Raw genomic sequence first — 60,174 nt, 5'->3', positions numbered from 1 at the left:
TCTGTATGGGCTCTAGATCCTCCTGCCCCAGTCTGGTGCTCTACTCTTGCTCACAGTGCTGCTGCTCAAAGGGAACATCCTCTTCAGAGACAGCGAGTTGCAGGGAGTCTGAAGGGAAGAATGGAGCAGATATTATCTATTCAGCCTATAGACATCAGGGTTGGGGTCAATTCAGGAAGTAAACAGAAATTCAATTTTCAATTACTTCTCAAACTTGAGAAAAAAGCTGAATTCTTTGTCACTTCTTAGTCATACACATACCCACAAATCTCCGCTCAACTCAACTTCAAAGTCCACTATCACAAGATTCGGAAACTTCAGGACCCTTCACTTGAACCAATTTACTTCTTACCTGGGAATATTGAAGACTCATGTTAAAAGGAACCACCAGCTTTCATATGTTCTAAGCAAGGAATGTAAATGTTAGCTTTCTTACATGACACATATTGCACTTTTACTTTCTTCTCCAACACTTTGTTTTTGCATTATTTAAACCAAATTGAACATGTTTCATTATTTATTTGAGGCTAAATTGATTTTATTGATGTATTATATTAAGTTAAAAGAAGTGTTCATTCAGTATTGTTGTAATTGTCAATATTACAAATCAATTTTTAAAAATCGTCCGATTAATCGTATCGGCTTTTTTTGGTCCTCCAATAATCGGTCGCCCTCTACTACTGTTAGACCCATCATTGAATATTGACGGATCATCTATCTGCTAGTCAGATTAGTATGGCCCATGTTCTTTCTATCTGCTGAGAAATCAGTATAATATGTCTTCTAACCATGGTTCAGTCTGTACTCAGCATAGCTGACGGGAGGACTTGAACTAAGTGGGAAAACTGCAGGAACGATGGACCGGTTTCCTTCAGGTCCGCTTTTTCCTGTTAGAGTGACTATGACTCATGTATTCTAACCTGCCCACAAGTCTATGACTATGTTCAGGCGGAAGGATGAGGGAAATAGTTCCTGTAACTATATTACAGTGCTATTATAGCTCACAGCTGTGCATGGGGAGAGGGGTGGAGGTGCTAAGGAGTGCATTCACATATCTACACATTTTCATACACACATTTTTTTTTTGTATTATTTGTATTGTTTCTTCCTCTCTTCTAGGTCAGCTTCAGCATTATGGACATGGGTGTATCTGTGGTCCATTTGGCCTGTCCCACTGCTTCCTTGAGTGGCTCTGTTGATGAACTTCTGGCCAATGATTGACTGTCTATTGTTGATTGATGTCAGTCCAGATATGCTGTTAACGTAGCGGTTGCTGATGTATCTTGGTAGTCTGTAAGCCATTTTTGCTGCCATGTTTTGGACTATCTGTAGCCGATTCATCTGCTGCGGTGAAGCTGTTATCCAGGCTGGCAGGGCGTATTCAAAGAGGGGTCGGATGTAGCTGATGTAGACTTTCAGCACTGTCTGAGGTGAGGCTCCATATTTTCTTCCACACAGCGTTTTTAGGTGGTTCAGTCTTTTTCGTCCCTCTCTCTCTTCGCTATATGGGTTGTCCAGCGCATGTTCTTCTGGAAGGTGACTCCAAGGAATTTTGCTTCTTTTTCTACTTTTATTGTTTCACCGTAGAGTTTGAGATCTATTGGTTTCCTGTTTTTTTTTCTGGTGCTTCTTGTGAAGAAGACACATGGAGTCTTTTGTGGGTTCAATTTTACTCGCCACATGTTAGACCACGACTCGATCATTTCAATAGACTTCTGGAGTTTTTTTGCAGCAAGTTGAGGACATTTGGAGCTGGACCAGTAGCAGAGGTCATCGGCAAACTGTGAGACTTGACCTATGGTGGGTGGAGGGTAGTAGATATCTGATATGTAGAGTAGAAAAAGTAGCGGGCTTAGAACTGCCCCCTGTGGGACACCTGCCTCCGGGGTGAAGGGTGAGGATATTGCTGTGGAGACCTTTAATTGTACGGTTGTGGAGAAAGCTGGTGATGATGTTTCTGATGGAGAGCGGTAGTTTGAGATTGGAGTCTGCGAGCCGGTAACACAGTCCATTGTGCCACATCTTGTCAAATGCTTTTTCTATATCAAAGAAAACCGCCAGGGTAGGTTATTTTTTCTTGAAGTTCCGAAGGGTGTCCTCTGACAGTCTTAGAATGTTATCGGTGGTTGATCTTGCTTTCCTGAAGCCAGCTTGGTGGATTCCATGGAGGCCCATTTCCTCGGTGTGGCCGCTCAGTCTTTGGGCGAGTACTCTCTCAAACAGCATCCCGACATGACTGAGGAGGCTGATTGGTCTGTAACTTGTGACGTTGTATGGGTCTTTGCGACAACTGCAGATTTCCAAGGTAGGGGAAAGTATCCTTCCGTGAGACATGCTGTGAAGAGGTTGGAAAGAAGGTGCAGGTATTCGTCAGGTGCTTGTTTGATGAGTGTGCTGTCAATGTCTTCCCCTGGTGCTTTGTTTTTTGTTTTTTTTGCGGGTGAGGGGATGGTCTGCTGGTGTCGGATTTGAGGTCTATACTGTTTTCTGCATTTCTCTGTCGACGATGGTTTTCCAGTCTTTGTCAAAGAGAGGATCATCGGGACAAGAATGAACATTTTGTAGGTGGTTTCTGAATAATGTTGCTTTTGTTTCGTTGTCTTCGATGAGTTGGTTTTGAGACTTTAGCACAGGTATGATGTTATTGGTTTTGTCTCCATTGATTGTTTTGATTTTTTGCCAGAAGGTCCAGGGATTGGTGTCTGTATCTAGCTGGTGATAGAAGGCAGTCCACTGTTTCTGTTTGTGGAGGGTGAGTTGATGTCTGATGTGATTCTGCAACCGATTAACTTCTGTTTTCAGGTTGGGTGCTCTTGTTCTAATAAAGTCTCTCCGGATCTTTCTTTTCTGCTTGATGAGACTGAGGATATGTGGTGGAAGTGGTTGTTGTAGTGGTCTGGTGGTGGTAAGTGAGATGTTCTCTTCCCGGGCCTGGATGAGGATTCTCCGCCAGCTGGTCCAGATCTTTGGGGTTCTGCGTTGTTACTGCAATATTTGTTTCCTTGTCTGTAATGCAATTTCTGTATTTTTCCCAGTCTGCTTTCTTGTAGTTGTATCTTTTCTTTTTGGGTGCTTGTTGGAGTTGGAGAGAGGAGGCAAGGACGGGAAGGTGGTCACTTCCCTCGTCGTGGCTGACAGAGAAGCTAAGAAGCGGGGAGCAGAAGACAAGATCAAGGATGTCTGCCATGGAGTTTGAAGGATGGCCAGGTTTGTGCTGTCGAGGATATCCCTTAATACTCTTCCCGATGTGTTTGTAGTATTACAGTTGAATTCAATGTGTTTGGCTTTTTCAGAGGGTGTTGTTGCGGCTGGACAGTATATGGTGGCTACCAGAAGAGTAGTTTGTGCATTTTGGCGTATTTTCGCTGCAGTGTACTCATTGTTGTTGAGTTCTTCTTTGGTGAGGTTGAAAACGGCTTCAGAGTACTCTATTCCTTCTTTTAAAAGCAGTGCCACACCCCCTCTGATCCCTCTAGTCGATCCTTCCTTAGAATGTTAAAGCCATGAATACGGAATCTTGCATTAGTACTTAGGAAGGTTTCATTGATAGAGGCAATGCTGGTTTGCTTTTCTAGAAGAAGTTGCTTCAGCTCCTGCTTGTTTCTCCTTAACCCTCTGATGTTGATATGTAGAACATTTATTGGAGTAGCCATTTGGTTTGGAGTGTAGTTAACTTGGAACTGCCTTCTACAGCCTTAAGAGGAGGGGCCATCTCTGTGTTTCCTTATGCTGTCCATAACTCTCTCTACCATTTCTTAATCTCCGCATATTCCTTTCAGATCCTCCTGCAGGTGAGTGGTGCTGGTGAGAGGCTGGGAGCCGGAGAGGCTTGGTGTTGTGGGATGGTGTGCCGTCATCATTTTTCTCTTTGAGGCACTCTTTATGGTGGTGGTTTTCAGCACATCGCAGACATTTGACCTGGTTTTTGCAGTCGGTGGATACGTGGTTGAATTCTTGACATTTGTAGCACTGTTTGATAATGGCGGGGGGTGGCCGTGCTTTTTCCACCCTGAAGTGGAAGTAGAATCCCTCTAGCAGTAGGCCAGGCGCGTCGTCCAGGTTGCTGAGGTGAATACGGATAAAAGTGGTCGGTTGCTGTGTGGCTCGGCTGACGATCCTGTATACTTTAGTGGTTGTAATGCGCTGCCTCTCCAGTTCCTGCTGGATTTCGTCGCTGGTGGTTTCCATTTGGATGACCTTGATGATAAGCTGTTTAGTGGGTTTGTTGTCTTGGGTGGTTTGGTTTCCTCTCTGTGCCAACCTACACTTTATCATTGTCCCATTAAAGGCCCCTGTGGGCCAGGGGGAGAGGAGAGAGTTCAGGGAGTGGATATCCTTGACAAATACAAGGATTCCACCTCTTCTCATCTGGATGAGCTTTTGCAGCTGGATATTAGGTTTATTGCGTAGGATTTCTTTGTAGATGTCTTTGTTTGAAGGGGGTGGGAGGGCATCACTGTTCAAGGAGACAGTTTCTGCTTGTCGCTTGTGCTTTCCCTTCTGGCCTGTTTTTGTGGGTGGCTACTGTGCAGCTTCCCATATTCTGAGTGACAATATCAGAATAGGTATCTTGAGGTGGGGATTGAGGTAGAGCTTGTGGAGGGTTAGCTGCTGTGGTATCACCGTGTACAAGCGCCGTGCCCATTTCCATGAGGGTATCTTGTAGTTGGAGGGGTTGATTGGGTATGTTTGCTGAGTTCGCTGGCAAGATATTGGAGCTGGACTAGTACTTCGTGGAGTGCTATAGGGTCCGTTTTGTCCTTGGTAGGTGGTATTTCTTCTCCGGTGGTGATGCTTGGTGGAGAAATTGAGATGGTGTCCTTGTTCGATTCAGTACACTCCTTGGGTGGCCTGGTAGCATTCATTGGTTTGCTAGGTTCTTCAGGGGTGGGTTCGGGAGAATTAATACTCTCTTTTTGCACTATCATTTCTTGCTGTGTAGAAGTGGCATAACAGTCCAGTAACAATGTATTTTTCTTGCCTGCTTGGGACTTGACGTACTTGGATAGGCGGGGATCCTTTTTGGCTTGATGGGGTTTTTCCTCCATGGATGGTGTCCTAGTCATGCCTGATTTCCCATCAAAAGCTTTGGTCCATATCAATTGTCTCTGTACCCCACACATACAATTATCTGTAAGGTCCCTCAGTCAACACAGATTCAACCACAAAGACCAGGGAGTCTGAGGACGGATCAACAACCTTGTAGTTACTACACAATACAAACTTAAATGACAGATTGAAAAGAAGGAAGCCTGTACAGCATATATTCCAAAACATGCATCCTGTTTGCAATAAGGCACTAAAGTAAAACTGCAAAAAAAATTACTTTATGTCCTCAATACAAAGTGTTATGTTTGGGGCATATCCAACACAACACATCACTGAGTACCACTCTTCATATTTGCTTATCATCGGCAAGGACTAGGGAGTTTTTTAGGATAACAACAAATGGAATAGTGCTAAGTACAGGCAAAATCAGCACGTCTTCCGGATCCAGCCTGTCCTCCGGGTTCCACTCCCAGTCCAAAGGCCAGTCAGAGCGAGCCAAACAGGACCTCGAGATCACCCTGCACTGCCTAGCCCACCACCTGGAGCTGGCAGCTTGTGTGGGTCGAATACACCCACAACACCCTTCCCTGCTCTGCCACGGGCCTATGTCCCTTCGAGTGTTGGCCTAGACTCAACAGGCTATTCTGTTACGATGTCGCCGAAGAACCATCTACTAGCACCGGCCCGCTAGCTTTTCTGAACCCTGTGTTCCCTGCTCGTCTAGCGTAGTAGTGACTACCGAACGGCACCCTGACTCACCTATTGCTGCTCTTTTGACCCTATGGTCACTCGGCTACACAGCTGATGCCACCTGGATTATTTCAATAACACGGTACCTGACTTTGTTTACCTGTCGGCCCCAATCTCGAACACAGGTCCTGTATGTACCTAACGGACCCCTCTGCCCATTCATCACCATTTACCTGTTGTTGTTTTAGCTCTCCTGATCAACACCTGTGATTACTTTATGCCTCTCTCTAATGTCAATATGCCTTTTCTACTGCTGTCTTGGCTAGTTCTTATTGTTTTATTTCACTGTGGAGCGCCCGGTCCCGCTCAACATGCCTTAGCTCTTTTGTCCCACCCCACACACATGCGGAGACCTCACCTGGCTTAACTGGTGCCTCCAGAGACAACCTCTCTCATCATCACACAATGCCTAGGTTTACTTTCACTGTACTCACATCCTACCATACCATTGTCTGTACATTATACCCTGAATCTATTCTACCACGCTCAGACATCTGCTCCTTTTATTCTCTGTCCCCAACGCACTAGACGACCAGTTCTTATCCTACTCCTCATCTGGTGATGTAGAGGTTAACCCAGGCCCTGTAGCCCACAGTTCCACTCCTATTCCCCAGGCGCTATCAATTGTTGACGTAAACGTAAAAACCTTGGTTTCATGCATGTTAACATCAAAGCCTCCTCCCTAAGTTTGTTTTATTCACTGCTTTAGCACACTCCACTCTTCAGAGTTTGTACTGTTAGGTGGGATATGCTTAACACCCCAGCAGTCCTGCAATCTAAGCTTGATGCCCTCAATCTCAAGGAACCTACCAGGTACAACCCTAAATCCGTAAACACGGGCACCCTCATAGATATCATCCTGACCAACCTGCCCTCTAAATACCCCTCTGCTGTCTTCAACCAGGATCTCAGCGATCATTGCCTGTGTCCGTAATGGGTCCGTGGTCAAACGACCACCCCTCATCACTGTCAGACTCCCTAAAACACTTCACTGAGCAGGCCTTTCTAATCGACCTGGCCCGGGTATCCTTGAAGGATATCGACCTGGATGCCTGGTTGCTTTTTAAAAGGGCTTTCCTCGCCATCTTAAATAAGCATGCCCCATTCAAAAAATGTAAACCTAAGAACAGATATAGCCCTGGGTTCACTCTAGACTTGACTGCCCTTGACCAGCACAAAAACGTACCGCATTAGCATCGAATAGCCCCCGCGAAATGCAACTTTTCAGGAAAGTTAGGAACCAATTTACACAGTCAGTTAGGAAAGCTAATGCTAGCTTTCTCAAACAGAAATTTGCATCCTGTAGCACTAATTACAAAATGTTATGTGACACTGACAAGTCCATGGAGAATAAGAGCACCTCCTCCCAGCTGCCAACTGAGACTAGCAAACACTGTCACCAGCGATAAATCCACGATAATAGAACATTTCAATAAGTGTTTTTCTACGGCTGGCCATGCTTTCCACCTAGCTACCCCTACACAGGTCAACAGCTCTGCACCCCCCACAGCAACTTGCCCAAGCCTCCCCCATTTCTCCTTCACCCAAATTCAGATATGTGATGTTCTGAAAGAGCTGCAAAATCTGGACCCCTACAAATCAGCTGGGCTAGACAATCTGTACCCTTTCTTTCTAAAATTATTTGCCGCAATTGTTGCAACCCCTATTACTAGCCTGTTCAACCTCTCTTTCATATCGTCTGAGATCCCTAAAGATTGGAAAGCTGCCATGGTCATCCCCCTCTTCAAAGAGGAGACACTCTAGACCCAAACTGTTACAGACCTATACCTATCCTACCCTGCCTTTCTAAAGTCCTAGAGAGAAGTTAACAAACAGATCATCAACCATTTCGAATCCCACCGTACCTTCTCCGCAACGCAATCGAGGGGGTCTTCTGGTCAGACTCCGGAGACGTGCACACCGTGCACCACTCCCTAGCATTCTTCTTGCCAATGTCCAGTCTCTTGACAACAAGGTTGATGAAATCCGAGCAAGGGTAGCATTCCAGAGGGACATCAGAGACTGTAACGTTCTGTGCTTCACGGAAACATGGCTCACTGGAGAGACGCTATCCGAAGCGGTGCAGCCAACGGGTTTCTCCACGCTCTCGCGCCGACAGAAACAAACACCTTTCTGGTAAGAAGAGGGGCGGGGGCGTATGCCTTATGGCTAACGAGACATGGTGTGATGAAAGAAACATACAGCAACTCAAATCCTTCTGTTCACCTGATTTAGAATTCCTCACAATCAAATGTAGACCGCATTATCTACCAAGAGAATTCTCTTCGATTATAATCACAGCCATATATACCCCCCCCCAAGCAGACACATCGATGGCTCTGAACAAACTTTATTTAACTCTTTGCAAACTGGAAACCATTTATCCGGAGGCTGCATTCATTGTAGCTGGGGATTTTAACAAGGCTAATCTGAAAACAAGACTCCCTAAATTTTATCAGCATATCGATTGCGCAACCAGGGGTGGAAAAACCTTGGATCATTGTTACTCCAACTTCCGCGACGCATATAAGGCCCTGCCCCGCCCCCCTTTCGGAAAAGCTGACCACGACTCCATTTTGTTGATCCCTGCCTACAGACAGAAACTAAAACAAGAGGCTCCCACGCTGAGGTCTGTCCAACGCTGGTCCGACCAAGCTGACTCCACACTCCAAGACTGCTTCCATCACGTGGACTGGGATATGTTTCGTATTGCGTCAGATAACAACATTGACGAATACGCTGATTCGGTGTGCGAGTTCATTAGAACGTGCGTTGAAGATGTCGTTCCCATAGCAACGATTAAAACATTCCCTAACTAGAAACCGTGGATTGATGGCAGCATTCGCGTGAAACTGAAAGCGCGAACCACTGCTTTTAATCAGGGCAAGGTGTCTGGTAACATGACCGAATACAAACAGTGCAGCTATTCCCTCCGCAAGGCTATCAAACAAGCTAAGCGTCAGTACAGAGACAAAGTAGAATCTCAATTCAACGGCTCAGACACAAGAGGCATGTGGCAGGGTCTACAGTCAATCACGGACTACAGGAAGAAATCCAGCCCAGTCACGGACCAGGATGTCTTGCTCCCAGGCAGACTAAATAACTTTTTGCCCGCTTTGAGGACAATACAGTGCCACTGACACGGCCTGCAACGTAAACATGCGGTCTCTCCTTCACTGCAGCCGAGGTGAGTAAGACATTTAAACGTGTTAACCCTCGCAAGGCTGCAGGCCCAGACGGCATCCCCAGCCGCGCCCTCAGAGCATGCGCAGACCAGCTGGCCGGTGTGTTTACGGACATATTCAATCAATCCCTATACCAGTCTGCTGTTCCCACATGCTTCAAGAGGGCCACCATTGTTCCTGTTCCCAAGAAAGCTAAGGTAACTGAGCTAAACGACTACCGCCCGTAGCACTCACTTCCGTCATCATGAAGTGCTTTGAGAGACTAGTCAAGGACCATATCACCTCCACCCTACCTGACACCCTAGACCCACTCCAATTTGCTTACCGCCCAAATAGGTCCACAGACGATGCAATCTCAACCACACTGCACACTGCCCTAACCCATCTGGACAAGAGGAATACCTATGTGAGAATGCTGTTCATCGACTACAGCTCGGCATTCAACACCATAGTACCCTCCAAGCTCGTCATCAAGCTCGAGACCCTGGGTCTCGACCCCGCCCTGTGCAACTGGGTACTAGACTTCCTGACGGGCCGCCCCCAGGTGGTGAGGGTAGGCAACAACATCTCCTCCCCGCTGATCCTCAACACTGGGGCCCCACAAGGGTGCGTTCTGAGCCCTCTCCTGTACTCCCTGTTCACCCACGACTGCGTGGCCACGCACGCCTCCAACTCAATCATCAAGTTTGCGGACGACACAACAGTGGTAGGCTTGATTACCAACAACGACGAGACGGCCTACAGGGAGGAGGTGAGGGCCCTCGGAGTGTGGTGTCAGGAAAATAACCTCACACTCAACGTCAACAAAACTAAGGAGATGATTGTGTACTTCAGGAAACAGCAGAGGGAACACCCCCCTATCCACATCGATGGAACAGTAGTGGAGAGGGTAGCAAGTTTTAAGTTCCTCGGCATACACATCACAGACAAACTGAATTGGTCCACTCACACAGACAGCATCATGAAGAAGGCGCAGCAGCGCCTCTTCAACCTCAGGAGGCTGAAGAAATTCGGCTTGTCACCAAAAGCACTCACAAACTTTTACAGATGCACAATCGAGAGCATCCTGGCGGGCTGTATCACCGCCTGGTACGGCAACTGCTCCGCCCTCAACCGTAAGGCTCTCCAGAGGGTAGTGAGGTCTGCACAACGCATCACCGGGGGCAAACTACCTGCCCTCCAGGACACCTACACCACCCGATGTTACAGGAAGGCCATAAAGATCATCAAGGACATCAACCACCCGAGCCACTGCCTGTTCACCCCGCTATCATCCAGAAGGCGAGGTCAGTACAGGTGCATCAAAGCTGGGACCGAGAGACTGAAAAACAGCTTCTATCTCAAGGCCATCAGACTGTTAAACAGCCACCACTAACATTGAGTGGCTGCTGCCAACACACTGACACTGACTCAACTCCAGCCACTTTAATAATGGGAATTGATGGGAAATTATGTAAATATATCACTAGCCACTTTAAACAATGCTACCTTATATAATGTTACTTACCCTACATTATTCATCTCATATGCATACGTATATACTGTACTCTATATCATCGACTGCATCCTTATGTAATACATGTATCACTAGCCACTTTAACTATGCCACTTTGTTTACATACTCATCTCATATGCATATACTGTACTCGATACCATCTACTGTATCTTGCCTATGCTGCTCTGTACCATCACTCATTCATATATCCTTATGTACATATTCTTTATCCCCTTACACTGTGTATAAGACAGTAGTTTAGGAATTGTTAGTTAGATTACTTGTTGGTTATTCCTGCAATGTCGGGAACTAGAAGCACAAGCATTTCGCTACACTCGCATTAACATCTGCTAACCATGTGTATGTGACAAATAAAATTTGATTTGATTTGAATCTGGTTTCCGAGCTGGTCATGGGTGCACCTCAGCCACGCTCAAGGTCCTAAACAATATCATAACCGCCATCGATAAAATACAATACTGTACAGCTATCTTCATCAACCTGGCCAAGGCTTTCGACTCTGTCAATCACCACATTCTTATCGGCAGATCCAATAGCCTTGGCTTGTCAAATGACTGCCTCGCCTGGTTCACCAACAACTTCTCAGAGTTCAGTGTGTCAAATCGGAGGGCCTGTTGTCGGGAATCTCTGGCGGTCTCTATGGGGGTACCACAGGGTTGAATTCTCTGTATACATCAATGATGTCTCTCTTGCTGCTGGTGATTCTCTGATCCACCTCTACGCAAACGACACCATTCTGTATACTTCTGTGCCTTCTTTGGACACTGTTAACAAACCTCCAGACGAGCTTCAATGCCAAACAACACTCCTTCTGTGGCCTCCAACTGCTTTTAAATGCAAGTAAAACTAAATGCATGCCCTTAAACCGATAGCTGCCCGCACCCATCCGCCCGTCCAGCATCACTACTCTGGACGGTTCTGACTTAGAACATGTGGACAACTACAAATACCTAGGTGTCTGGTTAGACTGTAAACTCTCCTTCCAGACTCACATTAAGCTTCTCCAATCCAAAATTAAATCTAGAATTGGCTTCCTATTTCGCAACAGAGCATCCTTCACTCATGCTGCCAAACATACCCTCGTAAAACTGACTATCCTACCGATCCTTGACTTCGGCGATGTCATTTACAAATTAGCCTCCAACACTCCACACTGGATGTAGTCTATCACAGTGCCATCCGTTTTGGCACCAAAGCCCCATATACTACCCACCACTGTGACCTGTAAGCTCTCGTTGGCTGGCCCTCGCTTCATATTCGTCGCCAAACCCACTGGCACCAGCTCATCTATAAGTCTTTGCTAGGTAATGCCCCACCTTATCTCAGCTCACTGGTCACCATAGCAGCACCCACCCATAACACTCGCTCCAGCAGGTATATTTCACTGGTCATCCCCAAAGCCAACTCCTCCTTAGGCCGCCTTTCCTTCCAGTTCTCTGCTGCCAATGACTGGAACTAATTGCAAAAAAATCACTGAAGCTGGAGTCTTATCTCCCTCACTAACTTTGAGCATCAGCTGTCAGAGCAGTTTACCGATCATTGCACCTGTACACAGCCCATCTGTAAATAGCCCAACCAACTAACTTATCCGCATATTGTTATTTATGCTTTTGCTCCTTTGCACCCCAGTATCTCTACTTGCACATTCATCTTCTGCACATCTATCACTCCAGCGTTAATTGCTAAATTGTAATTATTTTGCAACTATAGCTTATTTATTGCCTTACCATCATAATCTTACTACATTTGCACACACTGTATATTGATTTTCCTATTGTGTTATTGACTGTACGTTCGGTTATCCCATGTGCAACTCTGTGTTTATGTCGCACTGCTTTGCTTTATCTTGGCCAGGTCGCAGTTCTAAATGTGAACTTGTTTTCAACTGACCTACCTGGTTAAATAAAGGTGAAATTGAAAAACTTTACCCCCAAAAAACATCTGGGTCAGATGGTTTAGACCCTTTCTTATTTAAGGTTGCTGCCCCTATCATCGCCAAACATATCTCCAACCTGCGTGACGACCCTCCCACTCTGTCTGCCGTATTCTCTCTTTGTTGTTTCCTTATTAGGATGCTGGTGGGCGGAGTTGGGAGGGTCGTCAGCTACATGGGAAACACCTGGGCCCGGTGTCTCCCGGGATAAATACACCACTTCCCCATTCATGGAGGGGACTCTCTCCATGCAGACACCTTTATAGATTTTGTTGTGTTTCTTGGTGTTTTTTTTGGTTGTTTGCTTTAGCATCTTTCAACACCCTGCATTATCACCTCCATGCCTGCAAAACACTCACTTACACTACTAATTACTGATTACACACACCATTGTATATTATACTTATTTAATAAATATATATATTTTGTTACTCCTTATCTCCACGTTGTCTCCCTTTTTATTACGGGCTTTGAGCCGGTTCGTGACAAGTGGGGGCTCATCCGGGATGGTTGAACTATTGGTTTGGGAGACCATGGAGGTACGTGTTTCGTTTGCATATTTTGTTTGATAGGCCCAGTATTGGTTGCCTTTTGTTTGGGTTATGTGCTGCGTTGGAAAGAGTATAATGGTTCGTTTCCAGGCCCTGCCTAGCCTGGAAACGTTTGTTCTACTTTCTGTTGGGACGTCAGTCTGAGGTGAGTAATCGGCTGTGTACCTCGGTGGGAGATTTGGGTAGGGTAGTGGAACATGTTTCATTTTTTGGAATATGTTGGGCATGGTTAATGTTTGTTATTTTTGTGTGGTGTCTGTGGACTGAGCAGTTGTCTCGGGGGCACATCCGTGGCTTGGTGGAATTTGCCAGCATGCTGGGGAGTTTTTCCTTGCCAGCGGGCTACAGTGCGTAAATTCCCACCGCAAATCCGCACGAAGACTAGGGTTGAGTTATTGTAGGTTTTGGGGAAGCTCCGTATCTCATCTCTCTTCTGTGGTTCTCGGGTTGTGGTCGGTCTGGTGTGCTCAGCAGAGGGGAAGAGCGAGAATTGTTTTTTGACTATGGCGTCTTATTTAGATGAGTTCATTCGCTTTCCATCGGAGGAGTTGTTAGATTTAGGTACTAAAGAACAGCTGTTGAAGGTCGCTGAACACTATTAGTGATAAACGTCTAAAGAATTCTATTAGGTTGATATTGAAGGCCAATCTGATGGAGAGTGGTATTCTTGAAGTTACCACTGAGCCTCTGCTGAAAATTTGTCGTCTCCCCATAGCGTTACAATGGCCATTCCATCGGTTAGTCCTTAGTAGCCTCTTTTTGAACAGCAGAAAGAACTGCTTCTGTTACAGCTAGAGCATGATCGTGAGAAGCTAGAGCATGATCGTGTAAAGTATGAAAAGGAATTGGCATTTAAACAAGATATGGAGCGTGCTAAAATCAAGTTGCAACAAGAACGTATAGAGTTGGTTAGGGAAGGAAAGATCTCAGGGGAGGGTTTGTTTTGGGAAGGTGACCCAGATTTACCTAGGGGTAGTTCCTCTTTTGGACGTGCCCCAGAGACATTTGATATTGTTGGGAACTTACGGTTATTGCCTCAGTTTAATGGAAGGGACCCTGAGACATTTTTTTCGTTGTTTGAGCGTGTTGCTGACGCTAGGATTTGGCCTGATTCTGACCGCACTTTAATGTTGCAGTGTGTGCTGACTGGTAAAGCGCAGGAAGCATATTCAGCTCTTAGTGTACACGACAGTGCCAATTATGATAAAGTTAAAACAGCTGTGTTACAGATTTATGAATTGGTCCCTGAGGCTTACCGCCAACGATTTAGAACTTTAAAAGGGGATGATAAGTAGACTCATGTTGAGTTTGCGCGACAATTATCTTTACAGTTTAATCGCTGGTGTTCCGCCTCTGCAGTTGTGACTTTCCAAGGGCTGTGTGATCTGATTATGTTTATTATTATGACACAATTCCTGATCGTATTGCCACGTATATTAACGAACAGAAAGTAAAGAATGTCGCTGAAGCTGCGGTTTTGGCGGACGAGTATGTGTTGACTCACAAAAGTGTCTTTGCAGAGCCCCGTATTCGGAAAGAGTGGGGGCATTCGGATAGATTTGGGCTTCGCTCACTGAGATACTTTGGTTCACGGGCAGAGTTATATTCAACTAGGGTTGAGCCTGACTCCCATGGTAAAGCTGACTTTGGGCAGGAGTGTCACTACTGTCAAGGTTCAGGTCATTGGAAAAACGAATGTCCACTTCTCAGGTCAAAGGGTGCTTACTCTAAATCTAAGCCTACCGCGTTAGCTGCACCTGTTCCACATCAGTTCACTCATGACTAATTTCCTCAGGCCCAGGAGAATGTGAAAGTCCATATTGATCCAGACTATTTACCTTTCATTACGGAAGGTTTTGTGTCTATGTTAGGAAGTAAAGACCTAGTGCCAGTGATGATCCTGAGAGACACAGGTGCCTCTGAATCATTTGTGTTAGTCTGTGTTACCCTATTCTGCTAAGACTGATTCGGGGAATAGTGTTCTAATTAGGGGAATAGGTTTGAACACTCTGTAAGTTCCATTGCATAAACTGATGTTGGATTGTGGGCTGGTGAAGGGTGAAGTTGTTGTGGGGGTGCGTCCTTCGTTGCCTATTGAGGGTATCGACGTTATCCTTGGGAATAACTTGGCTGGTGAGCGTGTATGGCCTGTCGTGTTTCCTTCTCTAGTGGTTTCCACTAAGCCGTCATTTGTCGGGATTCCTGATGAGAGTGGACGAATGATAATAATACAAAGAAGTATGTCACTGTTATCCCGTTACCTGTAACCCGCTCAGATCTAATCAATGCGCAACGGGATGACCCCACGTTAGAAGAGTTGCGTGACCAAATTGTGCCTGTAGAACAGTTGGGAGATGTCACCCATGGCTATTTTCTCCAAGAGGATGTCCTGATGAGAAAGTGGGTGTCTCATGATAGTTGTTTTCTGGGGGAGGCAATTAGTCAGGTTGTTGTACCAGTTAAGCTTCGTGAGTTGGTGTTGGAGACTTCCCACAGCGACGTTGCTGGACATATGGGGTGAGGAAAACCTACAATCGCATTTTAAGACATTTCTTTTGGCCTAGATTGTAGAGGGATGTTTCAGATTTTATCAAAACTTGTCACACCTGTCAATTAACTGGTAAACCTAATCAAGCTATTAAACCGGTACCATTGTTTCCTATTCCTGTACTCAGGCAACCTTTTGAGTATCTGATTATTGACTGTGTGGGTCCTCTGCCTCGTTCTAAAAAGGGTAGCAGTTACCTGTTCACTGTGATGTGTCAGACCACTAGGTTTCCTGCTGCCTATCCTCTCCGATCTATCACAACTAAATCTGTGTTAAAAGCTTTGACTCAGGGATTCCAAACAATGAGAGAAACTAAGGTCATTCAGAGTGATCAAGGATCTAATTTCACCTCTAATCTGTTTAGTCAGGTTCTTCAACAGCTCCATATTAAACACAATTTGTCTAGCGCCTATCACGCACAGTCAAGGAGCACTGGAACGTTTCCATCAAACACTTAAGTCTTTGTTGAGAGCTTATTGTACTGAGATGGATAAGGATTGGGAGGAGGGGTTGCCTTGGTTACTGTTAGCCGCTAGGGAGGTTTCACAGGAGAGCACGGGTTTCAGTCCAAATTACCTTGTGTTTGGACATATGGTGCATGGACTTTTATCTGTTCTCCAGGATGAATGGAAGTCTCCCGAGCCTCCTCAGTCCCTGTTAACGTATGTGTGTGATTTCCGGCGACGGCTGTACGCTGCTGGTGAAATGGCTAAAGAGAAGTTATCATCTTCACAGGAGAGGACGAAGGGCATATTTGATCGCCGAGCCTCGTCACTTTAGTCCGGGTGACCAGGTTCTTGCTCTGCTGCCAATTGTTGGTTCTCCTTTTCAAGCCAAGTTTCAAGGTCCATTTACAGTGGTGTGCCAGTACACTGAGCAAAATTATCTAGTTGCCACTCCAGAACGGAGGAAAGCACACCAGCTGTGCCATGTAAATCTGTTAAAACCCTATTATGCACGTTCCTCTGAGACTGAACAGTGGGATTCTACAGAGGACGGTAAAACCTGTTCTTTTGGCTGATACCGTCGTTTCCTTGTCATGCTAGATCTGTGCATGAGGAGGAAGATGTTCCTGGTCCTGACGATTGTATATTGCAGGGTAGATTGTCTAAAATATTTAGTGTTTCTGAATTTTTCAGTCTTCTCACTCACCTACCTGTTGATGGGCGGAAAGAGATGGTTGGTCTGCTTCAGAGATTTCCAGGTTTGTTTTCTGATACACCTACACGTACAAACTTAATAGAACATGATATTGACATTGGAGATGCTGACCCCATTCGTCAGCGGTTCTATAGAGTTTCTTCAGAGAAACTACGTTGTCTGGATGCTGAGGTCAGGTACATGCTGGAGAGTAAGATAGCAGAGCCTTCTTTCTCCAGTTGGGCTTCTCCCTGTATCTTGGTCAGTAAACCAGATGGAACAAACCGATTTTGTACGGACTACCGTAAGGTAAACAGTGTCACAAAGCCAGATTCATTTCCTCTTCCTCGGATGGAGGACTGTGTTGATCAAGTCGGTGAGCAAATTTGACCTGTTAAAAGGCTATTGGCAGGTACCACTGATGACTAGGGCACGTGAAATCTCTGCCTTTATTACACCCTTTGGTCTGTACTCGTATTCGGTTATGAGTTTCGGTCTGCGCAATGCACCTGCCACTTTTCAGCGACTTATGAACAGGGTTGTTGCCGGTCTGACCGGGTGCGCTGTTTATTTGGACGATGTAGTGATATATGCAGATACTGGGGAAGAACATCTGTCCCGTATTCAAGCCTTGTTCGAACGTCTGGCTGCGGGTCGCCTCACAATCAATCTGGCTAAATGTGAGTTTGCTCAGGCAACCGTTACATACCTTGGAAAAGTGGTTGGGCAGGGTGAAGTGTGTCCTGTTCGGGCTAAAGTGGTGGCTATTGATGCTTTTCCACCACCAACTACTAAAAAGGAACTGATGCGTTTCTTGGGCATGATTGGTTATTACCGTAGCTTTTGTAGTAACTTCTCTACTGTGGTCGCTCCCTTGACCGATATGCTGAAAGCGAAGGCTGTTTACGTTTGGTCTACTCGTTGTCAACACGCTTTTGAAGATGCAAAGAGGTTGCTTACCTCAACACTGGTGCTGGCTGCTCCTCGCATGGATTTGTCATTTACCTTGCAGGTGGATGCTAGACATGTGGGGGCAGGTGCAGTTTTGCTGCAAGCAGATGTGTCTGGGGTTGAGAGGCCTGTTAGTTTCTTTTCCAAAAAGTTTAACGATTATCAGTTGAACTATTCGGTTATTGAAAAGGAAGCTCTAGCACTCATTTGGGCGCTACAACACTTCGAAGTGTATGTCGGGTCGGGGGTAGTACCTATTGTGGTCTACACCGACCATAACCGCCTCACTTTTTTGAGGTCCATGATGTGTCCAAACCAGAGGATAATGCGATGGTGTTTATTTTTTACAATCATTCCATCTCGATGTGCGGCACATCCGGGGGACTGAAAACGTGATTGCTGATGCGCTCTCTCGTGCACCCTGTTCCTAAATGTTTACGTGACTGACCATTGTTTCGTATTGTCATGTTCTCTCTCTCCTGTCTGCTCCTTCCTGGTCTTTTCTTCTTTCCTCTTAAATGTTGCTTCCTGTGTGAAGGTTGCTGAGGTTTGGGGAGGAGGTTGGCTGGGGCAAATTGTAAATGTGAACACGTAAACCCTCATCAATTTGTGGCGCAGAAGCTGTGTCAATTTGGAAGGTTGGTATTTTGTTCTGGGGTCCTTGTTGGTCCCCGGTTTTATGGGGGGGAATGTGACGACCCTCCCACTCTGTCTGCCGTATTCTCTCTTTGTTGTTTCCTTATTAGGATGCTGGTGGGTGGAGTTGGGAGGGTCGTCAGCTACATGGGAAACACCTGGGCCCGGTGTCTCCCGGGATAAATACACCACTTCCCCATTCATGGAGGGGAACTCTCTCCATGCAGACACCTTTATAGATTTTGTTGTGTTTCTTGGTTGTTTGCTTTAGCATCTTTCAACACACTGCATTATCACCTCCATGCCTGCAAAACACTCACTTACACTACTAATTACTGATTACACACACCATTGTATATTATACTTATTTAATAAATATATATATTTTGTTACTCCTTATCTCCACGTTGTCTCCCTTTTGTTACGGGCTTTGAGCCGGTTCGTGACACCTGTCTCTCCTTTCTGGGGAGGTTCCAATTGCTTGGAAGGCAGCCACGGTTCGTCCTTTATTTAAAGCGGGAGACCAAGCTGATCCTAACTGTTATAGGCCTATTTCTATTTTGCCCTGTTTATCAAAAGTGTTGGAAAAACTTGTTAATAATCAACTGACTGGCTTTCTTGATGTCTATAGTATTCTCTCGGTATGCAATATGGTTTCCGCTCAGGTTATGGACATGTCACTGCAACCTTAAAGGTCCTTAATTAAGTCACCATTGCCCTTGATTCTAAGCAATATTGTGCTGCTATTTTTATTGACTTGGCCAAAGATTAGGATACGGTTGTCACGTTCGTTTAGAGATGGATTGGACCAAGTGCAGCGTGGTAGGCGTACACCTTTCTTTTATTAAATGACACAGAAAAAACAACTAAATACAAAATGAACGTAAAGCTGCATGCAGTGCAGAAAGCAAATACACACAAACAAGATCCCACAAACTGAAGGTGGAAAAAAGGCTGCCTAAGTATGATCCCCAATCAGAGACTACGATAGACAGCTGCCTCTGAATGGGAACCATACCCGGCCAACAAAGAAATAGAAAAACTAGAATGCCCACCCAAATCACACCCTGACCTAACCAAATTGAGAAATAAACAGGCACTCTAAGGTCAGGGCGTGACAACGGTAGACCATTCCATTATTTTGGAACAGCTAAGGAGTATTGGTGTCTCTAAGGCTGTCTTTGGGCTGGTTTGCTAACTACCTCAAAGAGTACAGTGTATAAAGTCAGAAAATCTGCTCTCTCAGCCACTGCCTGTCAAGGGAGTACCCCAAGGCTCGATCCTAGGCCCCACCCTCTTCTCAATTTACATCAACAACATAGCTCAGGCAGTAGGAAGCTCTCTCATACATTTATATGCCATGCCGATGATAGTCTTATACTCAGCTGGCCCCTCCCCAGATTGTGTGTCAAATGCTCTACAACAAAGCTTTCTTAGTGTCCAACAAGTGTTTCTCTACCCTTAACCTTGTTCTGAACACTCCAAAAACAAAGGTAATGTGTTTTGGAAAGAAGAATGTCCCTCCTCCCACAGGTGTGATTACTACCACTGAGGGTTTAGAGCTTGAGGCAGTCACCTCATACAAGTACTTGGGAGTATGGCTAAACAGTGCACTGTCTTTCTCTCAGCACATATCAAAGCTGCAGGCTAAGGTTAAATCTATCTATTGTAATCGCTCCTAATTCACCACAGCTACCAAACTAACCCTGATTCAGATGACCATCATACCCATGCTAGATTACGGAGACATAATTTATAGATAGGCAGGTAAGGGTGCTTTCGAGCGGCTAAATGTTCTTTACCATTATGCCATCACATTTGCCACCAAAGCTTCTTATAGGACACACTAATCTGGTCATCTCTGTATACCCATTACAAGACCCACTGGTTGATGCTTATTTATAAAACCCTCTTAGGCCTCACTCCCCACTATCTGAGATATCTACTGCAGCCCTCATCCTCAACATACAACACCCATTCTGCCAGTCACATTCTGTTAAAGGTCCCCAAAGTAAACACATCCCTGGGTCACTCCTCTTTTCAGTTTACTGCAGCTAGCGATTGGAAAGAGCTGCAACAAACACTCAAACTGGACAGTTTTATCTCAGACTCAATCATGGACACAGTTGTGACTGCTTTGCATGGTGTATTGTTGGCTCTACCTTCTTGCCCCTTGTGCTGTGGTCTGTACCCAATAATGTTTGTACCATGTTTTATGTTGTGGTCTTAGGTCTCTCTTTATGTTGTGATGTGTGTTTTGTCATTTATTTATGTATTTTCTTTTAGCCCTTGTCCCTGCAGGAGGCCTTTTTGGTAGGCCGTCATTGTAAATAAGAATTTGTTGCCTAGTTTAAAAAAATGTTTTTTTTAAACATTCCAGATACACATATTTTAGCATTATTATACAATAGATGCGAAATGGCATTCTGCAATATCACTACACACAGTTCATACAGTAATGTTAGCTAGCAAGCTAGCCATCTAACGTCAGCTAGCTAACAGCAAGCTTTAACTTTGTCTTTTGTCTAGACATGTAGCTAACCAATTAACCATCATCCCAATCCATAGAGTATGAGTAATACAAACCCATTGTCATAGCTAGCTGAAGTTAACCAATTAGGTTCAATGTTTGCCAGCTAACATTATGCTAAAACTAGCAATGCGAAATGGCAATCTGAGAAAACATCGCTAACATTACACAGTTCATACACAATGCTAGCTAGCTAGCCAGCCATCTTACGTCAGCTAACATTAGCTAGCTAACAGGAAGCTTTAACATGGGGTCTTTTCAGACATGTAACGTTAACATTAGCTAGCTGAACAATGAACTATAATCCCAAACCATAGAGTACTAGCAATACAAACCGATTGTCATAGCTAGCTCAAGTTAACCATAAAGGTTCAATGTCAGCTAGCAAGCCAGCCATCGAACTTCAGCTAGCTAGTTAGCTAACAGCAAGCTTTAACTTGCAATGAAAACAACTTTCTGACTAAATCAGAAACTTATAATAACTAACTGTAAGTAGACTCTCTTTCCCGTATACATGGATGAAAGCTTCACAGCAGACTGCAACCCCTTTCATTAAATAAGACCTGTGTCGTTTGCTTGGTCCATTGTTGCTGTATCAAGTCACTCTGGTTCACACTGACCATGTGCAATGCCACAAGAAACATCTTAAGCTTTAGCCCCCACCCAAACTCTGACCATTTTACTCGCCCTAGCAGAGCTGGTTAGGCTGTTTTCATGTTATCCAGGAAATCTTCCACATTTTGGAAAAGTCACTGTAGTCATGACAGATTACTCTGATGAAGAAGTAGTGGATGTCGGCTAACATCACCAGATTGCTGCTTTCAATGTCACTTTGTGCTGAATATTTTTTACTTATGAGTCACTTGACCGACAACATGGTAATTACTTAATCATTTTTATTCTGAAAATATGTCTATGTACTGGTAGAAAAATGTACACACTCCAATCCAACTCATAAAAATGTATTTTTCTGACATGTTGCAGACTGTAGTTGTAATTGTATTTTTGTCAAAGTTATTTCAGAGATTGGCAGCACAACTGAAAAAAAAGACGAACTGCAGACACTTGCAATTTGATCACAACCATTGACCTGACACTACCGGGAAGATTGATACCAAAGATGATCTATATATTGACAAGATATTGGACAGTCTGCTCAAACAATTGGCATACATGTCCGCAAAGGCAGAAGGCGGAAGGGAAACTTCTAGCCAATGAGAGGGCATATAAGAATGTGAACAATTGGCTCAACTTATATCAGTACATTCGTAACAACCTGAACATTACGAAACTTATATTAGATCAAATACGCCCCACTTAGCAATTATATTTTATATTGACCAAATTCGACACACTATACAAAAAATCCTCACTTGGTCTGCTTCTCGCGCAGAAAGATTTGGGACGGAGTCGGTCCTCTCGCTTCTCCCTTTCCGCCAGTCGATACCATAGAGAATGATAGAAGGCTCGAGTGTCCAAAAGGTCGTTTTAGCATGTGCGTCCACCTTGCTTCCGCCATTTTAAAGCAGTAAAAAAGTTGTCAACTGGGTGGGAATTCCTATGGGTTGTAGGCTCAATGGCGCTGCCCATTTTTTGTCAAAGACGCTCTAATAGCACAGATATAACGAGTCCTCTGTCTATATGTGCTGCCAATGTTGTCAATGACGCTATAATAGTACAGCTATAACAATGAGTCCTTTATCTATCTCTATGGCCAACACTGTCGAAATGCTTGCTGGGATACCTGTCATGGCGGCGTCCTGTGAAGGGTTGAAATGGATGTTTGATATCGCTGAACGTGTAATGCAAATGGGATTGAAAACCACATTAACAATGTGGTGAAACGGGGTAGCCTAAATCACAAGGTGAGTTCCTCGGATTTGTGTTATTGCTAGTGGGTAGCTAGCCACATAAAATCATGGCATCTAGCTAGCTAACTCCCCAAAATGACTCCAGCTAACTTACTATGAAGTCCAGTGCAGTGAAATGTGGTGTTTTGGACACTCGCCACAGAGTTTGACAACCATATTTGCAGTCTCTGTTAACTGCAGTGTAACAGAACAATTTTGTACGGGCGTGGCTGAAGTGCGTCAAGGTTTGATTTGCCCGATAACCCGGTTCAAGTTTCCCATTTCCTCCATCTTTGAAGTGGGTGCAACAACACAAGCTGTGTTAAGGTCAACCACGTCTGTTGCGTTTCAGGTTCTTTTTTTCTAGTGTCTTCAGGCGTTCTACAAATCTTTGCAGCCTGACTGTAATAAGGACAACCTGGAACTCGATTTTATAATCCTAGCTCTATATTTCTTTCAAATGTCATTTGTTCCTTAAACTAAATAGGGCAAATTAGCTTCCCAGAAGATACTGACACTATCGTTACACTTGTTTACACTGAGCTGCACTGGAGTCAGAACGCAATCATGGTTACATTAAGACACAGTGGAGCCAGTGTGTGATATGTGTCAGAAAACATACCTCAATTGCAGGGCTGGAATATGTCACTGTACTTCAAATTTGATCTTTATCCGCACTGCTCCACCGAGAAGTTTGAAATACTGCAAATTTTCCTGGAAAACTGCCCCTTTCGTCCTCATGTTAGTTAATATTAGCCACTGCTGCCATTTTGGAATGGCAGTGTTAGCCAGTATGCAAAGTTGATATTCATGTAATAAGGAATTCCCTTTGACCACACCCACAAATTGGGGGAAAACAAACATTATTTCCAAATGACCCACATTGTAAAAGAGCCAACTTTGTGTTGATTTTTATGTTATACAGAAATAACAAAACATGGTGAAAACCTACGGTTCGTAATGCTCCCACATAGGGAAATAGAAGCACGGTGGCTTCAGGTTTTTCGATGTGGGGACCCACAGGCCCCTTTTCATAATGTTGCTAGCAAACCGCATGGCAGATGGTAGTTAACCTACTGTACAGCACGACTGCAGATGCCGCTGTGAAATGAAAATAACAATTCTGTTTTTTTTAGCACTGAAATGAATCGGGCGACCTCCCTGATAAGGAGGATGAGACTGATAACCCATACCGACCCTACACTGGTTGCAAACTACCTCCCTTTCCCTATCTTTGCTCCAGCTTGGACCCCTGCACCTCCACTGACCTGCCACCATGCCAGATACCTTGCTACTAAGCAGGTGAGACAGGGGCAAGTTTTGAGTTGAAGAAAAACATATTCAGACCCCTTGACTTCTTCCACATTTTGTTACGTTACTGCCTTATTCTATAATGTAAATTGTTTCCTCATCAATCTACACACAATCCACAATTAAAGCGAAAAATAGGTTTTGAGGAATGTTTATAAAAACAGATACCTTATTTACATAAGTATTCAGACCCTCTGCTATGACACTCAAAATTGAGCTCAGGTGCATCCTGTTTCCATAGATCATCTTTGAGATGTTTATACAACTTGATTGGAGTCCACCTGTGGTAAATACGATTGATTGGACATGATTTGGAAAGGTACACACCTGTCTATATAAGGTCCCACAGTTGACAGTGCATGTCAGAGCAAAACCAAGCCATGAGGTTGAAGGAATTGCCGTAGAGCTCCGAGACAGGATTGTGTCGAGGCACAGATCTGGGGCATTGAAGGTCCCCAAGAACACAGTGGTGTCCATCATTCTTAAATGCAAGAAGTTTGGAACCACCAAGACTCTTCCTATAGCTGGTCGCCTGGCCAAACAGCAATCAGGGGAGAAGGGTCTTGGCCAGGGAGGTGACCAAGAACCCAATGGTCACTGACAGAGCTCCAGTTCCTCTGTGCTGTGGAGATGGTTGTCCTTATGGAAGGTTCTCCCATCTTTGCTGCACTCCACCAACCAGGCCTTTAGTAGAGTGGCCAGATGGAAGCCACTCCTCAGTAAAAGGCATATGACAGCCCGCTTGGTTTGCCAAAAGACACCTAAAGGACTCTGACCATGAGAAATAATATTCTCTTGTCTGTTGAAAGCAAGATTGAACTCTTTGGCCTGAATACCAAGCGTCACTTCTGGAGGAAACCTGGCACCATTCCTACAGTGAAGCATGGTGGTGGCAGCATCGTGCTGTGGGGATGTTTATCAGCAAGGACTGGGTGACTAGTCAGGATCAATGGAAAGATGAACAGAGCAAAGTACAGAGAGGTCCTTGATTAAATCTGCTCAGGACTTCAGACTGGGGCAAAGCTTCACCTTCCAACAGGACAACAACCCTAAGCACACAGCCAAGACAATGCAGGAGTGGCTTCGGGACAAGTCTCTGAATGTCCAGCCAGAACCCGGACTTCAACCTAATCTAACATCTCTGGAGAGACCTGAAAGTAGCTGAGCAGCGACGCTCCCTATCCAACCTGACCGGGTTTGAGAGAATCTGCAGAGAAGAATGGGAGAAATTCCCCAAGTAAAGTTGTGCCAAGCTTGTAGCGTCATTCCCAAGAAGACTCAATGCTGTAATTGCTGCTGAAGGGTCTTCAACAAAGTACTGAGTTAAGGGTCTGAATACTTATGTTAATGTCATATTTAAGTGTGTGGATTGATGATGGAAAAAAACAATCCATTTTAGAATAAGGCTGTCTCGTAACACAATGTGGAAAAAGTCAAGGGGTCTGAATACTTTCCTAATGTACTGTAAATGCAAATGATAAGAAATGTAATAGGCCTTGATCTCTATTGAAAATAGAGATCATGTGGTTGTGGTCTTTCCTTATGCTTTTAGAACCATTAACATTTTTTTTCATGTCTTTTTTTTTCTAGGGTAAAGGCCATAGTAAAGTTCAGAAAGTCAAACCGAAGCAGGACAAACAGGAAGTAGAAATAAAACAGAAGATGACGGTGTCTGCACTGGCTCAAGCTATGAACAAAGACTTTGGTAAGGCTGATTAAATTTAATGTATAATCATTCAATAGTCTTTAAAGTCATTATTTATTTGACTGAATTATGGTATGAAGTATTGAGTGTGTTCCAAGATGATTAAACTTGTCCAATAAGAAACGCTTGTTTTCGTTTTCCATTCTAAAACGTTTCGCTACGGTGTACACTAATGAATACAACGCAGGTCTGATGTGTAGTACTGATTTGAACAGCGTACCATTTATTCCATAGATCATGTCTTTGAGGCTCTGCTCAACACCTCAGTGGACCTGGATTCCCTAGAGCCCCACTCTGTTCTGGAGGAGCAGTGGATCAAGGAGGTTGTGAAGAGGTCTGGGATGAAGTTCAAGTGGGCCAAGCTGGTGGAGTCCAAAGAGCGTGAGAACAAAGACACTCAGAGAAGGTAGAGGACCTGTCTTGTCATCTGATTGTTAGAAGGGTGGTTAATAGAGTATTTTGGTTGACAGATGCTGGACATTTCAAAACAAAACCTCTTGAGAATTGGTTGTTGGCCGTCTGTAGGCATTAGGGTAGAAAGGGCTCAGTACCATCCAGGTACTGACATTCCCATTCAAGCTCAAACCTGGATGAAACCCAAGTTATACCACCTGAATATGAACTTTTTTAGAAACATTTTATTATATTTAGAGTTTTTTTTATTTTCATATGAATGAACATACAAAATAGAAACAGAAGTTGCATCTGAATGTAAATCAATGTTTATTCTAGAGATCCACCAGATCCGGCCGTCCTGGTGTCTCGTCCTCCTGTCGTCACCATAATGGGCCACGTAGATCACGGAAAGACCACTCTGTTGGACAGCCTTAGGAAGAGCCAGGTGGCTGCGGGGGAAGCAGGGGGCATCACCCAGCACATTGGGGCCTTCCTGGGTAGGGAAACACCTAGACTCCACAAGAAGTGTTTTTTTTAGTGGAATGTTTAGTGATCATAAAACTAGCTGCTAGTAGTAGTGAATCTTACAGAATCTAGCTGAATGAATCAAGGGAATCATATTAATATTGTATGAAAATGTTGACTAACACCGGAAGCTCCCCTCAGACCTGTCCACATATCCACTCTTTGCTTGAGACTTGAGACCACCTGTCGATGCAGATCATTGCAAGGCTAAACTGTAAAAGTTATTTCTCAACCTGGTGCTATGATGCCTCATCGCAATACATATTTTGAATATACCAAATTTCTCGGTGAGGTTAGATTTATCTTCACAGATTTCAGAAGGTTCCATCCTGATTTCTCTCTGCAGTTCAACTTCCTTCGGGGGAAAAGATCACCTTCTTGGACACCCCAGGGCACGCAGCCTTCTCCGCCATGAGGGCCCGTGGAGCTTTGGCTACAGACATTGTCATCCTGGTTGTTGCTGCAGATGACGGAGTCATGAAGCAGACGATTGAATCCATCCTACATGCCAAAAAAGCCCAAGGTACTGTCATATTTCATGTTGGTATTTCTATGCAACTATAACACATTTTGGGTGACATCTTTGAGGGACATTAATATTTTTTATAGATTAAATAACCTTAACTGTAGGGATTGATGGCATTCAATCCAAACTGCAGCTGGTGATAGCATCATGTACAACACATATTCCTGCTGTTGACTTTAAATCTATATACACTGAACAGAAATATAATCGCAACATGTAAAGTTTGACCCATGTTTCTTGAGCTGAAATAAAATATCCCAAAAATGTTCCATACACACAAAAAAAAAAATTTCTCTCAACTTTTGTACACAAATGTGTTTACATCCCTGTTAGTGAGCTCCTTTGCCAAGGTGTGGCATATCAAGAAGCTGATTACACAGGTGCACCTTGTGCTGGGGACAATAAAAAACCACTCTGAAATATGCCGTTTTGTCACACAACACAATGTTACAGGGTGCGTGCAATTGGCATGCTGACTGCAGGAATGTCCACCAGAGCTGTTACCAGATAATTGAATGTGCATTTCTCTACCATAAGCCGCCCCCAATGTCATTTTAGAGAATTTGGCAGTACTTCCGACCGGCCTCACAACCACAGACCACGTGCATGGCTTCGTGTGTGCGACGTCAACGTTGTGAATAGAGTGCCCCGTGGTGGTGGGGTTATGGTATGGGCAGGCATAAGCTACGGACAATGAACACAATTGCATTTTATCGATGGCAATTTGAATTCAGAGATACCGTGGCGATGTCCTGAGGCCCACTGTCGTCCCATTTATCCGCCACCATTACCTCATGTTTCAATATGATAATGCACAGTCCCATGTCGCAAGGATCTGTACACAATTCCTGGAAGCTGAACATGTCCCAGTTCTTCCATGGCCTGCATACTCACCAGACATCACCCATTGAGCATGTTTGGGATGCTCTTGATCGACGTGTACGACGGCGCGTTCCACTTCCTGCCAATATCCAGCGACTTCGCACTGCCATTGAAGAGGAGTGGGACAATATTCCACTGGCCACAATCAACAGCCTGATCAACTCTATGTGAAGGTGTCGTGCTGCATGAGGCAAATGGTGGTCACACCAGATACTGGCTTGTTTTCTGATCCACACCCCTATTTTTTTTTTTTAGGTATCTGGGACCAACAGATACATGTTTGTATACCCAGTCATGTGAAATCCATAGATTAGGACTTAATGAATTTCATTCGACTGATTTCCTTATATGAACTGTAACTCAGTAAAATCTTTGAAATTGTTGCATATTGTGTTTTTTATATTTTTGTTCAGTATAAATCATCACTGCCTTTTCATGGCTAACGAGACGTTTCAAGAGATAACATTGTTGGTCTGAACAAGGCTCCCAATGAGCTCATTTAATGACAGTTCGTTATTTTATGCCTTTTATGTACCTGAATAGTAAAATTGGTGGGGGGGTTTGGTGTATCTGCAGTGCCAATCATTGTGGCAGTGAACAAGTGTGACAAGCATCAAGCTGACCCAGCGCGTGTGAAGCAGGAACTACTATCCCATGATGTGGTATGCGAGGAGTATGGAGGAGAGGTTCAGGCTATCCACGTTTCTGCCCTGAAGGTGAGTTCCTCATCCATAGGAAGGAGGTATACTTTTTTAATATATCATTGAATATATAATGGACTCATTTCCATTTCTCATTTATTACAGCAGAACAGTTGGGAAACAAAATGTCAGACATTTAGCAAGCCTAATGTGTGTGTGTGTGTATATATGCATATGTTTGTTAATTGGATTCTGCCCCTTGTCTCATCTTGGGGGTTAGGACAGTCCGCCAAACATGGTCCAGCCTTAATACAAACACTACTGCCCACTTAAGTCATTCCTGTAATGTGCTTATTATGCATTTGTCACTGTCTGTTTTTGTCCCTCAATAGTTGTCTAAAGTTGGTAAATGTGGATAAAAATGTTTGGATTAAAACTGTCTGGCCCCAGCCTAATTCACCTATTTGTGCAAGTCGGTGCATAATGCCAAAGTCATGACATTAAAAAACAACAATATGATTCCATAGGGGGACAATCTGCTGGAGCTGGCAGAGGCCACGGTGACCCTGGCGGAGGTGATGGAGCTGAAGGGTGACCCGACAGGCCTAGTGGAGGGCACCATTATCGAGAGCCGCTCGGATAAGGGCAAGGGGTGCGTCTCCCCATGGCACAGCCACGGATGAGAGCATGAGCTTAGCATTTGGTTGTTGGAATGGTTGCACCAAGCACTCTAGCTCGATTTAATCGGGTTACAAAACTGCCAACATTCACACAAAATCACAACCTAAAAGCATTATATGGTCAAATGCATATATAATCCATTACAATTTGAGTGAAATTATTGGAGTAACGGAAATTAAAAATAGCTTTGGTAAACATTTCAAAATGAACGTCAGTTCAATAAGATGCTGCTTACAAATACATTTTTACAAATTATGTCCTGTTTTGCAGGCCAGTTACGACAGCAATTGTCCAGCGAGGCACGTTAAAAAAGGGCTGCACTTTGGTTGCGGGGAAGACATGGGCCAAGGTGCGCTTCTTGTTTGACGAGAACAACTGCACAGTGAAGGAAGCTGGGCCGAGCACTGCTGTGGAGATAGTGGGGTGGAAGGAGCTCCCCTCTGCCGGCGAGGAGATCCTGGAAGTAGAGTCTGAGGTAATCTCTCCTGGACAGACATAACATAAATGTAACGTCTATCCTAGGGCAGTGAGATGAGGAACAATTGTTCCTGTGCACCTATTTACGGTGTACCTCTCCCCCAGAACCTTATCCAGTAGCCAGCGTTTCGGCAAGATTTTGGTTGTGGGTTGCCGAGATGAAGTCTGAGGTGACATATATTGCATTATTAGAAGAGTAGATGATTCAGCCAACTCCGAATGTGGTAGTCATTACAACCCAGCCTCAAAGCAATATCTGGACGTTTTTATTTATTTATGAGAATGAGGAGTAGTACAGTTGGAATAGGCCTTATCGGAGTCATTAATTGCCTTCAGATACAATCCAATACCATGCATTGTTGACGTGTCACGTATGCAGCCGGCCAAGTCAATCCCTGTGTTGACAACTCCCACTTCAATTTGCAGTGAAGATTAGCGTTATTAAACAATGTCAGTTCTAAAACGGCTTGTTTGGATGCTGATTGGACAAGCAGCGTTCCATGCTGCGCTGTATTGGCGGTCACAGGTGCACTATAGATACACACGGCGAGGCATGGCTTAGTGTGACCACGCCTCAGAGCAGAGTACGGACGTAGGGTACTCCCATGTAATTAGCCTAACTTTGCCGTCAACCTAAGCAAACTACTGACACTTTTTGGTAGTTTAAATAAACATTTTCAGTAGCTTCATTATTAACATAATTTGCTGTCACAAGTGATTTGAGTGATATTTATTCTGTCACTCTGCGTTACCCGACCTGCTAACACTGACCGTAAACATGTCACGTTATACTTACGTCACTGTTTGTTTACCCCTAGCTTTTTCGCTGGTTAGCACGCTAGCTAGCGAGAGAAGTTAATCTAATTCGCTAGTTTTAGATCTGCCAAATAACTACTTCCAGTCTTTTTGCCTTAGTCAGTGCATTCAACTAAGTTTAGTTTATCACCGTGTAATGTTGATGTTCCCTCTGCACAAAGCAGCATAAAACATAAGGCTAGTCATTATACACTGATAAAATATTCAAATCAAATTTATTTATAAAGCCCTTCTTACATCAGCTAATATCTCAAAGTGCTGTACAGAAACCCAGCCTAAAACCCCAAACAGCAAGCAATGCAGGTGTAGAAGCACGGTGGCTAGGAAAAACTCCCTAGAAAGGCCAGAACCTAGGAAGAAACCTAGAGAGGAACCAGGCTATGAGGGGTGGCCAGTCCTCTTCTGGCTGTGCCGGGTGGAGATTATAACAGAACATGGCCAAGATGTTCAAATGTTCATAAATGACCAGCATGGTCAAATAATAGGTCTGGGACAGGTAGCACGTGGTGAACAAGTCAGGATTCCATAGCCGCAGGCAGAACAGTTGAAACTGGAGCAGCAGCACGGCCAGGCGGACTGGGGACAGCAAGGAGTCATCAGTCCATGTAGTCCTGAGGCATGGTCCTAGGGCTCAGGTCCTCCCGAGAGAGAAAGAGAGAGCATACTTAAATTCGCACAGGACACTGGATAAGACAGGAGAAATCCAGATATAACAGACTGACCCTAGCCCCCCGACACAAACTACTGCAGCATAAATATTGGAGGCTGAGACAGGAGGGGTCTGGAGACACTGGGGCCCCATCCAACGATACCCCTGGACAGGACCAAACAGGCAGGATATAACCCCACCCACTTTGCCAAAGCACAGCCCACACACCACTAGAGGGATATCTTCAACCACCAACCTACCATCCTGAGACAAAGCTGAGTATCGCCCAGAAAGATCTCCACCACGGCACAACCCGGGGGCGCCGCGCCGCCAACCCGGACAGGAATATCACGTCAGTGACTCAACCCATTCAAGTGACGCACCCCTCCTAGGGACGGCATGGAAGAGCGCCAGTGACTCAGCCCCTGTAATAGGGTTATAGGCAGAGAATCCCAATGGAGAGAGGGGAACCGGCCAAGCGGAGACGGCAAGTGCCTTTCTGTTCACCCTCACACTCCTGGGCCAGATTACACTCAATCATAGGACCTACTGAAGAGATGAGTCTTCAATAAAGACTTAAAGGTTGAGACAGAGTCTGCGTCTCTCACATGGGTAGGCAGACCATTCTATAAAAATGGTGCTCTATAGGAGAAAGCCCTGCCTTCAGCTGTTTGCTTAGAAATTCTAGGGACAGTAAGGAGGCCAGAGTCTTGTGACCGTAGCGTACGTGTAGGTATGTATGGCAGGACCAAATCGGAAAGATGGGTAGGAGCAAGCCCATGTAATGGTTTGTAGGTTAGCAGTAAAACCTTGAAATCAGCCCTTGCCTTAACAGGAGGCCAGTGTAGAGAGGCTAGCACTGGTGTAATATGATCACATTTTTTGGTTCTAGTCAAGATTCTAGCAGCCGTGTTTAACACTAACTCAAGTTTATTTAGTGCTTTATCCGGGTAGCCGGAAAGTAGAGCATTGCAGTAGTCTAACATAGAAGTGAGACAAGCATGGATACATTTTTCTGCGTCATTTTTGGACAAAGTTTCAGATTTTTTGCAGTTACGTAGATGGAAGAAAGCTGTCCTTGAAACAGTCTTGATATGTTCGTCAGAAGAGAGATCATGGTCCAGAGTAACATATTGTCTTTCCTTACTTATTACTGGTAATGCCCCAATTCAGACTTACAAGCATATCTCAGACCATAGTCACTTTTGAGCTCTGAGTTATGTTTTTGTCTCGTCTGTTAATATATCTGTTGTGACACCATATTACCCCATTCTATCGATCTTTATCCACTCAACTATAGAAAAGAGCAAGGGAGGTGGTGGACTGGCGGTGCTACCAGGAGGAACAGGACAAACTGAAGGAGGACATGCAAGCCATTGAGGTAAAGCAACGGGAGCACCAAGAGAGCTATAAGAAGGAGCGAGAGCCCCTGGCCCACCTCAGCTGGAGGCAAAGGAAGTCTGCTCTGTACAAGGCCAACAAAAAGCTCATGGCCATGCGGCCCAGCGAGAAATTGGAGTCCCAAGAGCTCTCCCTACCACTCATTGTCAAAGGTGACTAGATCAATTAATTAATCTGAATAACTCAATGACATGGCTAGACAATTCAATTACAGAACAGAATAGAAATGCTCCTAATTAAAATCATATTTCAATATTTATATTAAATAACTAAATTAATCACAAAATATTAAAAATAATGCTATGAATAATTATAATAAAGCCTATGCCATTTCATACCGACTTGTCTTTTGCCACTGCAGGTGATGTGGATGGCTCTGTCGAGGCTATCCTGAACATCTTGGAGAGCTACGATGCGCATCACCAGTGCCAGATGGAGGTGGTCCACTTTGGCATCGGAGATGTTTCCGAGAACGATCTCAACCTGGCCGAGACCTTCTCAGGTGCATCCTCCACACATCACACCATGTCATTGAAAAGGGAGATGTTTGGTCTCAATAGAAGACTGAAATGCCGGCATCACTGCTGTAGTTAGAATGCCCCATGAGTACATTCTAACTGTCTTTAGAGTTATTATCCAATACTCAACTTAAAACACATCTGGTTTACTCTCACTTCAACAAACTTTCTTTGTAATGATTTTAACCCTTTACACTCATGGGAATTGGCCAATATGGATAGGCCTAAATGGAAGTGTTTCTTACAGAATACATTTGAATGGTATAAGCATGATGGCAATTAAAAGGGAACATTTTGGTGATTATGGGGAAATTATTAGACCAAAGTCTAGGACATAATAATTCACCTGACAAAAGACTGAATCCAAACATGACACTGTTGATTGTATGTGTATTTTACATTTACTGTACTTTTCACAGCATTAGCCAATAACGAAATCTGAAAATACTCTGGATACATTCAGTAACATAATAAGAATATTAATTGAAATGGTGGAGTAGGTGCAACATAAGACAATAAAATGACAAAGGTTAGTGTGAGAGGACTAACTGGTGTCTCTGACGTGACCACACACTTCTCCAAAGTAATTTCAATGCACTTCCATGACTCAAAAGAGTCTTTAACTATAAGGTCCTTTTTATGAGCTCTCCTAGCTATGCTGTTGAAGATCTAGAGCAAGCATACTTGTTTTGTTTGGAACACAACCCTGCATCCCCGCCGTCACACAATTACTGTTGTTTACACAATCCAAAAACTGACCATTTACAAATCGCCGAAAGCAAACATGACTAGCTACGATCTTAGTGTTAGACTTTCACAGCAAATTTTCTTCACAATAGACTAACCGGCTCATTCTGTTCAGAACAACCCAGGGTATGACGCCATGTAATCTTCTAACTACATCAAACATGGTGATCATAAATATATATGACATGAGTTTTATTATATGGAAATGTCAAGTGCACATTTGGACTCCATTGGAGGGATTGGGGCAACTTCTTGTCACGTTGCAGTGCTCATGTTCAGAATGGCTGTCAGTCGAAACCAATACGGCGCTGTGAAGCCTGAGCTCTGACGTCATTTATAATATTTTACTGAATAGCCAATTTAATGCTTCTCACTGCCCAAATGTGCCATTTTTCAACCCGTCTACGGGTACAAGTTTAAAGGGCTATGTTTTAACCAGTTAAATATCATCTCCCTCACATTCCATTGTTTAATGTCCCTTCAAGCATGTGCTCTTGTATCCCCTCGATCTGTCTGCTTACCTGTTATACAAGTGTTTTATTATATCCCCTATATTTACACTTTTGAAAATGAAAAACAAGTCTTACTGGTAAACTAATGTTTTAAGATCTTTTTTATTTTTTGTTGACAAATGTTTTGTTTATTGTTATAGTAACACTTGCTATTTCTTCCCATGACCAGGCACCATATACGGCTTCAATGTGGGTGTCAATAAGTCCATTCAGCAGATGGCCACTAAGAAAGGCATCATGCTAAAGATGCACAAAGTTATCTACAAACTCATCGACGACCTAAAGGACGAGCTGAGCAGTAAACTCCCTCCGTCTGTGAAGGAGAATGTGATCGGTGTGTGTGTGGTATTTTAATTTAATAAATCAGGGTAGTCAACACAGGCAATTGTTACTGAGTGTTCTTGGGAGTCCTGGGATACATCGAATCAATAAACGTACACATGACATAGTAATTTTCAAAAATGACATACTGTAGTGGTCAAATAAATTGGCACTTTTGCAATGGAGCAGAATATTCAGTTTTCTCTTTCAAAACATGTCATATGGCTATTTTTACTGTGTAGGCACCTGCAATTTACACAGGTGAGGTAAATTATACCCTTAACAAGAATCACTTAAGTCTCCAACCAGATTCATTTGAATTCTGAGTAAATCAGTTCAGGACATTTTTTTTTCTTGAACTGAAAACATTTTCTGTAACTTTTTGGGGATCCTATGCCATTGTAAATCAAACACATACACGTGGGAACACAAAGTTTTCCCCATTTCAACTTATTTTAGAAGAAATAGTGAATCATGCAAGGATATGTATTCCTGTATATCGGTAGTGTTAGTTGCTTTGTTTGCTGGTTTGCATGCAGTTTAAAAACACTGGATAACTGTCTTTTCACTAAACTGGGAATAGACTGTGCTAGAAACCCTAATGTAATTGTTTGCATCTCACACAGTGTGGGTTACTGTTTTGAATCCCAGTTCTGACCGGTGAAAAAGAGAGAAAAAAATCTGGTGGTAGTGATCTTAACTTAACCCCCTATACTGCTCATTGGGCGCTGCATTGTGGCTGCCCTCTGTTCCAGCCTCTTCAACCTAATGTGTGTTTGTGTAGCGGAGGGGTTAGGTATAGCAGAAGACCGATTTCCGTCTCGTATGGATTGAAAGTATTTTTCTTCGTCTTCTCTTTCTAGGGGAGGCATCTGTCCTGGCCATGTTTGACGTGACTGTTGGGAAGAAGAAAGTGCCTGTCGCCGGCTGTAGAGTTCAGAAGGGTCAGCTAGATAGAAAGATGAAGTTCCGTCTGGTCCGAGGCCGAGACGTCATCTGGGAGGGTAAGCGAGAGCGCGCGAAGACCTACTACCATACCGAATAGCTAAAGGGAATGTCACTCATCCGGGATCCTTACTGCGGTTCAATATCTAGCTGATACTTTTAAATACATTAAAAAAAAGAAGATGCTAACACCTCTGGTTCCATGGTTGCCATGGCACTGTAGCCCAGGCAGAGAGCTCTGTAAATATTGTACATATGTTTATTAGTATTTTTTTGTTTTTTCTGTGCATTTTTTAAACTTATTTTGGGGGGATTTGGCTGCTCTAGGGTTTGATCACTATATCCTGTGGACTCTCAGACTTGCAGGATTGTGATGAAAAGTCCATATTTGGGCTTGTTAGCTAGCTAGCTTGCTGTTTGGATTAAAATGTTTATTTTTTGTTTAATCTGTTTGGAAGTATTACATCAAGGATTGCATGCTGTGTCCAGAGATAGCTGAGGAAGTTCAGGGACTGTTCAGGGAATGCGCCTAACCACTGCCAAGATGTGGTGGCTTTTCATGCGTTTTTCAGACCTAATACTTTGTCTCCATTTCTATTTTTTTGTCTGTTTTACTTTTTATGCGCTTTGAGATTCTTTAAAGCACTATACAAGTTCCAAAATATATTAATTATTATTAGATCTGTAACCCAAGTATGCCTAGTAGACTAGGTCTACTGTGTAGCTTATGTTTGTACATTGTTTAAGCCGTTTATTTAAGAGGACCACAATGGTAATACGTTTTTTTGTGTCATCCCCAATTTTAAAAGCATTAACCACATGTGTGGTTGTATTGTGTTTTAAATGCTCAAATATATCTAACTTTTTCCTTTATGAAATAGGATGTTATCTAAATGAGCACCTCATTCCATAGAAGCCTTTTAGGAGCGTCTGCATATCTACACTATACTTTCAAATACATATTTTTAAGTATGTGAAATTCTGTATTTACTATCAATGCTCCATACTGGTAATTAGTCAAACCGGTTGCTTAGTGTATACAGATAATGTCATGTGATAAACCTGTGGCTTATCTTGTATGTACTCTGACGACGGGTCACCCTTATTCTTGAGTCAGTCACAAATACATTTGGTGATAGTTGGTTTCTTATTCTTGATTAGAGTAAAAACTGTGTGCGGTGTCTTGTATTACCTGCAGGCTCCTTGACAGCACTGAAGCACCACAAAGATGATGTCCAGATGGTGAAGACGGGGATGGAGTGTGGCCTCTCTGTGGATCAGGACATCGAGTTTAGAGCTGGAGATGAAGTAGTGTGCTACGAAGAGACTGAGACGAGGCAAACAATTTCCTGGGATCCAGGATTTTAGGACATGCTATGGATATTGGCCTCATCAGGTGAAAAATCCATGATCTGAATTGAGTATTATTTATGCTAGAGACGGTTGAGCATTCCAAGACTTTGAATTTACATGTAAAATTGTGAATGTCATGACTAATTGAATTTGAGGTGTTGTACTGACTGCTCTGCTTGATGTAATAAAATTGTTTCTAGTAAGATTTTATTTTTTTCAAGTGATATGAGCATACAGTACTTGTATCTGTACCAGCAGTGGCTTTATTTGTGTTCTACAATTGGACCGATTTTCTTTGCTTTGGGCTCACTGATTTTGAGTTAATATTCTATAAGAGGAACAGGAGCTCAAGCAGTGGAAAATTAGGTACTGGTACTCAGCCCCAGTGAGCTCCTGCTCAAGTCAGGCACTGCATATACAACACATCATTTTACAAGAGATGAAGTGTAAATACGTATTACAATAATAAAAAATAAAAAAACATGTGCATATCGTTTAAGGTAATAAATATGCTGTTATGTTGAAAAGTTATGCACACACTACATGTAGAAGGGCCTAACTCCACTCACATCTCTCAGCTGTCTGTGCATTGCCCTGATAACTTTCGTTTCTGGCCATATTTTTTTCAGCTTCTTTAAAAAATACACAACTGTAGTGTCCAAATGGGCCAGCATCCCTGTGGAACGCTCTACTTTGTAGAGTCTATGCCCTGATGAATGCCCTGTTTCGCCCTTGTAAAAAAAAAAAACGCAGCAGATTGGCTCGTGAAACGCACACTAGTCACTCTGATTAGACCAGCAAGCTGTCAATCAACACAGGTCGGGTGAGCTAGCGAAGAGATTGCCGATTTGCTGTACAGCTATAGGATCAGGTGCAGCGCAAACTTCAAATTGTAGGAAGAGGGGATTGCCATAAATAAATATGCAGCTCCAGAAATTGGTCCCGGCGGGAGCGCAGGACACTGTGCTAGTTTAGCCAGCTAGTCCTAAGGAGGACTCCGTGTCCGTCGCTCCCGCCTGTCAGGAACGGTTTTCTCCTGAACACAGCAGGCAGGAGCGACACTGTGCTAGCTAGTTAGTTTGCTAGCACAAAGTGTTGCCCCAGCCTCCCACCTGCTGTGCTAGTGTAAGGAGGGGATGACCCATAGACGGTGTTCTTCGCCCCCCTGTCTGTTGGGCACTGTTTTCTCACAGTTCTGTTAACGACGGTGAGGGCAGGCGGGAGCGAAGGACACTGTCTACCTGTATCGCTCCTGCTAGCTAGCAAGAATGACTGGTAGGTGGGGACGAAACAATTCAGATAATACTTTTATTGCCCGTTTCACCCACATTCAAAAGCGTCACACAAGCATGATCCAAAGATTAGGCAGAGACTAATTTAAAGGATAATAGTTGGGCCAAATTGAACCTCAAAATGTCATGGATGAGGAGGACAAGAGATCTTGTCATACAGTCCCTCAGACATTTTTTAATAAGGACTCTTACCTTAGTTGTGGCCGGAGGGATGTCTGGGTCTTAGCCGTGTGAAAAGGGTCAAGAAGTAAGGTTGCTCTCATCTGGGTCACGGCACCAAATGTTGTTCACACTCATATTCGTCACGTGACCTTGAATTGAAGGCTAAGCTTCTTCAAATTACTAAGATATTGCATAATTAGAATGCTATCTGAAAGCTGCTAATAAATTACCATTCACCATAGTGTCAACACTCATTAAATGTGACCTCAACTGATAGACCCTGTCTTTCTTACTTTCACTAGTCTCCATATCTGTTTCCTTCAACTCAGATCCTTCTACTCGTTTCAATAGGAAAGCCCTCTCAATCACTACTGCTAATACACACAGATCACTTTCGAACAATGTTCTGCTTTTACCCTTATTGTACCAAGAGCTACAAACAAACAAAACATGATCATTTCTGTTCATTTGGATGCCACTCCTCTTTTCCTTTCTCCTTATTGGAAGTTATTATCTGTATTTTAGTCTACCCTAACAATGTTACTGTATATATTTATGACCAATTTCACTTTATTCTTCACACTCATTGAAAGTCCTGGGGTTGCTTCTCAGCCAAGGGAGTGGGCTCACTCACAATTTTGCCTACTGGCAGCAATATCCTTGCCTGTGAAGCTGTTTTTTGTGCAAAGCAATGATGACAGCACGTGTTTCCTTGCAGATAACCATGGTTGACAGAGGAAGAACAATGATTCCAAGCACCACCCTCCTTTTGAAGCTTCCAGTCTGTTATTTGAACTCAATCAGCATGACAGAGTGATCTCCAGCCTTGTCCTCGTCAACACTCACACCTGTGTTAACGAGAGAATCACTGACATGATGTCATCACTCTTCATAACATTCTGGAGTATATGCAAATTGCCATCATACAAACTGAGGCAGCAGACTTTGTGAAAATTAATATTTGTGTCATTCTCAACTTTTGGCCACGACTGTCCACCAGGGTACACCACAAATTAGTTTACATTTTCTCATGTTTGTTAGCTATCTACTAGCCAATATTGCTACTCTGATGTACAGAAAACGTTTATGCTTGGTGTCTGCTAAATGGCTGGGACATTTTGGAGCACACTTATCTGTTAGACACATAAATGCATCTATGTATTTTCTCTGTAAACTGATTTGCATTTCTGCGGTGAGGTGGGGCTAACTAAATGAGAAATGGCAATCCAGGAGAAATGGAAGTACAGCATACTTTGTGATATCAAATGCCTTATTTTCGTACACTTTAAGATTGGGTATGCAACCAAGCTCACATGAAACCTGTGCAGGACCTTCAAGTTGTTCCACACCAATCTCAAAAAACAATTTCTGTATGGACCTCGCTTTGTGGACGGGGGCATTGTCATGCTGAAACAGGAACGGGCCTTCCCCAAACTGTTGCCAGAAAGTTGGAAACACAGAATCGTCTAGGATGTGACTGTCTACTGTAGCATTAAGATTTCCCTTCACTGGAACTAAGGGGCCTAGCCCGAACCATGAAAAACAGCCCCACACCATTATTCCTCCTCCACCAAATTTTATAGTTGGCACTATGCATTCGGGAAGGTAGCATTCTCCTGGCATCCGCCAAACCCAGATTCGTCCGTCGGACTGACAGATGGTAAAGCGTGATTCATCACTCCAGAAAACATGTTTCCACTGCTCCAGAGGCCAATGGTGGTGAGCTTTACACCACTCCAGCCGATGTTTGGCATTGCACGTGGTTAGGCTTGCGTGTGGCTGCTCTGCCATGGAAACCCATTTCATGAAGCTCACGATTAACAATTATTGTGCTGACGTTGCTTCCAGAGGCAGTTTGGAACTTGGTAGTGAGTGTTGCAACCTGAGGACAGATGATTTTTTAGCACTCGACGGTCCCGTTCTGTGAGCTTGTGTGGCCTACCACTTTGGGGCTGAGCCGTTGTAGCTCCTTGATGTTTCCACTTCACAATAACAGCCCTTACAGTTGAGTAGGGCAGAAATTTGACAAACTGACTTGTTGGAAAGGTGGCATCCTATGAAGGTGCCACGTTGAAAGTCACAGAGCTTTTCAATAAGGTAATTCTACTGCCAATGTTTGTCAATGGAGATTGCATGGCGGTGTGCTCTGTTTTATACATCTGTCAGCAACGGTTGTACCTGAAATAGCCAAATCCACTAATTTGAAGGGGTTCCCACATACTTTTGTATGAAATAGTGTATGTAGGACTTTTTGCCACATTCAACATCTAAAAAATATAAAGGCAAATCTATTTGTGACAGCCCTTTCACAGACCCTCCTTCACAACCAGACAACCAACCATTCCACTACTGGAGTATCCCCAGCATCATTCAGGCTGGGATAACCTTCCAGTTAGGTCTCTGGTATGCAAGCTGCATCTGCTGAGTGACTATACCGAACACACTTCATTTTAACGGGGAAAATAGGGTTGCACATACAGTTGAAGTCGGAAGTTTACACACACTTAGATGGGGGTCACTAAAACTCGTTTTTCAACCACTCCACAAATTTTTTGTTAACAAACTATAGTTTGGACAAGTCGGTTAGGACATCTACTTTGTGCATGACACAAGTAATTCTTCCAACAATTGTTTACAGAGAGGTTATTTAACTTATAATTCACTGTATCACAATTCCAGTGGGTCAGAAGTTTACATACCTTAAGGGAACATTTTTACATTTGCCGTATGGTTAGTGAGAAAGTCCATATTGCAAATTTACGGTCCCTTACTAGACGTCCGAAAACGTTTGTAAAATTTGCGGACGGCGTCGGGCCGAGCGGCAGGGCCGGACCTACTGGGAAGTCATCAAACAAACTTTCTCGGACATTCGGTTTCCGTTTTATAAAATAATCAAATTTTGGTCATTTTTCCGCTGTCCCGGTAAATTTACATTTACATTTAAGTCATTTAGCAGACGCTCTTATCCAGAGCGACTTACAAATTGGTGCATTCACCTTATGACCTCCAGTGGAACAGTAGTGCATCTAAATCTTTTCAGGGGGAGGGGGGGTGAGAGGGATTACTTTATCCTATCCTAGGTATTCCTTAAAGAGGTGGGGTTTCAGGTGTCTCCGGAAGGTGGTGATTGACTCCGCTGTCCTGGCGTCGTGAGGGAGTTTGTTCCACCATTGGGGGGCCAGAGCAGCGAACAGTTTTGACTGGGCTGAGCGGGAACTGTACTTCCTCAGTGGTAGGGAGGCGAGCAGGCCAGAGGTGGATGAACGCAGTGCCCTTGTTTGGGTGTAGGGCCTGATCAGAGCCTGGAGGTACTGAGGTGCCGTTCCCCTCACAGCTCCGTAGGCAAGCACCATGGTCTTGTAGCGGATGCGAGCTTCAACTGGAAGCCAGTGGAGGGAGCGGAGGAGCGGGGTGACGTGAGAGAACTTGGGAAGGTTGAACACCAGACGGGCTGCGGCGTTCTGGATGAGTTGTAGGGGTTTAATGGCACAGGCAGGGAGCCCAGCCAACAGCGAGTTGCAGTAATCCAGACGGGAGATGACAAGTGCCTGGATTAGGACCTGCGCCGCTTCCTGTGTGAGGCAGGGTCGTACTCTGCGGATGTTGTAGAGCATGAACCTACAGGAACGGGCCACCGCCTTGATGTTAGTTGAGAACGACAGGGTGTTGTCCAGGATCACGCCAAGGTTCTTAGCGCTCTGGGAGGAGGACACAATGGAGTTGTCAACCGTGATGGCGAGATCATGGAACGGGCAGTCCTTCCCGGGAGGAAGAGCAGCTCCGTCTTGCCGAGGTTCAGCTTGAGGTGGTGATCCGTCATCCACACGGATATGTCTGCCAGACATGCAGAGATGCGATTCGCCACCTGGTCATCAGAAGGGGGAAAGGAGAAGATTAATTGTGTGTCGTCTGCATAGCAATGATAGGAGAGACCATGTGAGGTTATGACAGAGCCAAGTGACTTGGTGTATAGCGAGAATAGGAGAGGGCCTAGAACAGAGCCCTGGGGGACACCAGTGGTGAGAGCACGTGGTGTGGAGACGGATTCTCGCCACGCCACCTGGTAGGAGCGACCTGTCAGGTAGGACGCAATCCAAGCGTGGGCCGCGCCGGAGATGCCCAACTCGGAGAGGGTGGAGAGGAGGATCTGATGGTTCACAGTATCGAAGGCAGCCGATAGGTCTAGAAGGATGAGAGCAGAGGAGAGAGAGTTAGCTTTAGCAGTGCGGAGCGCCTCCGTGATACAGAGAAGAGCAGTCTCAGTTGAATGACTAGTCTTGAAACCTGACTGATTTGGATCAAGAAGGTCATTCTGAGAGAGATAGCGGGAGAGCTGGCCAAGGACGGCACGTTCAAGAGTTTTGGAGAGAAAAGAAAGAAGGGATACTGGTCTGTAGTTGTTGACATCGGAGGGATCGAGTGTAGGTTTTTTCAGAAGGGGTGCAACTCTCGCTCTCTTGAAGACGGAAGGGACGTAGCCAGCGGTCAGGGATGAGTTGATGAGCGAGGTGAGGTAAGGGAGGAGGTCTCCGGAAATGGTCTGGAGAAGAGAGGAGGGGATAGGGTCAAGCGGGCAGGTTGTAGGGCGGCCGGCCGTCACAAGACGCGAGATTTCATCTGGAGAGAGAGGGGAGAAAGAGGTCAGAGCACAGGGTAGGGCAGTGTGAGCAGAACCAGCGGTGTCGTTTGACTTAGCAAACGAGGATCGGATGTCGTCGACCTTCTTTTCAAAATGGTTGACGAAGTCATCTGCAGAGAGGGAGGGGGGGGAGGGGGAGGAGGATTCAGGAGGGAGGAGAAGGTTGCAAAGAGCTTCCTAGGGTTAGAGGCAGATGCTTGGAATTTAGAGTGGTAGAAAGTGGCTTTAGCAGCAGAGAGAGAAGAGGAAAATGTAGAGAGGAGGGAGTGAAAGGATGTCAGGTCCGCAGGGAGGCGAGTTTTCCTCCATTTCCGCTCGGCTGCCCGGAGCCCTGTTCTGTGAGCTCGCAATGAGTCGTCGAGCCACGGAGCGGGAGGGGAGGACCGAGCCGGCCTGGAGGATAGGGGACATAGAGAGTCAAAGGATGCAGAAAGGGAGGAGAGGAGGGTTGAGGAGGCAGAATCAGGAGATAGGTTGGAGAAGGTTTGAGCAGAGGGAAGAGATGATAGGATGGAAGAGGAGAGAGTAGCGGGGGAGAGAGAGCGAAGGTTGGGACGGCGCGATACCATCCGAGTAGGGGCAGTGTGGGAAGTGTTGGATGAGAGCGAGAGGGAAAAGGATACAAGGTAGTGGTCGGAGACTTGGAGGGAGTTGCAACGAGGTTAGTGGAAGAACAGCATCTAGTAAAGATGAGGTCGAGCGTATTTCCTGCCTTGTGAGTAGGGGGAAGGTGAGAGGGTGAGGTCAAAAGAGGAGAGGAGTGGAAAGAAGGAGGCAGAGAGGAATGAGTCAAAGGTAGGCGTGGGGAGGTTAAAGTCGCCCAGAACTGTGAGAGGTGAGCCGTCCTCAGGAAAGGAGCTTATCAAGGCATCAAGCTCATTGATGAACTCTCCGAGGGAACCTGGAGGGCGATAAATGATAAGGATGTTAAGCTTGAAAGGGCTGGTAACTGTGACAGCATGGAATTCAAAGGAGGCGATAGACAGATGGGTAAGGGGAGAAAGAGAGAATGACCACTTGGGAGAGATGAGGATCCCGGTGCCACCACCCCGCTGACCAGAAGCTCTCGGGGTGTGCGAGAACACGTGGGCAGACGAAGAGAGAGCAGTAGGAGTAGCAGTGTTGTCTGTGGTGATCCATGTTTCCGTCAGTGCCAAGAAGTCGAGGGACTGGAGGGAGACATAGGCGGAGATGAACTCTGCCTTGTTGGCCGCAGATCGGCAGTTCCAGAGGCTACCGGAGACCTGGAACTCCACGTGGGTCGTGCGCGCTGGGACCACCAGATTAGGGTGGCCGCGGCCACGCGGTGTGGAGCGTTTGTATGGTCTGTGCAGAGAGGAGAGAACAGGGATAGACAGACACATAGTTGACAGGCTACACAAGAGGCTACGCTAATGCAAAGGAGATTGGAATGACAAGTGGACTACACGTCACGAGTGTTCAGAGAGTTAAGCTTACGTAGCAAGAATCTTATTGACTAAAATGATTAAAATGATACAGTACTGCTGAAGTAGGCTAGCTGGCAGAGGCTGCGTTGTTGACTAAGTAGGCTAGTTGGCATTGGCTGCGTTGTTGACACTACACTAATCAAGTCGTTCCGTTGAGTGTAATAGTTTCTACTGTGCTGCTATTCGGGGCTAGCTGGCTAGCTAGCAGTGTTTGATTACGTTACGTTGCGTTAAAAGAACGACAATAGCTGGCTAACTAACCTAGGAAATCGCTCTAGACTACACAATTATCTTTGATACAAAGACGGCTATGTAGCTAGCTATGTAGCTAGCTACGATCAAACAAATCAAGCCGTTGTACTGTAATGAAATGAAATGAAAAATGTGATACTACCTGTGGAGCGAAGCGAAATGCGACCGGATTGTTGAGTGCAGAAGTTCTGTTCGGTAGACGTTGGCTAGCTGTTGGCTAGCTAGCAGAGTCTCCTATGTTAAGGACGACATAAAACTACACACTCTAAACTACACAATTATCTTGGGTACGAAGACAGCAAAGACAACTATGTAGCTAGCTAACACTACACTAATCAAGTCGTTCAGTTGAGTGTAATAGTTGTGCTGCTAATCGGTAGACGGTGGACTAGCTAACGGTGGACGTTAGCTAGCTGGCTAGCTGCAGGGCAGTGTAGACTGCGTTAGGACGACGAAATACGATAATTACGCAATTATCTATGATACAAAGACGGCTGTGTAGCTAGCTAAGAAGAAATTGCTAAGATTAGACAAATCAAACCGTTGTACTATAATGAAATGTAATGAAATGTAATACTACCTGCGGACCGAGTGCAGATGCGACCGCTCGCTCCAACCCGGAGCGAGAGGGCATATGCAATCATATTGCAAATGTACAAAACATCACGAATCACGACGTGGCCTTATCTCCAAAACTGAAAATATTTCGAAGCCGAAACTTGGTGAGCGTAGGTTTGGCATAATGGGCAGTTGGCCCCGAACAAGATGGCGTCTAGGCCTCAACGGTTTTTGAGTTAAATTGCCATTTTTCTGGGATTAAAGGTCCAAAATGAAAATAGAGAAATAATTTTTCCGCTTCATGTCAAAGTCCAGGAGCCTCCGGTGTCAATAAAAAAAGAACCAGCCATTTATCTATCGTCATTTAAGAGAAATCGTACAATGTCAAATTGGTGATGTTCAAAAATAGTTTTTTTTTTAAACAGTTAAAGATCCAGTTGCAGGGTGTTCATAAAAATCTTTTTGAAGTGTGCGGCGGAGCTCTGCGAGATTTCTGTGATTTTCTTAAATAACACACACTCACTAAACCCTCCGTAAATAACTCAGTTCTTAACGTAAAGACTTAAAACTCAGGATTCTGTAAAGGCATACCCCAATCAGGATATGAGTTTATTTATAGCTTCCTGTGCCAACTGGAAGTGCCTTAAATGGTGTCATAGTGGCTGTTTCCAAGGGTTAAAAAGGTCAGATATTTTCAAAACTTCATATGTGTGATTAGGCAACCCCCATGAACTGTAAGTCAGTCATTTCTCCCAACAGATGTCAAAGAAAAGCTCTCTCACACACACACAGACACACACACACAGCAAGGATGGAGTGACAAAGTGTGGTGCTTAAAGACACACAGAGCCTGCAATGGCATTTCCATATTCTCTAGGCCGTGCCGAGTTCAACGAGATGCCCCGCTTGACTGTAGCTCGCTCTGATGGACACTGACTTGCTAGTTGACTTTTGTACATTCACAATATGTTTAAACGGAGAGGGACCATCACCAAAATGGCATTCTGAAATCAACACAAAAAATGGCATCTCCAGACTGTGCCGAATTCAACGAGACGCCCCGCTTGACCGTAGCTCACTGTGAGTGCAGCGAACGTGAAAAAAAGTAGGCCCAAAATGAAGCCTGGCCCTAAATGTCATTTGCTTTTGGGTGACAGTGAGAGAACCGTTAGGGTGAGAAGCACAATTCGACCTCAGGTACGATCCTGAGGTCCTCCCGATCTGTGCAAACCTTGATCGTGTGGCATGAACCCTTAACAGTAAAGGGTTTTTTGATCTCACAGATTACAATGACATCTCTCCCCATAGGAATACATTGCCTGCTCCTCTAAAGTCAACCTGAAGCCTATGTGGGTTATGAATGCCTTATAAACCTGTCTTCGATGACAGTCCATCAGGACACTATGAGGTCTACCTGTGTCGATTCTAAGCTTCCTGGACCAACCGGAAGTGGTTAAAATCACCCTCAAAGTGTATATCCGTACCCTACCTGCAGTTTGATAGAAATAGTGCATTCAACCCTGTGTAAATCAGTCAGTTCTTAATGTAAGGACTTAAAACTCAGGATTCTGTAAAAGCATACCCCAATGAGGATATGTGTTGACTTACAGCTTCCTGTGCCAACCTGAAGTGCCATAATTGGTGTCACAGGGGCTGTTTCGAAGGGTTAAAAAAGTCAGATCTTTCCAAAACTTCATATGTGTGATTAGGCAACCCCCATGAACTGTAAATCAGTCATTTTTCCCATAAAATTTCAAAGAAAAACTAAATCACACACACACACAGCTTGGAAGGAGGGACCCATTGGGGTGCGTAGAGACAGACAGTGCCTGCAATAGTTACCTTTGTTCGAGCTAAAAAAGAACCGTCAGACCTAGAGTTCTGAAACTTTAGAAACCTGTTCTAGACCTCAGGTCGATAGTGCGTGGTGAGTTAGGTGGCTCTAGAAGGTTCTCAGACCGAGAAACAGCCTCGTACATTTGCAATGACTTCAATTCATTTTGACCATTACGAAAATGACTACATTTAGAAAAGTCTCAGAGACACAAGACTAGGTGCATTGAAACCGGCTCAGCCCATAGAGACGGACTCCAACGTTTCTGTCCGATAGCTCATTCGAGGACCCCATAGCAAGGCATGGAAAAAAGTGGATTTTCAGCACCAATTAGGGTTTTGCTCGGGCACCGAAGGACCTAGAGAGCCGAAACTCGGGATTCGGGGTCGCCTCACATAGGCCTACACATAATGTCCGAACTGGACCCGCAGCTAGAACGTAACTATGTGTTTTACATTTTTATTATGTTTTAAACTGAAGGCGCTGTGAATTATGGGCCTGCTCTGACATATGTGATAGTTGGCTTCTAAATTAGTATAAAAAAGTGGGTTTAGTGTCAATTGGTATCAGTTTGGTGTCAGAATGACATCTAATTGACTGATGGACACTGACTTGCTAGTTGACTTTTGTATATTTGCAATATGTTTAAACGGAGAGGGACCATCACCAAAATGGCATTCTGAAATCAACACAAAAAATGGCATCACCATAGTCTCCAGACTGTGCCGAGTTCAACGAGACGCCCTGCTTGACCGTAGCTCGCTCTGAGTGCAGCGACCTTGAAAAAAAGAAGGCCCAAAATGAAGCCTGGCCCTAAATGTAACTTGCTTTTGGGTGACAGTGAGAGAACCGTTAGGGTGAGAAGCACAATTCGACCTCAGGTACGTTCCTGAGGTCCTTCCGATCCGTGCAAGCCTAACCATGACTGTGTGGCATTAACCCTTAACAGTTAAAAGAAGGTGTTTACATAAAACAGTTTGCATTGACTTCTCTCCCCATAGGAATACATTGCCTGCACTCCTAAATTCAACCTGAAGCCTATGTGGGTTATGAATGCCGTATGAACCTGTCTTTGATGACAGTCCATCAGGCCACTATGAGGTCTACCTGTGTTGATTCTAAGCTTCCTGGGACAACCGGAAGTGATTCAATTCACCCTAAAAGTGTTTTGAAACACATAACCTGTCATTTTGAAAATCACTGCATTCAATCCTGTGTAGATCAGTCAATTCTTAACTTAAAGACTTAAAACACAGGATTCTGTAAGAGGCTACCTCAATCAAGACATGTGTTGACTTATAGCTTCCTGTGCCAACCGGAAGTGCCTTAATTGGTGTCACAGGGGCTGTTTCGAAGGGTTAAAAAGGTCCAATCTTTTTAAAACTTCATATGTGTGAGTAGGTAACCCTCATGAACTGTAAATCAGTCATTTCTCCCAACAGATGTCAAAGAAAAGCTCTCACACACACACAGCAAGGATGGAGTGAAAAAGTGCGGTGCTTAAAGACACAGAGAGCAGGCAATGGCATCTCCAGACTGTGCCGAATTCAACGAGACGCCCCGCTTGACCGTAGCTCACTGTGAGTGCAGCGAACGTGAAAAAAAGTAGGCCCAAAATTAAGCCTGGCCCTAAATGTCATTTGCTTTTGGGTGACAGTGAGAGAACCGTTAGGGTGAGAATTACAATTCTGTAAAAGCATACCCCAATGAGGATATGTGTTTACTTATAGCTTCCTGTGCCAACCGGAAGTGCCATAATTGGTGTCTCAGGGGCTGTTTCGAAGGGTTAAAAAAGTCAGATCTTTCCAAAATGACCTATCGAGCCAAAACTTGGGATTCGGGGTCGCCTCAGCTAGGCCTACACATGACATCTGAACTGGACCCGCAGCTGGAACGTAACTGCGTGTTTTACGTTTTTATTATGGTTTGAATAGAATGCGTTGTGAATTTTGGGCCATCTCTGTAGTATGTGATAGTTGACTACTAAACGAGTTGGAAAAAGTGGGTTTGGTGTCTGTTTGTATCAGTTTGGTGTCAGAATGATATCTAATTGACTGATGGACGGTGACTTGCTGGTGACTCTTGTCCATTTGCAATATGTTTAAACAGTGGGGTACCATCACCAAAGTGACATTCTGAAATCAACCCTAACGAGCGATTGAGAGGAACCAGAATCAGTGCCCAGCCATCCGGAGTTCACCGGGCCAGTCAATTTCGCATTCCTGCAGGATTTTTATAGCATGACAAATTCGTGATGGTAAATGCCCATTGAACCATATTGCAAATGCACAGTGACTTTGCAAAAGTGAGAAAACATAAACAAATGGACATAATGAAATCAACACAACGAGTGATGGAGAAGACCCACTATCAATGCCCGGCCATCCTGTGTTCATCAGGCCAGTCAATGTTGCATTTCTGCAGGATTTTTGAGCATGACAAATTCGTGATGGTAAATGCCCATTGAACCATATTGCAAATGCACAGTGACTTTGCAAAAGTGAGAAAACAAACAAATGGACATAATGAAATCAACACAACGAGTGATGGAGAAGACCCACTATCAATGCCCGGCCATCCTGTGTTCATCAGGCTAGTAAATTTTGCATTTCTGCAGGATTTTTGAGCATGTCAAATTTCTTATGGCATTTGGCCCCCAAAAAAGTGACTTGACTTTGACTTCCTATGAAATCATATTGCAAATGGACAAAACATATGCCTTATGCACAAGTAAAAAAATAAAAAAATAATGATAATAAAATACGACTAAAGTATGTTGATACAGTTCTTATACGTGTGTAATTGACACAAAATTGGAAAGAATTTCGAAAAACGGTCCAGAAAGCACTTTTTTAACTTCTTGGATATAGGGGGCGCTCTTTTAATTTTTGGATAAAAAAACGTTCCCGTTTTAAACAAGATATTTTGTCATGAAAAGATGCTCGACTATGCATGTAATTGACAGCTTTGGAAAGAAAACACTCTGACGTTTCCAAAACTGCAAAGATATTGTCTGTGAGTGACACAGAACTGATGCTACAGGCGAAACCAAGATGAAATTTCAAACAGGAAGTGCCCCAGATTTTGAAGGCACTGCGTTCCAATGTCTCCTTATATGGCTGTGAATGGGCCAGGAATGAGCTTACACTTTCTGTCGTTTCCCCAAGGTGTCTGCAGCATTGTGACGTATTTGTAGGCATATCATTGGAAGATTGACCATTTTACACTACATCTACCAGGTGCTCGCTTGGTGTCCTCCGTCGCAATTATTGCGTATTCTCCAGCTGCGTGTATTTTTCCATTTGCTTCCAAGGAGAAACCCAACTGCCACGAATGATTTATCATCGAATAGATATGCGAAAAACACCTTGAGGATTGATTCTAAACAACGTTTGCCATGTTTCTGTCGATATTAGTTAATTTGGAAAAAAGTTTGGCGTTGTAATGACTGAATTTTAGTTTTTTTTTCTTAGCCAAACGTGATGAACAAAACGGAGCGATTTCTCCTACACAAATAATATTTTGGGAAAAAATTAACATTTGCTATCTAACTGAGAGTCTCCTCATTGAAAACATCCGAAGTTCTTCAAAGGTAAATGATTTTATTTGAATGCTTTTCTTGCTTTTGTGAAAATGTTGCCTGCTGAATGCTAGGCTTAATGCTCTGCTAGCTATCAATACTCTTACACAAATGCTTGTGTAGCTATGGTTGAAAAGCATATTTTGAAAATGTGAGATGACAGTGTTGTTAACAAAAGGCTAAGCTTGTGAGTGAATATATTTCTTTCATTTCATTTGCGATTTTCATGAATAGTTAACGTTACGTTATGGTAATGAGCTTGAGGCTATGATTACGCTCCCGGATACGGGATTGCTCGACGCAAGTAGTTAAGGGTGTGTGAAGTTTTTTATAAAATGTTGCTATTTTTGACTTTTGACTTCTTATGAAATCATATTGCAAATGGACAAAACATATGCCTTATGCGCAAGTAAAAAAATAAAAAATAATAATGATAATAAAATTGGACAAAAGTATATTCATACAGTTCTTACACATGTGTAATTGACAAAAAAAATCGAAAAACGGTCCAGAAAGCACTTTTTTAAGGGGTTGCTAGGTTATGGAAAAAAAATACACTTTTTCAAAATTTTGCTGATGGATGTTGACTTGGGTTGCATTTGCAATATGAAAAATCACGGTGGAGCGCCCTCGCCACCTGTTGGATGTTCAAAGTGTTACACCTGGCATTTGCCATATGGCATTTGCAATCAACTTTACACGAATCAACGCCGAATTGGGTGGTATTGGACACTGTGTATATGGTTTGTCCAGTGCCAATGACTTCCCATTCATTTTTGTCCATTTCAGGGGGGAGTTCCCTTACATACACTAAGTTGACTGTGCCTTTAAACAGCTTGGAAAATTCCAGACTATTTTTTCATGGCTTTAGAAGCTTCTGATAGGCTAATTGACATAATTTGAGTCAATTGGAGGTAAACCTGTGGATATATTTCAAGGCCTACCTTCAAACTATTTGCTTGACATCATGGGAAAATCTAAATAAATCAGCCAAGACCTCAGAAAAATAATTGTAGACCTCCACAAGTCTGGTTCATCCTTGGGAGCAATTTCCAAACGCCTGAAGGTACCATGTTCATCTGTACAAACAATAGTGCGCAAGTATAAACACTATGGGACACGCAGCTGTCATATTACTCAGGAAGGAGACGCGTTCTGTCTCCTAGAGATTAACGTACTTTGGTGTGAAAAGTGCAGATCAATCCCAGAACAACATCAAAGGACCCTGTGAAGATACTGGAGGAAACGACCCTGTACGACCCTGCCTCACACAGGAAGCGGCGCAGGTCCTAATCCAGGCACTTGTCATCTCCCGTCTGGATTACTGCAACTCGCTGTTGGCTGGGCTCCCTGCCTGTGCCATTAAACCCCTACAACTCATCCAGAACGCCGCAGCCCGTCTGGTGTTCAACCTTCCCAAGTTCTCTCACGTCACCCCGCTCCTCCGCTCTCTCCACTGGCTTCCAGTTGAAGCTCGCATCCGCTACAAGACCATGGTGCTTGCCTACGGAGCTGTGAGGGGAACGGCACCTCAGTACCTCCAGGCTCTGATCAGGCCCTACACCCAAACAAGGGCACTGCGTTCATCCACCTCTGGCCTGCTCGCCTCCCTACCACTGAGGAAGTACAGTTCCCGCTCAGCCCAGTCAAAACTGTTCGCTGCTCTGGCCCCCCAATGGTGGAACAAACTCCCTCACGACGCCAGGACAGCGGAGTCAATCACCACCTTCCGGAGACACCTGAAACCCCACCTCTTTAAGGAATACCTAGGATAGGATAAAGTAATCCTTCTCACCCCCCTTAAAAGACTTAGATGCATTATTGTAAAGTGGCTGTTCCACTGGATGTCATAAGGTGAAAGCACCAATTTGTAAGTCGCTCTGGATAAGAGCGTCTGCTAAATGACTTAAATGTAAATGTAAATGTAAACAGGTACAAAAGTATCTATAGCCACAGTAAAACGAGTCCTATATCTACATAACCTGAAAGGCCGCTCAGCAAGGAAGAAGCCACTGCCATAAAAAATACAGACTGTGGTTTGCAACTGCACATGGGGACAAAGATTGTACTTTTTGGAGAAATGTCCTCTGGTCTGATGAAACAAAAATAGAACTGTTTGGCCATAATGACCATCGTTATGTTTGGAGGATAAAGGGGGAGGCTTGCAAGCCGAAGAACACTATCCCAACCGTGAAGCACGGGCGTGGCAGCATCATGTTGTGGGGTGCTTTGCTGCAGGAGGGACTGGTGCACTTCACAAAATAATGGCATCATGAGGTAGGAAAATGATGTAGATATATTGAAGCAACATCTCAAGACATGAGTCAGGAAGTTGAAGCTTGGTTGCAAATGGGTCTTCCAAATGGACAATGACCCCAAGCATACTTCCAAAGTTGTGGCAAAATTGCTTAATGACAACAAAGTCAAGGTATTGGAGTGACCATCACAAATCCCTGACCTCAATCCTATAGAAAATTTGTGGGCAGAACTGAAAAAGCTTGTGCGAGCAAGGAAGCCTACAAACCTGACTCAATTACACCAGCTCTGTCAGGAGGAATGGGCCAGAATTCACCCAATTTATTGTGAGAAGCTTGTGGAAGGCTACACAAAACATTTGACCCAAGTTAAACAATTTAAAGGCAATGCTACCAAACACTAATTGAGTGTATGTAAACTTCTGACCCACTGGAAATGTGATGAAATAAATAAAAGCTGAAATAAATCACTCTCTCTACTATTATTATCTACTACTATTATTTCACATTCTTAAAATAAAATGGTGATCCTTAATTGACCCAAGACATGGAATTTTTACTAGGATTAAATGTCAGCAATTGTGAAAAAACGGAGTTTAAATGTATTTGGCTAAGGTGTATGTAAACTTCCGACTTCCACTGTATACACTACTATAGTAGCTGACTGTTGAATTATGGTTGCTTTCCTGTGACTTGGTTACGCTACTGTGTGCCTGTGTCAAGAAAGGCATGTTATTATATTTTGTGGCATTGCCCATATGCTGTAAGTGTGTGAATGAGATTAAAACATGAACACACATTGAAAACTAGTTGGCTTCGGCTGTTCAAACACAGAGGCATGGCAGTGCCACTCATAGTCCTACTTCCACTGAGTGTACAAAACCTTAAGACCACCCTCCTAGTATTGAGTGAAGTTTACATTCATCATACATATTCATAGTTGATATTTCTGCATATAGTATCTTTGTGTTTACAGGTCTCTATATCCATGCTTTAAGATGTCCTTTTTTGTGATCAAATTGTTATTGAGTTCACACAACAACAAATTATTTATACAAATTAAAAATAAAATCTACAGAACACACAGTCAACACCACACAATGTTATACATGCAGCTCCAGCCCTTGAATATTCACAGAAGTAAAATACAATTGAATGTAAAATGTGGTCAAGCCTCCCACCCATCTCCTACCAACAGCCCGTAACAAGCTTCTCAAAAAGTAGAGATGGTCAAAAACAAACAAAAGATGTAAGTAATCGTCCGCCATAAGGGACCACTGGTAGGATATCTCTGATCACTGGTAGGCTAAATTGTGCTATTATGCATTCCAAATTAACAATATTCTGCATAACATTAATCCAGTAAATTGCAAGAGCCCGCCCCGAATTCCACCATGACCATATCCTATCCCAATCAGAGGTTAATCCCATCCTCTCTGACTCTGTCTCCCATACAACCTCCATGCATCATTTCTTATATGTCTTCCCTGTATCTCTGCTACTAGCCCTCTTGAACTCCTATCTGGACCTATCCAGGCTGCCATTTGGGTGTTCTGACAAGGGCATATTCCAGGGTACACCATACGCTTTCATTGCTGACCTTAACTGCAGATACAGAAAGTATGAGGATCTTGGCAGGGAATAGTCTTCTTTAATATCCTGAAATGTGCGCAAGCCAATCTCACTATAAATGTCCTTCAAATTATAAACATCTTTTGAAGACCACGAGGACTATGTGAAAAGATGCCCATCTGTCAATAAATGGATATAACTGATGGAATTTTGTCTGATGACCTATGACCTTTTCCACCCTCTTCCATAAATTCAAGGAGTTCAGAACTATGCTGCCAAACCTAAGATATTTTCTATCATCAGCAGCAAATACTAACTCGTCTAGTCTATTCGGTTTAACCAGAGCAGATTCAATAGCTCTCTAAGGTAAAACTGATTGACGGTCCAGCCACACTCGTAATGCTCTTATTTGAAAAGCCCAATAATATAAATTGACATTCGGAACAGCTAATCCTCCTGTGCATTTCAACGCAACAAAGTAGTGAGTTTGATCCTAACCCGCTTTCCACCCCATATAAAGTTATGCATGTGCTTCTTTTATAAACGTTGGAGGTGGCGACAAAGGGATCATGAAGAATAAAAAGTTAACCTGAGGCAAGATATTCATTTTCACTGTGATAACTCTGCCCTGTAACGATACAGTTAGATTAGACCACCTCTGCAAATCCACCTTCATTTTTTGCAAAATGCCACAGAAGTTCTCTCTAAAACATTTTTATAGAGTAGTAAAGCCGGTGCTTATTGGTACAAACGAAGGTGACTGAGCATTCTTAGCTGCTTCATTTATAGGAAATAACATAGATTTGGTTCAAAAATATATATATATATCCACCCAGCTCTTTAGACTCAAACAACGGAAGTATATGAGAGAGAGAGGACCCAACATCGGAGAGGAACAGAAGGATGTCATCTGCATAAAGTGAGATAAAGTGTGTAGACTCATAAATTGCAATTGGAGAGAGTCATATTAAAAGCAGTGGGGACATAGGACAATCCTTGTTTAGATCCGTGTTTTAATGGAAATGGGGACAATTTACAGCTGCCAGTAGGGTCGTTATATCATGTTTTTATCATAGAGATGGGGCTCATATCATGAAGAAATATATATATATATATATATATATATTAATTTCTTTGTCATACTAATCTATAATGAGTTTTTGGCTGATGAGAGGGCAATGACAGAATTGCTGCAGCAAATGTCACAAAAAAGACCTGCAAAATCCTGGATGGACTGACATGCACAGGCACTAATTTGCAATATAGCAACTAAGTTGTTACCTTGGCTTTTATAACATATAAGGCTTAAGCAGGCAGACAGACAGGCAGAAAACAAAATAAGCACAGAATTACAGCAGAGAAGATGCTGAGACAGATAGACAGCAAAGCATGGAGGCAAAAACAATGGCTAGAGCAGAGGTACTGCCTTCAGACATTTCCAGAGTTTCTTGTGTCACAGCCTGAATTTAAAATGGATTAAAATTTAGATTTTGTGTCATTGGCCTACACACAATTATGTTTTTAGACATTTTTACAAATAAATTAAAGCTGAAATGTCTTGAGTCAATACGTATTCAACCCCTGTGTTATGGCAAGCCTAAATAAGTTCAGGAGTAAACATTTGCTTAACAAGTCACATAATAAGTTGCATGGATTCACTCTGTGTGCAATAATAGTGTTTAACATGATTTTTGAAAGACTACCTCATCGCTGTAGCCCACACATACAGATAATTGTAAGGTCCCTCAGTCGAGCAGTGAATATCAAACAGATTTAAACTCAGCTGCCAGAGAGGAAAAAAACCACTCAGGGATTTCATGATGAGGCCAATGGTGACTTTAAAACTGTTACATAGTTTAATGGTTGTAATAGGAGAAAACTGAGGATGGATCAACAACATTGTAGTTACTCCACAATACGAACCTAAATTACAGATTGAAAAGAAGGAAGCCTGTACAGGGTAAAAAAATCTATAAAAACATGATTTTTTTTGCAATAAGGCACTAAAGTGAAACCTACAAGACATGTGGCAAAGAAATATCCTGAATACAAAGCATTATGTTTGGTGCAAACACATCACTGAGTACCAATCGTCCTATTTCCAAGCATGGAGATGGCCAATGGGTATGCTTGTCATCGGCAAGGATTGCAGAGTTGTTTTAGGATAAAAAGAAATAGAATAGAACTAAGCACAGGCAAAATCCTAGAGGAAAACCTCAGTCTGCTTTCCAACAGACACTGGGAGACAAATTCACCTTTCAGTGGGACAATAACCTAAAACATAAGGCCAAATATACACTGGAATTGCTTCATTGAGTTAGCGACGTGTACAGTGATGTGGGCTGGTGTGGATAAAATTCCAGGACCAAATTCTTGTCCCAGTCTGCCCCTGGGTTAAACTTTGGAACTCATCCGGGTAAAACACTAAGGTAATACTTTTGATTGCTCAAAGTGAGTATTGTGATCTGATTACTTTCACTTCAAACACCCAGATTTTTTAATTTTTTTAAACGTGCACCTAATCGGATTATTTCATTTAGTTCAATTTGGAGACTAGTGAGAGCATGAAAATCCTATAGTTAACATGTTCTCTTCATGGTCTGTGTGAGAACATACACAGGGTTGGTTCCAAACTAACTTTTTCCCATTAACTAATTTTGGTTGCACCAAAATTCACTCAATAGAAAAATTAGAAGCTTAATCGTATTGTAGAGTGATTCAAAGTACTTCATTAAGAAGTGGTCCTTTGTTCTTTAGCTGGTAGAGCATGGTGCTTGTAATGCCAAGGTAGTGGGTTCAATTCCCGGGATCACCCATGTAAGTATGCATGACTGTAAGTCACGTTGGATAAAAGCGTCTGCTAAATGGCATATATTAAGTGTACTAGAGTACTACAATTTTATTTATTAGGATCCCCATTAGCCTACGGCCACCAATGGTGACAGCAAGTCTTACACTGCATTCGGAAAGTATTCAGACCCCTAGACTTTTTCCACATTTTGTTACATTACAGCCATATTCTAAAATCGATTCAAATGTTTTACTCAAACTACACACCATACCCCATAATGACAATGCTCCGTTCATCTTTCCCTCAATCCTGACTAGTCTCTCAGTTCCTGCCGCTGAAAAATATCCCCATAGCATGATGCTGCCACCACCATGCTTCACCATAGGGATGGTGCCAGGTTTCCTCTAGATGGGACACTTGGCATTAAGGCCAAAGAGTTCAATCTTGGTTTCATCAGACCAGAGAATCTTGTTTCTCATGGTCTGAGTCATTTAGGTGCCTTTTGGCAAATTCCAAGCGGGTTGTCATGTGCCTTTTACTGAGGAGCGGCTTCCGTCTGGCCACTCTACCATAAAGGCCTGATTGGTGGAGTGCTGCAGAGATGGTTGACCTTCTGGAAGATTCTCCCATCGTGTTCTTGGTCACCTCAATCAAATGTATTTATAAAGCCCTTTTTACACCAGCAGATGTCACAAAGTGATATACATAAACCTAGCCTAGAACCCAAAACAGAAACCAATGCAGATGTAGAAGCATGGTGGATAAGAAAAACTCCCTAGAAATGCAGGAACCTAGGAAGAAACCTAGAGAGGAACCAGGCTCTGAGTGGTGGCCAATCCTCTTCTGGCTGTACCTGACCAAAGCCCTTCTCCCCCGATTCCTCAGTTTGGCTGGGCGACCAACTTCCATTTAAGAATGATGGAGGCAACTGTGTTCTTGGGGACCTTCAACACTGCAGAAATATTTTGGTACCCTTCCCCAGATCTGTACCTCAACACAATCCTGTCTCGGAGCTCTACGGACTATTCCTTTGACCTCGTGGCTTGGTTTTTGCTGACATGCAGTGTCAACTGTGGGAAGGTATATAGACAGGCGTGTGCCTTTCCAAATCATGTCCAATCAATTGAATTTACCACAGTTGGATTCCAATCAAGTTGTAGAAACATCAAGGATTATCAATGGAAAAAGGATGCACCTGAGCTCAATTTTGATTCTCATAGCAAAGGGTCTAAATACTTATGCAAATAAAGGTAGTTTTTTTTCCATAAATTTGCTAACTTTTTCACTTTGTCATTATGGGGTAGTGTGTGTGTAGATAAAAAAAAATCGAATCCATTTTAGAATATGGCTGTAACATAACAAAATGTGGAAAAAGACAAGGGGCCTGAATATTTTCAGTATGCACTGTATTTAAAAACATTAACATGTGGTGTGCATCTGTCAGTTACACATACATGTTAGTACATACACACAAGTAGGTCACATAGGGAGAAGCATTGTGCTGTGTTGCTTTAAAATGTTAGATTAAACAATTTATTGAACCATACCATGTTTTAGCAGGAATGCATGATTCAAGATACTTTGATGTGCAACATAAACCAGTGATTGTCAAGCAATATTTGACTGTCAAAAATAGAGTTTATTCATTTGGGGCTTATTCACCACCTGAGGAAGAGGTGAGCTAAATCACTAACTCTAAATTTAGCCATGTAATTGATGTCTAACAGTACATTTCTTGTGTAGGCCAATGCACTCACCGTGAATGGCCTGTAGAGAACTCAATGGTTCATAAATACAATGTAGACCTACAGAAAGCTGGGACTCTTCAACCGGAACAACAGTGGTTACTTTCAAAATTGTGTTTTCCCAGTGATTGCATTGCACAATCAGAAAGCATCTTTCTCTCCTGCTACTCAGAGCACTGTAAACAGCAGAAACTCTGTAGGGGCCATACTTGCTTAAAAAAAATTGGTCTAAAATGGCTATCTTTTCTCATAGGCCAAAATTAGCCATGATGCTTAGGACCGCCAGCTGAGCAGAAAATTATATCCGTTAACGAATCAACCTATCGTAGACCCACCATCCAATCGCATTTGTTACCCATGGTCTAAGTGGTATGTGCCAATATATTTTTACATGATGCTACTACGTGACAATAAAACATTACTGACAACATGCTGTTGTCAACTACAAGTAATTTAGCCTGTCGTGGTGGAATGATCCACTGAAGTGATGTTGACATATGGCGTCTGCGAGTTTCAATCCCCTTTGAGGAAAGATTATTTTAAAATGGAGAAAACCCTCCACTGCTGGTCCATGAGTGAAGTAGCAGATGATCAACATGCTTATAAAACCGTGTACATGTCATTTCACCTATATTCAACTGAGTGACTCCAAGAAGCTCCTTTCATTATTGATTTACTACAACAGGTTGCCTGCTCTTCGATCCACAATTAGTGTAGGCTACACTAAAAGGTTATAGCAAGGAGGATACCATCTGGTGTGAATGTGTGCAACGTTTAACCAATTTAAAGACCATCTAGTAGGCTTGCCCTATATCAACACCATTTTTAGATACGATAGGCTAACGTGTCCCAAAACGGTATTATTAGCTGTGCTGGCGTATATCACATCTAACTATGAAGATAGCTCAATTTTATTAGGCTAGGCCAGTCAGTCAATAGCATGTGCTACAGGAAAGCACAATCAGTTTTACAACTTGTAATGCCAGGTTGGCCAATGAGAA

General features: G+C 43.6%; 1 protein-coding gene across 1 annotated transcript; it reads left to right on the top strand.

The window, feature by feature from the left end:
• The first annotated feature begins 22,511 nt into the window (after positions 1-22,511).
• mtif2 (mitochondrial translational initiation factor 2) lies at positions 22,512-37,248 on the top strand. The gene is made up of 14 exons (XM_029682337.2): positions 22,512-22,654; positions 23,776-23,941; positions 25,541-25,655; positions 25,890-26,061; positions 26,388-26,548; positions 26,923-27,099; positions 28,561-28,700; positions 29,153-29,277; positions 29,577-29,781; positions 32,549-32,801; positions 33,011-33,151; positions 34,596-34,760; positions 35,611-35,751; positions 36,891-37,248. The coding sequence occupies exons 2-14, from the start codon at positions 23,783-23,785 to the stop codon at positions 37,058-37,060; spliced, it is 2,124 nt and encodes a 707-aa protein (XP_029538197.2). The 5' UTR covers positions 22,512-22,654; positions 23,776-23,782; the 3' UTR covers positions 37,061-37,248.
• The last annotated feature ends 22,926 nt before the right edge of the window (positions 37,249-60,174 follow it).

This window comes from Oncorhynchus nerka, linkage group LG15 (genome assembly GCF_034236695.1).
Source record: "Oncorhynchus nerka isolate Pitt River linkage group LG15, Oner_Uvic_2.0, whole genome shotgun sequence".
Classification (NCBI taxonomy): Eukaryota; Metazoa; Chordata; class Actinopteri; order Salmoniformes; family Salmonidae; genus Oncorhynchus; species Oncorhynchus nerka.
This window is presented reverse-complemented; position numbering and strand designations above follow the sequence as displayed.

Excerpts from the sequence above, each read along its gene's own strand:
- mtif2 (XM_029682337.2), top strand. The coding sequence starts at position 23,783 with ATGAATCGGGCGACCTCCCTGATAAGGAGGATGAGACTGATAACCCAT. Across the intron at positions 27,100-28,560 it reads ACATGCCAAAAAAGCCCAAG|TGCCAATCATTGTGGCAGTG; the intron begins GTACTGTCATAT and ends GTGTATCTGCAG. Across the intron at positions 29,782-32,548 it reads TCCTGGAAGTAGAGTCTGAG|AAAAGAGCAAGGGAGGTGGT; the intron begins GTAATCTCTCCT and ends ACTCAACTATAG.